Source organism: Astatotilapia calliptera, chromosome 18 (assembly GCF_964374335.1).
Source record: "Astatotilapia calliptera chromosome 18, fAstCal68.1, whole genome shotgun sequence".
Taxonomy (NCBI): Eukaryota; Metazoa; Chordata; class Actinopteri; order Cichliformes; family Cichlidae; genus Astatotilapia; species Astatotilapia calliptera.
This window is the reverse complement of record NC_137439.1, coordinates 27,108,252-27,165,830: the sequence shown is the minus strand read 5'-3', so window position 1 is coordinate 27,165,830 and position 57,579 is coordinate 27,108,252. Positions and strand designations below refer to the sequence as shown.

At 40.9% G+C, this 57,579-nt stretch overlaps 5 protein-coding genes and 1 long non-coding RNA gene across 7 annotated transcripts; 2 read left to right on the top strand and 4 right to left on the bottom strand.

Annotated features, from left to right (window-relative positions):
• Positions 1–261: 261 nt before the first annotated feature.
• LOC113011423 (transferrin receptor protein 1-like) lies at positions 262–12,640 on the bottom strand. The gene is made up of 18 exons (XM_026150998.2): positions 12,522–12,640; positions 8,451–8,500; positions 7,708–7,945; positions 7,207–7,393; positions 6,883–7,108; positions 6,681–6,803; positions 6,132–6,227; positions 5,735–5,874; positions 5,485–5,636; positions 5,277–5,396; positions 5,050–5,135; positions 4,646–4,709; positions 4,120–4,187; positions 3,954–4,018; positions 3,747–3,840; positions 3,412–3,633; positions 2,997–3,155; positions 262–2,715 (listed from the first exon to the last, which is right to left on the bottom strand). The coding sequence occupies exons 2-18, from the start codon at positions 8,481–8,483 to the stop codon at positions 2,473–2,475; spliced, it is 2,316 nt and encodes a 771-aa protein (XP_026006783.2). The 5' UTR covers positions 8,484–8,500; positions 12,522–12,640; the 3' UTR covers positions 262–2,472.
• A 600-nt stretch (positions 12,641–13,240) lies between these two features.
• On the top strand, positions 13,241–21,685 carry LOC145421997 (uncharacterized). The gene is made up of 3 exons (XR_013903362.1): positions 13,241–13,380; positions 14,002–14,114; positions 21,550–21,685. It is a non-coding gene; the product is annotated as an uncharacterized LOC145421997 (long non-coding RNA).
• Positions 18,622–23,940, bottom strand: ints15 (integrator complex subunit 15). Its single transcript, XM_026150747.2, has 9 exons — positions 23,850–23,940; positions 22,664–22,762; positions 21,902–22,103; positions 21,572–21,793; positions 21,064–21,229; positions 20,677–20,954; positions 20,330–20,567; positions 19,474–19,513; positions 18,622–19,047 (listed from the first exon to the last, which is right to left on the bottom strand). Exons 3-9 carry the CDS (start codon positions 22,094–22,096, stop codon positions 18,813–18,815), a joined length of 1,374 nt encoding a protein of 457 aa, XP_026006532.1. The 5' UTR covers positions 22,097–22,103; positions 22,664–22,762; positions 23,850–23,940; the 3' UTR covers positions 18,622–18,812.
• Positions 23,941–25,517: 1,577 nt separating this feature from the next.
• Positions 25,518–35,879, top strand: rgs11 (regulator of G protein signaling 11). Its single transcript, XM_026150688.2, has 17 exons — positions 25,518–25,670; positions 25,939–26,035; positions 26,250–26,300; positions 27,043–27,149; positions 27,431–27,482; positions 27,929–27,987; positions 28,154–28,230; positions 28,313–28,394; positions 29,065–29,133; positions 29,598–29,621; positions 29,711–29,772; positions 30,070–30,183; positions 30,479–30,594; positions 32,135–32,222; positions 32,299–32,437; positions 34,909–34,991; positions 35,085–35,879. Exons 1-17 carry the CDS (start codon positions 25,608–25,610, stop codon positions 35,212–35,214), a joined length of 1,413 nt encoding a protein of 470 aa, XP_026006473.1. The 5' UTR covers positions 25,518–25,607; the 3' UTR covers positions 35,215–35,879.
• A 1,253-nt stretch (positions 35,880–37,132) lies between these two features.
• pgap6 (post-glycosylphosphatidylinositol attachment to proteins 6) lies at positions 37,133–49,075 on the bottom strand. The gene is made up of 14 exons (XM_026150184.2): positions 48,258–49,075; positions 47,789–47,992; positions 46,108–46,291; positions 45,811–46,012; positions 45,097–45,224; positions 44,725–44,990; positions 43,997–44,343; positions 43,791–43,887; positions 43,080–43,194; positions 42,682–42,824; positions 40,750–40,928; positions 40,250–40,396; positions 40,025–40,141; positions 37,133–39,936 (listed from the first exon to the last, which is right to left on the bottom strand). The coding sequence occupies exons 2-14, from the start codon at positions 47,853–47,855 to the stop codon at positions 39,613–39,615; spliced, it is 2,316 nt and encodes a 771-aa protein (XP_026005969.2). The 5' UTR covers positions 47,856–47,992; positions 48,258–49,075; the 3' UTR covers positions 37,133–39,612.
• Positions 49,076–50,201: 1,126 nt separating this feature from the next.
• On the bottom strand, positions 50,202–53,351 carry LOC113010709 (uncharacterized). Of its 2 annotated transcripts, XM_026149909.2 has the most exons (5): positions 53,163–53,351; positions 53,014–53,067; positions 52,707–52,927; positions 52,062–52,234; positions 50,202–50,835 (listed from the first exon to the last, which is right to left on the bottom strand). In XM_026149909.2, the coding sequence occupies exons 2-5, from the start codon at positions 53,057–53,059 to the stop codon at positions 50,325–50,327; spliced, it is 951 nt and encodes a 316-aa protein (XP_026005694.2). In that variant the 5' UTR covers positions 53,060–53,067; positions 53,163–53,351; the 3' UTR covers positions 50,202–50,324. The 2 variants fall into 2 exon arrangements, with proteins under 2 accessions (XP_026005694.2, XP_080148896.1); XM_080292770.1 differs by having other exon boundaries at positions 53,014–53,351.
• Positions 53,352–57,579: the final 4,228 nt, after the last annotated feature.

Genomic DNA, 57,579 nt, shown 5'->3' with positions numbered 1-57,579 from the left:
TACTACCCACCTCTGATAAGACAAGAGAAACCCTCATTGGAGGAGTTAGAGACTGAAGAGGACGCCAGATGACCACGAGAACCATGATCACCAGCACCATTAAGCAAGGCACCGAATAATGAAAAAGGTCACTGGTAGTTTTGTTTTAAGAACTAAAGCAATAAGCTAATGTACAATACAGTGCCAAATTTTATTAGTAGCCTAACAAACAAGACAAAGTGTCCATGTTATTGAGAATGAATAATGAAACTAAGACTCCAATAGCTGTGATTGTTTATTGCAGCAATGAAACAAAACAACTGAAATAAAGCAAAGCAAATGTGCGCACAGTTTGAGAGAAAGGAAAAAGAACAAAGAAAAGAAAACCACGCACAATAATAATCGAGCATTTTCAAACATTCTTTAACAAGGGTTACATTTTCCCCCTTTGATCCAAAACTCATCTGCTAATTCTTACAAGCCAGTGCTGAAAATGGAGTTGCAATTTCCAGAACCTGCCTCATTATAAACCAACAGGATTAAGGTAAAAATCCCTCAAATGACGAATGGTTATTGCATCATGTTAACAAGTTTGATGAACTACAATCAGTCAGATGGGTTTTGGACAGAATCCTGCTTTCAGTCATTTGAAATGGACTCGCATCCATTTGTTTTCTGTCTAGCAACTCTGTTTTAACACCAGTTTGATTCTTAGAGAAACAGGAAAAAAAATAAAATAAACTGAACCCTGATACATGAAAACGAAACAAAGTATTCGTCAGCTCAGAAACAAAAGAAGAGGCACAAGGAAATCTCAGTGAATTCATCAAAAGAGAAGGTACAATGAACTTTAATTCATTAGACTAACTCCATAACACAGAGTGGGGGCTGATTATGGAGACACGCTGTTGTAACCACATTACACATTTGTGCTTTCCTTAAAGCAAAGACACCTTCCATATGCAAAGAAAAGACCAGAGCAGACCAGCGTTCGCTTCAAAACAGACCGTCTCGCTAAAAACAAGCACATCAGCTGCTTGGCCTCACTAATGACACAGACACTGATCTGTGATCAGGTGCTCTGGGTGCCAACCTGCCTGTCTAGAGAGGAACGCTGAAGAAGTTAGCATGGAACGCCAGATGGGATTGCAAAGATGCAAACGTGTGCGATGTGTAGCTTTGTACTGTATATACACATTATGGGAAACACTGTCCCCGATAATAAAAAACATCCACCCCTACAGTGAAATATGGAGGGCACTGCCTCCGATACGGCACACACTGGTAGGCAAAAACTACCTTCTGTTTTTCACATTATGGAAATCACTGCTCCCGATAATGCCATCAAGATGAGAAGTGTACATGCACCAAAGGACAGGTACGGGTAAATATTGTCAGGTGTGATGTGTGAGCTGGCATTGCTCAGAGACCAGTTCAGTGTCAGTTGACAGAGGGGAAAGAAAAACTGTTGTGTACCAGCTGTCGGTGCACATGTACACTTCTTTTAGCAGATGCTGCTTTTGTCATTTCGACAGTATAACTGTCATAATTATGGAAGACACTGCCCCCGATAATTATACTTTTTTTATATAAAACGTGAATAAAAACTATTTATAGTGAACCCTGCCACTGATAAATAAATAACACAATAAATAAACATACGGTTTCTGTTTCAGTGCCACATGGTTGAGGACCTTTTCCCCTGCTTTGACAGGTCTGCACAGATTAGCTCCAAAGCCAAAAAATGTGTTTCGTATTTGATTCAGACCATTTTTTTAAAAATTCAATTCTTGCATATAATTAAAACTTTTCCCCATTTAAAGTAGCCGATTATTCCAAATCTGTGCGCACTGTTGCTGCTGCATGCTGTAAATCAATCTGCACTTCTTTCAGCAGCTGCATCTATTTTCTGACTTGAGTTGTGTAGCAGAATCAGCACAGTATGGGATATTTTAGCTACCAATAGAAACCAGCTCAGGTTTGAACACCAAGCCGCAGCAGCAGTAGCAGAAATACCAGCAGTTTGCCTCGTGGTAAACAAATACAAAGTCATTAGCTTATTGTTATCATACTGCGGTCTAAAGATCTGAGCTGGCAAACACAGTCTTTACTGTGATTCTGACCTCATACTGTTCTGGAATTAAAGAAAAAAAAATCCAACTCATTCAGAGGTAACACCAATTTAAAGTAGTACTTCCACATAACATTTGTTGACATTACTAGCACCATGTGATTTAAGACTGTGATAACTAAATACCACATGTTCAAATTCAAGATTCTTAGAGGGTTAAGTCCTTTTAAGGCGGAAGGCTTACAAACCACTTTGCAACATGTTTGGCTTTAAGAGAATTTTAGATAAAAGGAAAATGAACATCGTGGAAATGATATGATGACTTTGTAGATATCTGCTGAAAACGTGGTGATTAATCACAACAGCACTGCCTGTTGTAATAAGAGGGCCAAACCATGAACAAGGGAGGGAAAAGGACTTTTCTAGATTTCATTATCCAGAGACCAGATGTCCCCTGCTAGGGAGTTGGCACAGGTCTGAATGGTCCAGGTCGCCTGGGCAAACTGGTTGCGGAACAGCTCGGCGTCTGCGTCGGGGTCAGCAGTCGTCAAAGAGTCGAGGTGGTTGGTCAGAGCTTTGAGGGTGTGGGGACCGGAGCCCAGCAGGATGTGACGGAAGGGGCTGTCTCTGGGAGAAACGTAGGGTGACAGGAAGTTCCTTTCCACCTATAGCAAGAAGACGGACATCATGAAAGAGCTGGATAAAAACCAACGTTATCAAAAAATTTATTGGACAGTCCCGTCCTTTGAAAAGCAGAAAGCAGACACTGAAGACTACCTACATCAACTATTACACTTGACTGTGATTAAAATGTGATGTATCCCATTTAATATACGATCCAAAGGTAGCTAAACCAACACTAAAGTTGTAATTTCAGCTCATCAAAAGCAGAGGTGGCAGCTTGTGAAATCAACTAAACTTGATGGGCTGAGTTTTTCCCCCTTACCGTCATGATGCGGTCATTGATCACGCGGCACATCTCGATGTCCTCCAGGTCGCTGTTCTGGATGTCGGCTGCCAGCGCGCTAGAGGCACGGCTGTAGGAGCCAGAGGCCATGATCAACCACCGCACTGTCAGAGCTTTGGGCAACAGCTGGGGCTGCATCTGCAAGCACACAAACATGCAGGGATGACTTTTCTCCCACAAACTCGAGTTAGTAAGCTGGACATTCAAGACCTGACCACAGCTTTGTCTTCTATGATGAGAGGAGTAACCAGGCAAAACAAACTGATTCAAAACTGATCATTTAAGTTGAGTGATGAAAAACACAACAACAGTCAAGTTGCTCCTGATTTCTGCAGCCCTGCTCTCAACAAGGTAAATACTATCTTCATTTACAAGGACACTGGTGAGCACTCACCCTCTGAACAGCCTTGACCTTCCCATTAATCTGAACCACGTGGCTGCGTATGAGCTGGTTGTACTTCTTCAGGTCCATCTGCAGCAGGTGGTCATGGACCAGCCTCAGTGCTATGTGACCTGCAAACTGGCCCGCTCTCACAGCCAGCTGAGGAACCTGGCTGGCTGTGACAGAGTTCAGGTTTTCTCGGGTGTCCAGGTTTGTGCTAAAGTGCGGGTAGTCCTGAGGAGGCACACAGGATGTTTTAAGAACTACTCTCAGATCTACAAAGTTGGCATTAGTTAAAAGAGTTCAGAAACTATTTAAGAACTTGTAGTACAGAAGAATTCACTTACTGAACTTCCAGAGTGGAATCTGAAAGCGACTGAGGGAATTCCGGAGAAGGCGAGGAAAGGATACGCAGCACTGTCCATCCTCAGAGGCTCCAGACTTCAAAATCAAACGCAAAAAAGAAGAGTGAGAATGACAGCCTACTTTCAAACAAGAAGGCTGTGATAATCATCACTGGCTATACTTTGTTATCTTTAATTAGACGGACTCACATAGCAGACTCCCAGTTGTTCTTTCCAAACTGAGAAAGAAGAGACTTGTCCTTGTCATAGTTCACCTAAGAAGAAAACAAATACTTTGATTAAACTCTTGTTTTATTTTACAAATAAAACTGACCAACAGAATTATTTCTGCAGAAGAGATCAGCTGTGGAGTTACCTCTTTCAGAGCGTTTTGGACCAGGCTGTGCAGCAACGGGCTGGCTGCTACTTTAAACCCATTCTGCCCTAGAATAACAAGACCACTAATATTTAGTTATCCTGAAACATAAGTGATGCTTTTTGCATGTGTATGTAAACGTTTGACATTAAACAGCTTCATGGGTAAATGGCCTGTATTTGTATAGCACTTTACTAGTCCCCAAGGACCCCAAAGCGCTTCACATATCCAGTCATCCACCCATTCACACACACACATTCACACACTGGTGATGGCAAGCTACATTGTAGCCACAGCCACCCTGGGGCGCACTGACAGAGGCGAGGCTGCCAGACACTGGCGCCACCGGGCCCTCTGACCATCACCAGTAGGCAACGGGTGAAGTGTCTTGCCCAAGGACACAACGACCGAGACTGTCCAAGCCAGGGCTCAAACCGGCAACCTTCCAATTACAAGGCGAACGCCCAACTCTTGAGCCACAATCGCCCCAGGGGTACAAGAAGTCTGCATCCATGGAAGTAAATACCTGTCACAATGCCATCCAGGTTGATGTAGGTGAATGCTTTCATGCTCAGAGAGGACAGATAACCCTGGAACAAAGAAATATCCAATATATGAATGAGACTGAGCACAATCACTAATAATTATCCTCCTCAGAATAAGTCTATTCATTTACGTCTTCTTTAATGGGCATTTGTTTTTTGGTCTACATCTTTTGACTTATTTGAGCTATCCTATAAAATCCTGATGTACGAAGAAGAAGACATCCTGGGCTTTCCATTGATATCTCATGCATTTGGGGGGGGGGGGGGGGGTCTCTTTTAGCACCAAAGATGAAGGAAATCGCAAAAAAAGTACAATGAGAAGATTTATTTTTGTTGAGTAAAAGAAAAATGCAGCTAATCTAAACCTTTGCCATGCACTTCTTACCTCCAACCACTCGGTGGCGCCAACACTCCCATACTCTCCCGCACTCCAGCTCGCAAACACAATACTCCTCCTCGGTTTGAATCCATCTATCAAAGTGGAAACACAATTAATCAAACTCATGAAGCCAGCATGTTCTTTAGCTGCTCAGTATCTGACGTGAAGTGTACGTCCAGGATCATTTTATTTGGAAATTAAAAACCAAACATCAGCTGCCGACAGGTGCTCACCGTTCTCCACCATGTCAGAGATGGAACGCGCCAGCTCGACGAGGACGCTGGTGCCCACGCTTGATGCTGCAAAGCCCGGGCCCCACGCATCCCTCTGGGCCCCAATGACCACGTATCGATCTGCAGACGGTCACAGGACATTCATCACTCGCATCGTTTCCATATTTCCTGATCACAGGATCTCTCTCATTACTCATCTTTGCTGTACCTGCATCCACAAAGCCTTTGATGACCCCAAAGACATTATTTATCCTTTTCTCAGTAAGGACATTGTTGACTTCCACAGTAATAACATCGCTCTCATCTCCGAGTCTATTGATGCTCCCCCAACCATTTGGCTGAGTTCTACCCCCGAGCTGCCTGTGGGATGCAGACAAACATCAACCCTTTATTGATGCCCTGTTTATTACAAGCTTCAACCATCTTTCTGATACCAGTATGATGTTTGTGAGTCTTACCTCAGAATGTTCATTCCCATGCCTGTTGTGATAGTCTGAGCCAAAATATTTGGCAGGCCTGAAGACTGCACAGGTGGAAACTGGGTGTGGTTGAAGGAGGGGAAGCCTGGGGTGTAGGGATCCCCAGAGCCCATGTGGACCTGTGGGAATCAGACAGATGAAAAGATGATCTTAGAGTGGATCATGACATCTTTTCAAAGGTAGCTTTAATCAAACTAAACACATGAACCCCATTATTATTGTGGTTATCATTTAGATTATTGCACTGGTAGAGGAAGCGCAACTACTTCCTCTTATGAACAGTGCTAGGTTTAAATGCACTTCACAACATGTCGAAAATCTGAGTGTTTTTTTCCAGGTGATTTACACCTGAGGAGTAAAAACTGTCTTCACTCACATGTCCAAAGAGTGGAGTGCTCTCGCCGATCGAGTAATCAGCAGGGTCTGGGTAGATCAGCACAGCAGAGGCGTTCACTTTGGCTGCATTGGCTACCTATAAGCAGAGAAACAAGGCAATGGGAAGCTAAGTTCACCAACAGTAAAATTATTCGAATGAATCACATAATATAAAACGAAGTTTCATGGTAAAAAGGGGAAACGCGAGTCTTTGTTTACATAATTTCTTCTGCGATGAATAAAGTATGATTCTTATTCAGTTGGGGAGAAAGAGGATGAGATGGAGATGACAAAGGAGAATGCAGTGATGGAGGAGGCAGATGAAGGAAAGGAGGAGAAAGATTATGAGAAAAGTATGAAAATATAAATCTGCAGATCTTAAAAGGTCATATAGTTCGGAAGGTCTCGCCTGTACAGAAACACACACACGAAAATTCTAATGGAATTCTACTGAAGGTTAAGAACAGAGGACATCTACAAATATTGACAAGTACCACAGGGAATAAAGTCTCGTTCAAATGATGTTCCACCTTATTTTGAAACCACCCACCTTCTCAGCAAAGCTGATCCTTCCAGCTCTGACCAGCATCACCCTGTTATTCATGTCGATGTTCATGTCCTTTAACTGCCTCAGGTCATCTTCCTGTCCATAATGGGCATACAGCACTGCACCCTGGAGCCATCAGAAACAGAAATGTCACTGCAAGTGTCACTGTACATTTCTCCTACTCATAATTTAGCCTTCTGATTACCCTTGCTGTTCCACTGGCGCTGTAGGACAGGAAACCCGTTGGACGTTCCTCTGATCCGTTCTTGAAAACTATTCTGTTGTATCCAGATGCTGGGGGGTCCTGAACCTTGACAAAGTGCTCATCAGTCCAGGTCTTCATGCCGTACTCCTTAAACTTTGTTATCACCTTGTTCCCCAGATCTTCATCACCAGGAGAACCAGCCCGGTGGTTGCTACTGGTCAGCTGACTGTGACAGGGAAAACAAAAACTGGTTACTTACTGTTAAAAATACAACACACATAACAAAATGTGTTCAGTGCTGCAGTGCATGGAGCCTCTATTCACCCAAGGACAGCGTCCATACTGGATGTAGTCAGTTTTTCAGCAAGAAGCTTTTTCACATCATCCCAGTCCATGAGGGGAGCAGCACCGGTCTCATGGGCGACAGAAACGTCTTCATAGCGGAGAGCAGAGGGTGCACAGGTGGGAGCCAAATCCTTATTCCGATGGACCAGGTAGCCAATCAAATAGCCTGAAAGTGGCAGTGATTCCAGATAAGGGATGGGAACAGATCAACTGAATTAAGTGGTGCAAGCCAAACCCTGACTGAAGTGTCTCACTCAGATGACAACTCAAAGCTAAGCCATGTTTTTCTAGATAAAATGACACATGGTAAGTCCCCTCACCACACCCACACACGGGAAAATTATGTTAAAATAGCTGTGGGACAGTGAACTTCCACTTTTTCACAAGTAACACACAATCCAACGGGACAGATCCCCAAAGAACCACTCAAGTTATTGTGCACTAAATTAAAGAGAGTTTCTTCCTTCCTCCCTCTCTTACCGATGATGAAGATGAGGAAGATTGTAGCTGCCATAAAGCAGAGGTTCTTGGGTGTACGTCCAAACTTTTGAGCCACATAGGGTGTGCGATTTGAGTTGTGATTCAGGTGGCCGCCAACGCCATTTCCCCCAGTCTCCTCATCTATTTCAGATGACAGCTTCATCTCCACCTGACTGTTGTCACCCTCCATATTCTGGGTCAAGTTGAATCGTGTGTAGGAGTGGGGCTCCCCATTAAACTATCACAAATAGAAAAAGGGTAAGCAGATTAAATTATTTCAGTAACTCCCAAAGAACAGCAGTGGTTTGATTTCAGGATCTTTGCTTGGACTTACAAGAGGTAAAAGGTTTTTGCTTTTTTATGACCGAACAGAGATTTGACTGAAGAATAATTCTAGATCTCAATTTATAATAAGTGCTTTACAAACCCAAAGATCAGCTAACTGGTGGACTTTCCAGTTTCAGTGTGGCTAGCCAAACAAGAGGAACCACTCACTAATTAAAACAAAACTTAATTATGCAATTTAACAGTTTAACATTTCAATGCATTTCTGAATATGAAACAATTGCATTTATCAAGTTCTTCCTGTGTTTGTTCCCAAAATAGAATAAAAATTAAATTCTGGTCATGCAAGTTCTCATTTTTGCAATAACAGTCATTTCAGGTGTGGAAATGATGATGTCCCGTTTAGGATGAAAGCTTAAAGCAAAGCCTGTTATTGTTGGGTTTACACTTATACTTACAATCTTGGATATTGTTGACCTTGCTTGGTCCATTGTTGCTTCTCAGAATTCTAAAAAGATAAGGAAGAAGAAAATAAGTTAAACATTGCAGAGTTGGTGAATGCAGCCACAACTGAATCTATAAAGGGTAATGAACCAACCCTCTTCTTCACGTAGTGTGCGGCTTGAATTCTTTGTGCTTCAATTTCAGTTCCCTTACAGTGCGAGCAGTGTGTTACAGTTTTACTTGTGATGTCCAAACAATACATCCCCACCTCTTGTCTAAACATCCACAGGGCTTCCTATCTTACTAACTAGAAAAACAGTGCCGTTTCCAGGCACAAAAGGCCAGTGTCCGTCAAAAAACACCATCTGAGACCCCTGCAAACTCCAACTGAATGCAAGACCACTGATTTCCCACAAAATCGTATGCCAAACAAAGCAAGGTGTCAATTTAACAAAGCCAACAAGGTTCAAAATACAAGTTCTCTACATACAATCTTAAATACTGGAATTCTCAGCATGATAAAGAAGGACCTAAAAGCATAGCTTTTTGTCTTGCTATGCTTTACAAGGTAAAAAAAACTGACCAAAATGTAACTGAACAGCTTTAAAATCCAAGAAGTGGAGTTCCTCTTCATAGGAACCACATGCAGACAATGTGAAACAATGCTGCAACATTCATACTGCAATCACAATTTCAGGGGAAGTTTCCCAACCATCAGCACACAAAGGATATTTGTTGATAAGCTATGGCCACATTACAGAAACATTTTGAATACACACATTTTGATTGCTTAACATTAACATTTTTTCCTGTATCAGAACAGGCCTTTGTGGGATTTGCTTATTTAAAAAATATATTTAAACAAATAAATAAATAAATAAATAAAAATTGATGGCTCAACGTCTCTTCCATTAGCTGTGCCCTCAAGAACAAAAAGACCAAGCCATCTCAAATCTTGTCTCATCAAGAGTGGATCATTTTACTGTGTGAAAAGTTTAGAATCACAGGGTTAAATCACTATCACGGTCACTGAACTTTGGCCTGATTAAAAACACTGAAAACATTGTTTTGTTGACGCCGACTTGAAATCCACATGGTCCGAGAGTTGGCATACAAATAAATTGTGCAGTCGCGGGTTGATGCATTCTGTAATGGTATGGAAGTGTTTAATAATATAATGTGTGCTGTTCACACAAATCAGGAGAAATCCTATAATTATCCTTAGGACTGATTTGCAGCTACAGATGGGAGCTCGAGATGTCTAACTGGACAGTGCGTGTGGAAGGTCTGTGTGGGCAAATGCCAAGGGGACAAACAGGCGGGCGGGCAGGCTCGGTCTAATTTGCAGCAGAAGAACACGACCTTAATAGACTTCGATGGCAAGCTTCCAAGACAGAATAGATAAAAAGCTTAATATTTCCACAAAGCAAATGAAAGCACAGACAAGTTGGAACCTGCCCTCAGTCAAGTTGTTCAGGAAACACTTTTTTTGTCTATTCTCAGCACTATGAGGTAACTTTAGAGCATGGCTTGGCAGGACTACCTAGACAACCTTCAGGGTAATAAACCAGAACCACACTGAAAAGCAGTAAAATCAGCTCTAAAAAGGACAACAAATGAGCAGCCTTATATTTTTCTTGCTCACAACTTTAAGTGTGACTGATGTGAGCTTTAGAAAGTAGAACTAGGCAAGGATTAGTCACCGTGTAAAGCTAATTGATCTCTAAGGTGGGTAGAGCCGTGTCTACAGCCGTACATACCAAGCATACCGGTTCTGAGCTAAGCCGATCCTTTAATCAGATTAGCTACTCTTTGAGACTTGGAAACATATGGATATTAATATTAAATAGAAATCAAGAATTCATATGTTCAATTTCAACAGCACTTTACTAAAAACAAGCGTTTTCACATCACAGGAGAAGCCCACTTCTGTACATCAGTTGCTGAACCATAACTATAGCCAAAAGGCACAAGCTGCATCACCGTTGAAGAGGTTTTTGAACATGTGTGTGTGCCCAAGAGATAGTGTGTGTGTGTCCCACCCTTCTGAGAAGGATACTGGCAGGCATGGTCCTCCACCCCCCCCCACACACACACACACACCAAGCTGTAACAGGAGATATTTGCCCCCTGTGAGCCCATGATCAAGGTTATTAAAACAAGATCTGGAACAGCGAGCCACTCTCACCAGTTATTTTGTGTTTTTCCACAAAATACAACACAGCATTTTGTCTCTTTTTACAAGTTTATCTTCCCAAAAAACATTCAAGCTGTCAGACACAGCTCCTTATCGAGTATGCCTCAAGTTCAACCTTCAAGGACTGCACAGTCCTGCAAAATATTGAAATGTCACTGTCAGGGTCAGAGAGGTGGAGTACAGTCTGGCTCTACAAATGCAACTTCCTCGTACAGAGTTCAGAACTGAACAAAACCCTTTGTCTGAAAAAAAAAGAAAAAAAAAGGGCTAACTGTTGCTTCATCATGAGGCACAATCTGGCAACAAGAACAGAGCTGTTGTAAAGATGAGGGTGATTGAGAAGGACAAAAAGCTTGGAACACACCAATGTTTTACACAATAACTGAACCAGTCACTCTCATTCACCAGATTAACCGACCGTTTTAAAATTACTAGCCACTGCCACCTTAAATCTGACATAAGCATAACAACAGTCATTATGGGAATTAAAGCCCTCCTCCTGTGTGTCAAGGGATCTTTATGCAACTTGTCTGTTTATGTGTATTCAGCTTCCAAAAGAAAAGAAAAAAAAACCCAATAGTTATCTAGTACTGGATCATTACTTAAAGCACAATTAGTTCATAAAATAATGTAATTACCACAATGCACTTGCACTACACCCCCTATGTTAATTACACATCCAAATACCACACAATTAGGTGGAAACCTCACCCAAGCACAGAGTTAACCTTAGCTGAAATAAAACCAGCATGTGAGAAACTTACCTGACCATTCACCAATGTACAGGAAATAACGCGCTTTATAGTTTAGACTGTATATATTGAAATATAGCTAAATGTTGCTTCCTAAGAGGAAAAGAACAACATGTGAGGTAAGCGGTGTATAGGAGTTATTGTAGAGTAGCAGATCATGTGATAGTCACACTGGGGGAAAAGCAGGGCAAGCAAATCCTTTTTTTAAGAAGTATTTTTAAACAGCAGGAAATTCTGAATTCAAACCATCAGAAGCGACACTGGATGACCTTGAATTTACTGAACAGAGATTTCAGGAGAGTTTTGTTTCCTGTTCACTTTCACTATTGTGGGTTCTACTCTAATACCGCAGCGTGTGTCTCTTCGGCACAATTTAGCCCTCTATACCTATATAACAGTACTACAGAGTACTGTCGGCAGTATTATATTAAAACTGCACCCATTAAGACAATGACAGCTCGCAGTTTACAGGGCTGTCAAGTTCACCCACTGCTGCTCCGAGAACTCATCCACAGCGAGAGCCAGCTTCACGTGTTTTATGTGAGACAATTTGTCACCTTTATTTAGACCAGCGAGTTAGATTATCTGAGAAGTTCCTGAAAATCTCCCAACCATGTGCATCTTCATTATCCTATATTTAGCCGCCAGTAGCTTGTGTGACAAGGTCAATGAGAAGGCTCGACACTGGCCCGGTTACCTCCACGTTACAGGAACGGGTCGTTACGAGGACCTGGCGTTAGCTTACACCGGAACAATACTCCGCAATGCTGGCTGAACGTGACAACCGGCCTGCTTCATTATGGCGCCCTGCAAGCTGCAGCGTGTAGCTCGCGAGACAAAGTGACAGGTGACGTTCGCGAAGACACCGGCTACCTACGTGCACGTGCTCGGATACGGAGCTAGCAAATTTGCTCAAAGTTTGACACATCAGTAAACTGAATATGAGATATATAAACATTTTAATACATCGCACTCTGAGGAAAGCGAAAGATGGCCATGTGCCATCTGCATCGAGTCTTATTTATTTTAACTACAATAAGCTTTAACACTTCCCCAGCTCGACTTGAAATAGTGTAGCTAGGCCTTCATTTTTTTTTTTTTTTTACTGTTATCGTTTCTTTTCTTTCAAAGCTCACCTTCTCCCCAGCACAACCCAACCTGAGTGACCTTCTGCTGTGTAACACGCGGTTCCTTCTTCGGTCGGCGCTCTTCCACCCTCCAGCCAGGAATTACGCTGCACTCACCAACTACCCCGCTTATTATTGGCCGTGCAGGATCTACGCACGCGTGACGTCAACACAGCGGAAACGTCAAAGCGCCCATTTTTCTTTTTTGCAGCCTTTATTACCGTCAAATCGAACTATGAGCCAGTATAAAGCAAGGTATGGACATCAAAGAGGCAGTAGGTGTTGTGAAACAGAGAAGGAAAGGGGGCAATAAAGAACGAGAGGACGGCAATAAGCTCGCTTTTTCTTTAATTTGTGACGAAATCTTCATCGTAAAGTATTGCTCTATTTCTTTCACAAAAAGTAGACGTTTTTTTCTGACAAATGTACATTTGTGCATGTGGTACTTGGAAGCGTCTTTGTCACAACAATCAATGCAGCCAAATTAAACATTTTTACTATAAAGCAACAAAATGACATAAAATAGTATCAACTATTAAAAAAGAAGGGGAAAAACAACAATATGTAAATGACAAGACCAAAATAGAGGGACAAGGAGATTATTCGCAGAACATGAAATTTGCTGTTCTGCTTCAATTTGCTTTTGTTTACACAAAAAGTATTTGGATAAAATCTATGGATCAGCTTAACTAAAATTTCAATGTGTGTTCATTGTTTTTATTAAGGTCAAAAATGCCACAAATGTGAGGATGGAATATACAGCATGTTTCTTCCTAAAAGAAAGGTAAAAGGAAAGAGAGGAGGGTTTGCACTGCACGGCACATGAATAATGCCAGATTCTTTCTGCAAATACCAGCTGGTTCTGAAGGTATTCATCATGCAGTTGTGTTTATATATTTATAAGTATGAGGAGGCACTAACAAAGAATAACCTATTGTAGATGAGGGATTATGTGGTATAATAAAGCAACCAATCTTTAACTTAAACTAAAATGTTCCAAATCACACAAAACAGAAATGCATACAGATGGAAGAAGGCCTCTGTCAGTGATGGAGACTACTTATTTGATAAAATATTTCTAGAAGCTAACGAACATAACCAAGTATGTGTGTATGTGTGTTTGATAATTCACAATATTAAAGTTGTCAAAGAAGACTAATAATATTCTTCCAAGCTTCTCCATCTTTACTTGTACGTTTAAAGTGCAAATTATGGAAGATGCAAACTTTTACTGAAATCCAATCCTGAATTCTGCTGGATAAGCTTTTTTTATAATAGCTTCAGCTTCTTTTTTTTTTTAAGAATCATAGTGTGCTGCGCTGTGGCCTTGTACCATATCTACCCTTCAAAATTATAGTTTATAAAGTCTAGAATGAATATTATAACCAGAAAATTAGAAATTACCATTTATATCTATGTAAGTAAATATACTTTTAAAATGTCCTAATAAAATATTATAACTGTACTTTTTTCCCTCTGGTATTTTTAGTATTTTGGTTGTGTTTAAAACCACAGTCTACCTTGGATGACCTTTCCAGATAAATCGTGGCTTTTCTTCCATCAACTGAAACCTTGAAATGAGGAACAGCAGACATGATAGCGGTCAGGACTGGTTTTTTTGTGTTTTTTTTTTATCTGTGTGTGTGTGTGTTTGGGGGGGGGGGGGGGGGGGGGTCATACACCCACAGTCCAAAAACAGTGTTGTCTTTGTGCTGCAGCTGTGAAAATGTCTAGAAGAAGACAAGACGTGAAGGTCCATTGACTGTGGTCAGTGTCTGAAGTTTTCCCATTTCTGCTTTTCATTCCCACACAGCACAGAAGTAAAGACAATGCTTTATATTCAGAATTAATACAGAGCAGTATTCTACCACTAAGCCTAGGAGTGCAAAGTTTGGAAATTTCCACTGGAGCCAAAGTTGGTAAATAATTCAGTGCAAAGACTGATGCTGTCTGGCCTTTAGTAGCCAAAAAAGGAGACGACATTGATAATTTGGTTATTATACTACTCACTGTCATGTTCATTCAGACAGGGTTGACCAATCAATAACCTCTGGGATTGGGCATTGGGGTGGGCAGCAGCGAAGCAGTCGCCACTGATGGTAAATTATTAGTAAATCTTTGTAAACAGGTCTTTGTAAACTTTTTTTGATGGCTGGTTTTGCAATCTCGTTTATTTGCCATCACTTTTAATTATTGATTATTGAACCAAAACAAGCGCGATTGTGAAATTGTCCCTGTAATTGCTCTTTTGGGTTGACTTAAGTAATTGCATGTTTATGCCCAACATCAGGCTGCTTACATGTATTTTGCAGAAAGCAGTCATTGAGTGACGAGAGCGCCGGCTTTAATAATGTTCCCACACCATCATTTCCCCACATTTTTGTGTCACACCTGCTTTGGAAGTCCACTTGTTTGAGAACATTCAATGCTAGGACTCAGAAGCACACTACTGTGTATATATCTCTCTCTATACAAAACAGTGGACATGGGAAACAGTGCTTTCACGTTTAAGGATTTAGAGTTCTGAAAGTTCAAGAGCATTTATTACAGCAAGACGTCGTTGTAGTTCCATGTTGGTGTAAGCCAAGAATGTAAAGTTGTCGTAAGAATTGTTTTCAGGCCGGCCTTTGTTGTCTCTTTTAATCATTACTTGGCACACTGATCCGAAGTGAGGCATCGGGTAATAATGTGTGGTGTCTGTAACAATAGTCCAACTGTGCAAGAAGAGAGGAAGAAATTTTTTCTCAGAAAAAAAGACAAGACAAAAACAAGATGTCTGGAATTTAAAAAACGAAACATTTAATAAGGCACACGTGTTCAGTGTGCACACGGAGAGAGGCTGTAAGACTCAACCGCTTTTCTGAAATCATTAAGAAATACCTCATGCAACTCCTTCCTTCCTTTCTTTCAAATAAGACTCCTGAATAGGTTTAATAGAGAGATCTCAGCAACTAGGCGTTGGGCTGCCATGAAAATTTGTGCAGACACGACATTCCTCGGAGAACGAATCCTGCAGACTGTTGAATTTTACTGTAACTGCACAAGGCTGACATTTGTTTCTCTGAATAAAATACACTCCTGTTTTCATGCACACCTGTACAATCAAATGGAATCCAAATCCAACCTGAGAGATCAGTTCTGTGTTTCTTATGAAGCTCATAATACTCCGATTTTGATGAAGCCGTCAGGAATGTTTGGCTTTAATAATGTGGTCACAGATAAAAATGGTGCTGTGCTGGCCTGTTTGCAGCTCAGAAACACCTCTGAATATTATGTTACCCCATCATAAAAGTGCACTATGGTACAATAAATTTCTTTACCGCCATTTGTTCAGTAAACTAATTTGATATCTAGTGATATGGATCAATGCCCATGTTTGTTCACACATCATTGGCTCCAAGAAGATCTTAATGCATCTTATGATCCACTAACAGTTTCACCTGCAGAGGTTTGATTTCATTTCAGAGTTTGAATGAATGAATGAAGAGTTTGTTTTTTGGTGCATCACCGTGGCAAAATCGAGGTTTTGCCTCATACATTATGTTTTTTTCCAAGGGCTGTTTGGGAAATGCTAGCATGCAGGTGATTCAGGTAAATGCTACAAGCCACTAATATTTAGGATGTGCAGGTAGCAGGGACTTTCCTCCTCTAACATGCATCACTGTGCACACATTAATACAGACTTAATAAATTAGCCAGTAAGCAGAACAGTGAATGAGAGAAGATAATATCCTTTCTAGGTGTATTTTTTCCAAACTGAAAAGCAGCACGGCTTTTTTTTTTTTTTTCAAACTTACACACTGCTGCTAATGAAACCTTCATCTCAGGAGCTTCTTGGAAGCTTTCAGGACGATATGGGAAAGAATCATCCTGAGTTTCCCATATCACCGTTAAATCCCCAGAAAATAACTGCTTTGTGTCCTCTTTGTGCTTGTTTCTGTCTTAAAGTGAATTATAAGATCAAGCTTTGCAGGATGTACAGTCAGCAGCATTGATCCTTGTCTTTGAGAAAAGCAAATGAGGGTGGTCCCACAGCAGCTACAGCCCGACTTACAGCTCTTTATTCAGAGACGCTTGTGTTGTTGGATATGACAGAGCAAACCTGTTAATGACAGCTTTGATGCCATGTACTGTACATATTCACTCAGAGAATAGAATCAGTTACACGAGTCCCCCCACAAAAACTAGGTGAAAGATACTTGTTTTTATTCTTTGAGTCCTCCAGTGACAGTTTGATTTTTATTACTTTATACCTTCAGATCGACAGGTGCCGAAACTGCCGGTGACTTCCAGACTTGTTGCTGTATTTGTAAGAGAGGAAGTGTAAGCAGAACCACTGAACACCTGCACTCTGTGCAAAGCAAAGTGAAGAAGGGGAAGAGGTCGTTTTGTGCCATGATTTATTTTGCTGATATGTTGTTTCAAGCATGAATGAACTTTACGAGTTCACAGTTAAAGATTGAAAACCTAGTGTAACATTTAGTCCAGGCACTGCAGACGTTCACCACTTAAGTAGTTCACCACATAAACTAGTCCAGCCATCTAGTTTATGGTTAGCTTGCAGTTCTGAGGGAATCAGCCCCAATGTAGGTGGTGGTGCATCTGTGTGACTGAGGCGGTGTTCCTGCAGAAACCTTGCTTCTGCAGCTGTTAACACACAGTCCAGCCCAACCATACAGTCACACCTCTGGCAAGGGTGAACTGAACCAACACAAACCAAAATATCCTCTGAAACCCCGACGGAAAAATCTGTTACAGTAAGAGCACAGATGAAACTAGCTATGGTCAGCATGTGTGGCAACATGGTGCAGCATAATTTTCTAATGTTAATTAGTACAAGAACGTATCAAATGTTGAAACTGAAATTTAATGGCAGTAACACATAAAAAAAGCTGGTAGAGTCAGTTACCTACGAAATGTTGGAACATCTAATATCTGATGAGGTTAAATAGTTGCATGATCGGAAATAGAAAAGCTATTTAATGTTGGCCATACACTCCTTTCTTATTTCATCAGGACAAAGAAGACAGAGTGTTGCTAAAAGGAGAAACTACATATCTTGATGATATGCGACATATCGCATTCTGCTCTAATTTACATTTTCACCAAACCACACACTAGAATGCAAAATCTGAGTCCGCCCGGCCGGTTTCATTATCATTTGTAGAAACAAAGCTCACACGCTCTTTCTCATCGATCCCGCCTTTTTAACTTTAATACTATCTCCGTGTGTCACCTTTGAAGGCCCAACAGTAAAGCATCATTTTCTAGGAAGAGATTATCCTTATCACTGCCTCCGCCCATGAGATGTGTGTGTGTGGGGGGGCAAACAGTCAGCACATGCATGAACATACTACAATCAGCCTTAAGCTGTGGCGAAATGCATTTGTGAACTGGATTCCATTTTGCCGCCACATGCTGACACTCTGTTGGAGCGGATTCAAGACTTAATGTATCCTCGCACCTGTTCCAGGATGGAATGAAGGAAATCTACGTGCACCTCTGTTAGCGCAATTCCAGTAAGAACAGAAAAGGAAGCACAAGGGCTAACAATGGCAACAATACTGATCAAAATAACATGAATAGATTGAAAACTATTCACTTCGTTCTAAGCACGTTATAAGGAAGTGAAACAAAAATATTCAACCCTATCCTAACCTTTTGTTCTGTTAAAGGCACCCATTGCTTCTGCTATAGAGAAAATATCGCAGATGATGCAATTCTCATCCTACATGAAGGCAGCTGGGGTCTCTGAAAAGGGTGAGGTGCTGCAGTTCAATGATATGCTATCTGCCCCGCAACAGGGCGAACTTATGCACACAGGGCAGGGGTCCAAAAACTCTTGACATCTCCAAGTTATGTAATGAAGCACATTGAGTTTGGGACACGCCGAACAGTCTACCTTTACTCATTTGTCCACACTCTGAGTCAAGTTGCCTCTATGCCTGCACTTGCACATGTCACGTCATGTTTTAACAGGTGGTTTGGTTAATTCCTGTAATGATGATTCAGTTTCTAACTGTCCACCTGGAAATACAAGCTCAGCGTTTCCTGCTGGAAACAGGACAACAGTGACCACAAATAGTTGGTAAAAAGAACACCACCATGATGGAGGTAAAAAAATATTTATTGGACAAACATGTAAGCCTCACAGACTTTCTCAGAAGCAAAGGTGCTAATAACATCAGACAATAAACCCTAGTTACACAAACACACATATTAATCCACGCACACAAACACTCACTTCATACTACCAAATGTCCACATGAACATCTGCCAGTGGTTTGAGGGATTTTTCTCTCAGTGGCTGGGTCGGAAGGGGAACGGCATCCCTGTCATAAAGGGCTGAGCTGGGTACTGAGGGTGAGAGGAAGGGTGTGGGGCAAGTGGCGCATGCGGGGTGTGTGCGCGGTGTGTGGGGAGTGCAGGGAGCGGGGCGATGGGTGAATGAGCGGCGTGCGGACTATAGGCCAGCGGAGATGTGTGGATGTTGTTGTAGTACATCACCGGGCCAAACAGCACCAACTGGAGCAGACTGGAAACACAAATACACAAAAAGATGAGACTGAGATGAGAAGCCAAAAGAAAACCAAAATCACAGGAATTAAATCTGTAATCAAATTGACCCTCGGACGGTTTAAGTCAAAAAAGGAACTTAAACCGTCCGAGGGTTAAAGGCACAGATACTGCATTGTTTAAATAGAATGGCTTTAGCGGTAAAATTTCTTCCAATGGGGAAGTTTGTTCGATTTCACTTCAACACCTAAACTTCAGTCCTTAACCAGCTTCCTATATAGTCTAGGGTGCTGGTTATAACATGGTACATTTATGTCATTTTGTTAAAAACAAAAACAAAAACAAACAAACCCTGAAGCTGAAGCACAGTGTAGGCGACAACACTGTGGAAATATCACATTGTGAAGGGAAATGATGTACTAAACAACAAATTCTTGGATCTTACTTGTTGTGGGGGAGTCGGGAACAGATGGCCCTCAGGTCCTCTGTGAAGACAACATTATGTTTGAAAAGACAGTGTGCTAAGACAAAGTACAGCTGGTTACCTAGCTACTAAATTCTTTTCTAAAAGCTCCTTCATATATAACATTTGTTAAAGTTCCTTCAAAGTGACATTTTAAAAATCAGTTTGCCTTTAAATACTAATGCACTCAATCTTTTTAGGTCTTTAACTTAAAAGATAAGAGAAAAAATAAAGCAGTAATTGCAACACGTGGGACAAGTTTATGTACCCATCTACTAGGAAGGAGAAAGATTTCACAGGACTCTACTCAGTAGTGAAAAACTAAGTACAAGACGTGATCCAACAGCTTTTGGAGACACATTCAGCAGCAATAACTCAAAGTAATAATTTTCTGTATGACTTCAACAGTTTCTCACATTGTTGTGGAGGAACTTTGGCTCATTCTTCACTCAGACTGACATTTGGACTCTGACTGAGATGTTGTAACAGTCTAATTTTTTTTGTTTTTCAGTCACTCTGTTGTAGATTTGCTGCTTTATTTGGGATCATTATCACATGACATGATGACATGACCCAGTTTGGACCAAGCTTTAGCTGTCAGACAGGTGGCCACATATTTGACTCTAGAATACTTGCTTAGAATAATATACAGATGAGTTCATGGCAGACTTAACTGTAACTACAGCTGTGTTTTTTTGTTGTCATTTTGTTTCTTTTAGAAAATGAACTTAGAAGCCATACATGGAGCTGGATTTGAATAGCTGAATATTACATTAATTTCCAGTCTCAGGCACAACAATGTACAGGCACTCACGACACCATTTTTCCACACTGTTACCTCTTGAGCAGAGCAGGGCTCCGCTGGCCATGGCCACCTGCAGGGCTTGAGCCAGCCGGTCGAGGGCCAGCTGGGACAGTGCAAGTGTATCAGCGGAGGACGTGTGCGTGTGTTTGTCAGCCTGGTCCAAAAGTCGGGAAAGATCGGACGTCAGAGCAGCCAAGGACTCCATCTGAAGCAGTGCCAGGCGACCAAAAAGCCCCTTCTCGTTGAGTATGTTGGGCAAAAGCATTAAGACCTAAATAAGGAAGAAGGAGGAGATGGCTAATGACCTTCTCTGTGGACGTTACAAGGGTTTACGTGTACAATGTGTCTTTTACTGAATGGATCTGAACACAAACACAAACCTGTAGGACACTTAAATGGAGTGCAGAGAAGAGAGGCCCTACTTCTGGCTCATTCTCAGAGCTTCCATTGGTCAGCGCCTGCTTCTTGTCTCTGCTATAGACCAGCGGTGCTTTTATGCACCAGCGCACCAAACCCCCTAACGGTGTGACATCGAGCGAGGTGATCGGTTGGCTGCCGGAAATGGGCGAGTTCAGGAAGGTGATCAGGACTAGATGAGGGTCATCTTGAATCCACGATACTATCATCTGGAGGAGTTCGAGTGGGGGGGTGAGCTCCTCTGAAAACACACACAAAAATGTTAAATATCAGATGTTCCTCCAACGAACACAGGCGTGTCAGTCTTTTTTCAAACAGTTTCCATGTTTTTACATGCATTTTTTTTTTACCTGATGTGAAGTCATAGAGAGTGGTGACAGCAGTGATGAACTGGCAGCAGAAGCGTGGGCTTGCACTGTGGATATTCTGCAGGGTGGGCACAGAGCCTGGGACCATACTGCAGTAATCATCTACCAGCACCTGCGCCAAGCGTACGCAGTACACACGATGGGTTCTCTGCACAGCACAAACATAATCAGAAGCCTACGATTAGTACATCCAAAGTACAGGGACACATACATGCAGTCTTTTCTTGACACATCAGGTCCAGACAGTGTCAGGAGAAAAACATAGACCTTAAAGCATCAAAGTTCCAACTGTGATAAGGGCTGGTGAAACTGGTCAAATTACACATGGCACCATCACTGAAGCAATACATCGTCCAGATGCAACGATGTCTGCTGTCACGTATCAAAGTCTAGTGTAAGAACAGTTGTTGTGGTTGTGTTTTTTTGTCATTTCTCCCTGACCTCATGATTTCACTACTAACAACACAGGGCTGTGTGATTGAGTCCTCACCTGCAACCAGGTAGCAGCACATTCCAGGATAGGAACCCTGCCCACAGCGATAGCCATGGAGACCAATTTGCCCAGCAGTGCCATGCGGCTTTCATCTGCCTGGTTGCCTTGGAGATTAAAAAGGGCAGCAAACATAAGTTGACGGACAGCATCACGACTCTGCTCCTGAAAACAGCTGCACATGATCTCCAACAGCTGGAGCTCCTGAAGAGCACTCATTCTCTGAAATAAAGAACAAAACAAAAAAACACACTTGAGTTATTGACTGATTTCTTTTGTGTGTTTACATATTATACATTGGTGCTTAAGCATTCTGGGGTCCCAGTTTACCCTGGCTGTGGTGTTTCTATCTTTGGGTGCATGTAGAATGAACTCCTCAACCAGCTCCAGGGTTTTTGAGTCAACCTGAGGAGGCTGCCTCCCAGACTGCACCAGGTTACAGATGTAAATGTCCAGGTGGTACAGCAGCTCCTTGGCTGCACTCAGCACATCCCGAGGCAGCAATGACTGACGGATGTCACCCATCTGTAACCTGACAGAGGCACATAAACAATGTGAAAGACGTTAAATATGATGATCAGAAGTGAAGTGTATTAATGAAAAGTCCATGGTAACAAGGCTGTATCTCTTCCATCTGTGAAAGTATTAAACAGTTTTAATTCATGAAGTAACAGTGGTTCTGAAGGCTTTAAACAACACTGCATGGTGGGCTGTTAAGATGTTGCAGACTTTTTTTTTTTTAATCTTGACACACTGTGACATGTGCCACAGAAAGAAAACAACACAACAAACAAAGCACATTAGATGTAACAAAAACATTAGCTTGTTTTATCATCCAAAATGACGGAACAGTGGACAGTGATTTTCTTTAAACTCTGGTTTCAAGTTAAATTATGCCTATGACTTTTGCCGTGTCTATAGTGTCAATACTTTTGGAGTGGACCAGCTCCACACTGAGTCTCCTCAATGGTCTGCTCCATCCTGCTACAGCTAGTGTTAGCTGGCAGCTAACACTAGCTGTTTCCTTCGCTACAGAGCTTACGCGTTACAGTTAACCCGGCAGTATTCAAAAAGCAGGAGTTAAGCACTTACCTCAGCAAAAGCTCTTATTTCCTTTCAAAAAATTAGCTGAAAACAGGACCACGAAAGGTCTTAAAAGACGACGGAACTGCTTCCTGCTTCTACGGAAGCCTGTGTGGCACAAAAATGACAGCCATTGACGTTCAATCATTGTCTTTAATCATGTGTATGTAAACTGGCAACGCATTAACCCTCTGATGCATGAATTATGAAAGCCTTGATCAAGATTTTTTTCTTAAGTGCTTTTATTCTTCTCAGGACATAAAAAAAAATGTTCAACTCTTTTTTCCCCAAAAATATGTTTTTTTATAAAGTTATAAACTTGTCCACTCCAGTGGACTACATGCGCCTGAGCACTTAGCATGAAATACTGTGAATTTACTATAAAAATTAATTACCTTGTGTTCTATTGTAAATATACAAACACTTGTTTGCTTGTATCCTTTGAAAAACATCTCAGCAATTTTTTTGGAACTTTCAACTCATAAGGCCCCAATGTTTAGACGTAAATAACAAAACCAATCAACAGTCCTAGCTGTGAATCCTACACCTGAATATGGCAAACTATCTCCAACAAGAGAAACATTTTTGAGTCTACACAGTTCTATAACGATGCAGGACAGTATTACCAAGCCCTTAGTAGCATGCTGGAAGAAAACACAAACTGACATCTTAGTCTCTGCATCTCCAAACACTTCTGTGTTCATCACACCTAGGCTGTCCGTAGTTCCTATGTCTCTGTTCTGCTCTGGCAGCCACTCTCATCATCACTGGACTTATCACTGAACTCATCATCACTGCACTCATCAATGAAATCATCATCACTGGAGCTGGATGGAATTTCCTGGACTATTCTGTACGCTGCCTTATTCTTTGCTGCATTTGAAGTCTACAAAATATGATAAAATAATTATTATAGTAACTCAAACTACAGCTGATCTGCACAGAAATATACATTTTAAATGAGTAGCTTATAAATGTAACAATTATATGCTTACTTATAACCAAAACAGTCCCAAAAAACAGTGAGACAATTTATGACTTATGTTAAAAAAATATAGTGGGTAATGCATGATGTCCACTACAGTGGACACATGGTTAATCGTAGTTTTCTACATATTAGACATAACAATTTCTTATTCCAAACAGATAATATCCTTCCCTAGATGTTACTGCATATCATCATATTTTTTTTTACCTGTTGGGCTCTTTTAGCATAGAAGGATTGACAGGATATGCCAGCAGTGGTCGGCAGGGGTGACAGTTTGTCTGCCATCTTTGATTCAGAGGAAATTTACTTGCAGTTGCACTAACTGAACACTGAATTGACCTCAATGGAGCATGGCAGCAGAGAGCACTCTAGAGGCTAATATGCAGTTCCACCATAGAAACCAATGCATTAAAGAGATATGTACGTTTTAGTAGCTGTCCACTCCAGTGACCACTATGCATCAGAGGGTTAAATTAAATTAAATTAAATTAAATTAAATTAAATTAAATTAAATTAAATTAAATTAAATTAAATTATTTTTGTTTAAATTATTTTACCAATCAAAAACCAAAAATATTTCACTCTCATAATTTTATCTTTAATTCCACATAATGACACATCATACATTGGGATAGGGCATTGTTTGATTGACTGATCTATTTTATTAGAATACACACACACACACACACACATCTCTCTCTCTCTCTCTATATATATATATACATATATATATATACATACATATATACATATATATATATATATATATATATATATATATATGTATATATATATATATATATATATATATATATATATATATATATATATATATATATATATATATATATATATATATATATAGGAGCACTAGGTGCGGTGACTCCCAAGCTAGGCGAGTGGCTCCAGCAGATCCCGGGAATCTCGGAGATCTCTGTCCAGAAGAGCGCAGTCCTGGGAACAGCTAAGATACTGCGCAGGAGCCTAAACAAACAAACAAACAACCATATGACCAAATCACATCTACGGATATAGTAAAGAGAGGGAACAAAATCCGTAACAATATGTAGCTACTTTGTTATAAATATAATGATGGTTAAGGATATATAATACATCCTCATTAAAACATTTAACCATTTTAATCTACATAAATGATTAAGCACCAGTGTTTGCTGTCATAGATATTTTAAGATACAAAATACCAGTTCATTTCGAAATGACTGTAATTGCTGATATGCTAATATGTGTAAGCGGAGAAAGCATCTTTAAGAATTTTTGTTACGAAAATTTGTTTAACTGCAAATGTATTTCTTAGCTCATACATTCAGGGCCAGTTTATTGTTTTTAATGGCATAAAATGAAAAAATACCAAGGCTGCTTGCTTAGTCATCTATTTATTGACTAATGTAATCCGTTCAACACATTTCAGCAACCTGACATGTTTTATTCAACCTTTTAGCTATTTAGCTCACAGAACATACTAATATGCAGTGTCTTTATCTTTATTACCCTTATCAGGTCAGTACACAAGCCAAACGCTCTCTGCAAATATAAAACTATTTTAAAAAAAAGGTCAATATTCAAATAACAGCGAAAGAACTTGATATGGTACGCTTTGGTAAGGCCTACATTTCGTATACAGCTATATTTTTTCATTTTCAGTTCGTCATGTAGCCTATCTGTAAAAAGAAACAGAGAAAAGCTAGTTGCCTCTTTTGTGCCGAAACTCTTGAGTAAAAATTTATTTGACCTGTAATCCTCTCTAATCTACACAGCCGCGCGCGCGCCCGGCAGGCACGGGACAGCCTGATGTTTCCATCTCTCTCCCTCTCTCTCTTTTCTCGCTCTCTCTCCCTCTCTCTCTCCCTCTCTCTCTCTCTCTTCTCTCTCTCTCTCTCGCTCTCCCGGTAGCGCTTTGCTTTTGCACTTTGCCGTCCCGTCGAGTGATCCCAAGCATCCCGCAAGATGACCATCAACACCCTGGCTAAAGGAGGGTGTCATCGGGAGCAAATGGCATGCTTTCGAAAGGTAAGACTGCTTGATCACGTTCTCTTTGGTTGTATTTATTTATTGTCACAGAATATCCTGGAAATCCAGCGCTGAACAAATCCAACACATTTCATTAGATTAAAGAAGAAAAACAAATTAAGGTAAAATTATCATTATTATTGTTGTTGTTGTTGTTGTTATTATTTGTGTAGTGGTCCAATTCTTGTTGCCCAGCTGCATGTTTACATATGTGTGTGTGTGTGTGTGTGTGTGTGTGTGTGTGTGTGTGTGTGTGTCTCCCTTGCAGATGGAGAAAGTGATAGTGGCCATGCAGGACCCTGACATGGGCATGAAGATGAGAAACCAGAGGCTTCTTATAACTGTCATTCCACACGCCATGACAGGTGTGTGTGTGTGTGTGTGTGTGAGTATGCTCCTTGTGTCAGTATGCATTAGAATCAGTGCGCTTGGGTGGACAGGTACATTGCAGCTTGACTTTGTCCCAGCAGTCATACATAATTCAGCATTCATTTTTTTGAGAATCCCGTGTGCTTTGCCAAGATTGGAGAGGAACTTCTTTCCTCACTTCCCCTCTTGTTTCTTTCCATTCTTTTACAGGCCATGATATAATTGCCTGGTTGACACACAAATACAGAATCAGCGAGGAGGGTAGGTGTACAGATGCATACAATGTGCGCTTGATTGTTGACTGTTACGTATCTGCTGTTTTTCTCCTGTCTCTGTGTGAGCGACATGTTGTGTGTCGTTGGTGTGTTGCCAGGATATGGTGCCTGACGCGGTAGGTAGTTATTTGTGTGTGCATCGTAGGGAAGGATGTTTCCAGTAAACAGGAATGGGGTTAGCCCCTGTGGGACTGGGTCTGATTAACTCACCTGATGATCTGAGTTTGATTAGTGTGCCCAAAGAGATCTCCACCTCAGGAGATTTTCAACTAAATTAGACGTTGAGGGGGAAAAAAGTAGCCCGCTGGTCCCTTTTGCTTCCGAGCAGCAGGAAAGAAAAGAGTGGAGTCAGGCAGAGAGAGACAGAGAGAGAGTGGTAGAAGCTGATTAAAAAGCATCCCACGGCTTTTTTTGGGAGCTGTCACTCAAAAAAGTAGGGCTCTTTAACAAATGAGGAGAGACTGAAGATTGATGAGGCATTCCATCGCTGGAGCAAAGCCTTGATTTATGAGAGATGGTTGACAATGCTCGCATGTGTGATAAAGAAAAGTGCAGTGCCAACAGCTCTTTTCCAGTCACAGCTACTTAGTCAGTTCAGTCTAAAAGCTTTAGTCCTAATGAAATCAGCATCCCCTCTCAGGTGCCATCAGACATGACATGGTGATAAATAAAAAACCTGAATAACAATCTGGTGAGATGATTGAGACTTCTCCTGTGGTGTTCGACAGAGTCTCTGCACCTTGGCAACATGCTGGTGAAATATGGATACATTTACCCCCTCAAAGAGCCGAGGTGCCTTGTGCTACGGCCCGATGAGTCACCCTACCGCTTCCAGGTCAGGCCGCTCAGTATGTCCATTCTGCCTACTTTCTACAACCCTGGCCCTTCCTCCATCAATCTTTCAGTAAACATCACCTTCTCTCTATTAGTGCCCATCTCCCATTTTCACTCTCACTCCATTAGCCCACTTCCTAATCCCTCATCCATCTGCCAGTCTGCTGCTTTTTCATCAACTGCTTCAACATCAGTTTCAGTCAAGAAAAAAATAAATAAAAAGGAAAAAGAAAAATGTTGCTTTTAGTTAGTTAGTTTTTTTTTTGTTTGTGTTTTTTACAGACTCCTTATTTCTGGACTAGTACCAGGTGGCCCGCGTCAGAGCTGGACTATGGTAAGAAAAAACTCTAAATATACATGTGATCTCTGAGGGACGATGTCCACTTCCCAGTGGACATGTCATATATAAAACATTATATAATCATGATTACGAACATGTAAGCTCTTTTTTACATATATCCTACAATTCCTGTCTTTTTCACTCTTTTTAAAAATTATTTATATGAAACACTTTGCGAAAAAATCCTACACGACTAAGAGTTTTTATACTTTAGTGGTTTATACATTCATAAGAGAACCCCAGTTTGAGACCAGGAGGAGACCCAGGAAAAAAAAATCCCAAATCAAATATGCGGAGCTACCTGCTGTGAAGACCCATGTGAATAAGTGAGCAGCTGAAGGCAGAAAGGAGCCTTTATAACATCTAATAAACACAGGTGCAGGTCTTTGGACCTCTGATTTCACCTCTTTCTCTTTGTTTTCTTTCTTATATCCCAACAGCAATCTATCTGGCTAAAAAGAATATAAGAAAACAAGGCGAACTGATGGAATATGAGAAGGTGAGGAAATCATGTGGGTATGCATGTCTGTGCATCTAAATGACAGAGAAAGTGTGTTTGTGTGTGTTTGTTTGTGTTATGAAATATGCACCAGGAAAATTTGGGCCAAGAAGTCTGTGTCATCATTCCTCCTCCTCTCCTCCCTCTTTTCCTTTTCCTTTTTTAGGAAAGGTACAGTCTGTTGCACAAGAGGATCAACCACACCTGGGACTTTGTTGTGATGCAAGCCAGAGAGCAACTCAGGTGCACTTTGTCGCAAACATGCACGCACACACACACGTGCGTTTACCAGCATGCACGAACAAACCTTGTGATTTATGTTCAGAGCGTCCAAACAGAGGCGGAAGGCTGACCGCATTGTTCTGGAGTGTCAGGAGCAGGCTTACTGGCTCATCAACAGACCCCCGGTACGCTCAATAACACTGTACTGTATTCAACTGTACTGTGCTGTACATGCTATGCTACAGCACAACTACATGATCATCTCTATACTTGGCAACTATTAAAGCTGTATCCCAGCATAAAAGCAGACAGCAGTCCCACTAAAGTTCACCCACAGTCCCTTTTCCCTTCTGCATGAAATATTCAACCTATCCGGTAAGAGCCTCAGTTGACATAGAGAGAGTGAGAGCAACAGAGGGACAAACAAAGAGAGCAAGAAAAACATCATCATCATATTCCACATCTTTTTCTTAGATAGAGGCAGGCAGGCAGAGAGAAGTACCAAAGGGGAAGGAAAAAGCGTTCACGTGCGTGTGCATGCCACGGGAAAGAGGGGAGGGGAAGATGAAAGGGGTAATGGGAGGCGGGTGGATAAGAGGACAAGGGTTTTGGAGGAGGGACTCCATCCTGTCTCGACCTTATGAATTAGGGACGAGGGCTTGGAGAAAAAGAAAGAAACCTGGGACTAAAAGTCAGAGCTAGTGGAGTGGAAACTTCTAGGGAGGCTAAGTGCTCGCTCACATACATCTCATCAGACACACACCCACACACACAGATATTGTATAGACACATGCATCAAATACACTGTACTTAGATTTTACTATGTTATTTTTTGTTTTTCTTCTTTTTTTACAGCCTGGGGTTAATAACGTGTTGGACACAGGCTTGGAGCGACCAAATAACTTCAGCTGCAGAGTCACACTGGTCAGTGACTTCATTGTATTTCTCTACTTCCTGCTTTAAAAAAAATGCATTAACGATATAACTTTTCACTCCGTGTTTAATCGCCACCTTTTGTTCTTTCTTGCCACTGGGATCGTTTGAAAGTAAGTTTACCGCAGACCTGCAGTGTATTAGGAATGATTATAATAATCATGATTGTAAATCAAGGTTAAAAAGTCGAGGACCTGAGATGACAGGGTAGAGTCAGTCGCGTCTGTCGTCCCAAATGGGAAATCTAATTCAGTATGTTAGTCTGTAATCTCATACTAGGCTGTCATTGTTTGTAAAATTATATATTTAATGCTACTGTTTGTGTGTCTGTGACACATTTGGTCACAAGGCAGCTATCCTCAAATGTATATGTTTCTATAACTGTAACATACATTATATAAAGGTTTAATGTGTGACCTCACACGATGACCCTGTGTTACTCTTTACAGAACTAGAACAGTGACTACTACAAAAGAGAGGTAAGTACAGCGCGTAATTTAGATGCCATCAGATTAAGTACGAGTGTATAGAGCACATAAAAGGTTCTTCCTCCTGCCTTTGTTTGCAGATTGAAGCCTGTAGAAAGGCTCTTGGAAGAAACCGTGTAAAATCATCCATCTGCCTAGAAGGGTATGTGTCAGTTTGCTAAAGGCTCACATCCAGACACGCACAGATACACACATAATAGACGTCTGATTGCCCGGGTCAAACTCGGCGTCTTCTAGTACGCACACACATGCACATAAAGCTTAGCGCTCCCTCTAGAAGAGCCACTAATGGATGCTTCCCGGGGCGAGTTGGAATTAGTGGCCATTAACTCTTATGATCTGCAGGACTAATACAATAATACCGTGTGTGTGTGTGTGTGTGCGTGCATGTGTGTTCTTGTGTGCGCGCATGCCACTGCACTTGTGCGTGGATGTGCAGTTTTCTGAAATACAGCGAGCAGTACCTGAACCACGATCCCATTATGCAAGGCTGCCTGCCCAGTAACCCCTGGATCTCTGATGACACCGCGCACTGGACGATGAACGCAGAAATGTGAGACAATGCAGAGATTATAACCAGTCCACACAGTACAGTACTCCACACGTTCAAGACTTCATCGAGTCATGTAGCAGCAGCGCGTTAGATCATATATATTTTCTCACAGTTGAAGTACTGAACTTATCATGCTTTTCCTTATTTTACACTAAGACACTTTACACTTATTTAACACTAAGTAGTAATTGAGACTATGAAAGCGCTACAGAAACATCAGCATGTTACATTACAAATGAGCTCAGCATCCTACATCCAGCGTAACATTTCTGCTTTTTGTGCGTTTCTTGAGCAGAGTGCCGGTCCCGACGCGCCTACGAGTAGAACGCTGGAGCTTCAGCTTCATGGAGCTCCTCAACGATGCCATGGGGAGGAGGGAGTTCATGACCTACCTGGAGAAGGAATTCAGTGGTGAGAAACAGGAGCGAGGGAACCGATTACAAATATGGAGCATTCAGCTTTGAATACTGGAGGATAAAAAAACAAAATGCACTTGTTATACCATTCATATTATTATGTTCACTATCACTGTTGTGGTCCATAATTTCTTAGACAAAGATACAGACTTTGTAGTTTGTTTCCCCTCTGTGCACCACCATGGTGAATTTAAAATGAAACTCTCAATAGTGAGTGAAGTGTAGACTTTCAGCTTTAATTCAAGGAGTTTAACAAAAATTATTTTTAAACATTAGCCCTCATTTTCAGAGGCTCAAAATAATTTGTACGAACAAAACTAATTGTAAATATGAGGATTGTTTTTGTAGGGTGGCACGGTGGTGCGGTGATTAGCACTGTCCACCATCAGGCCAGGGCCTTTCTGTGTGGAGTTGTTGTGGATGTTCTTCCTGTGTTTGCGTGGGTTCTCTCCTGGTACTCAGGCTTCCTCCCACAGTCCAAAGACACGCAGTTAGTGGGGTTTGGTTCATAGGTGTGAATGGTTGTCTCTCTCTATGAGTTAGCCCTGCGACAGACTGGCGACCTGTCCAGGGTGCACTCTGCCTCTGGCACTGCGGTAGCTGGGTTAGGCTCCAGCTCCTCTGTGGCCCTGACAAAGATAAGTAGAAGAGAATAGACGGATTGTTTTTATTACATGGATTTAGTCAGTGACCACCTGAAGTCTTGAACCCATGGACATCATTAAATGCTGTCTGAGCAATGAAGACCTGGCACTTTGGTGGTTTGCAGAGGAAAAACTGCAAAACTTTGTGTCTGCATAGCTGTGTTTAAAGTGATCCATAACCCATTTTCCCAGTAAAGCAGGTCTGAATGTCTGTATCCACCTGCACTTTCAGTTCATGTTTGCATCAATACAACACAATGTTGGCAGGCACCAGAGGTGTCCTCCCATACCCTGTCTTCAGCCATGTCCCTGTCGAGGCTGAAACTGCAGCTGGAAATGAGCATAACAGGTGTAAAATATGCGTGAAATACGAGGAATATAGTATAGATTGTTACAATATTACACATGGAAAATCTATTTAATTGTTTTTCACATCAGCTTTATTCCGAATTTGATTATCTCTCCTAATGATATTTTCCAGTCCCGGCGGTGAGAGGTGGAAAAGACGAGACAGTGGAAAAAGAGATTCAATATATTTATGTGTCCTGTATAAACACCAGAGACGTGGGCTGAAGCGCTGCGCAGCAATCAATTAAAACAATCTTTTAAATCATTAGAAGAAGAATTCAAATACAGAAGAGGTCACAAACAGATGTGGCAAAGTTAAAAGGTAGACGAATGGAGGAGAGGAAGGGCCACATTTAAGAGTGAGATGTGGAGAAGAGGGAGGCATGAGCAAAACACAGGAGAGGGATTTGCTCACCCATGCATGCGTACAGTAGGAACTCTTTCCACAGCTATAAAAAGACTCTTGCCGTGTGTCACATTTTCCTGCATCAGTGTTGTTTTACCACACACGCAGCTCCTCACCGTGTGTCTCTCCGCTCTCAGCGGAGAACCTGTATTTCTGGCAGGCGTGTGAGGATATCAGACATGGAGAAAGCTCCAAAATCGTAGAGAAAGTGGAGGACATCTACAAGTAAGTGGACAGCCATGTCACACATGCATGTGTTACATATTCATAAGATAAGCACCTCATCTTTTATGTAACCCAGGAATTTCCTGGCTCCTGGAGCGGCCCGCTGGGTCAACATCGACAGCAAGACAATGGATAAAACCTTAGAGGGGATCAAACGGCCGCACCGCTTTGTCATGGACGACGCGCAGATGCACATTTACTTCCTCATGAAGAAGGTCTGACCTCTGACTCACCCACCCACACACTGTACCTTTATGTAACAGCACTTACCATCAACCATAAAAAATGCATTATAAGCAAGCGCGAGCCATGAATATGGAACACAGATCCTTCTTATACTTTTTCACCTGACGTGGCTTTTCTGTATTTATTAAATGGGATCTCTCTCCTTTGTCCCACAAATTATAATAAAATTATGCAACGTTATGAAGTCATGTGCAAAAGTCTTGAACCATTTCTTTATACTTTGCTTCTAAGAAGCCAGACTCTTGTCATTTTTTAAAGTGGTCTTCATCAATTGCTCTTCTAGGCTTTCTGAAGGTCTTGCAGGGGTTTTCTTTGGACATTGGCTTGCTTCTTACTTATTTTCAATCTAGTCCTTGTACCTGACCATTTTCTGAGAAATGTTGTTTGTTTGTTAAGCTGCTTCACACTGACCTGTGAATCACTCAAGCATCACAAAGGCAATTTCTCAAGCGATGAACCAGTGTTTATACACATGACAGACAACTTAGCAAAGAACCTGTCTAAACTACAGAAGATGAACAGTATGTGAAAGCCATGCCCCTGAGGAGTAGGAAAAAAGTCCAGCAAAGACCCAACACAGGATCCGAGAGATGCATCTGGCCATGTAGTCGATCATTTACTATGCACTGAAGCCTTTTCAGAATCAGAATCAGAAACTTTATTGTCATTGTCATGAGAACAACGAAATTAAGAATGGTCCCCGATCATTGCATCATCCCTAGCAATATCAAAATATAAATAAAACAATAAAATTCAATAAATAAAATAGATAGAATACTTAAAATACTAATAAGATATAACAGTAAAACATTCACATACATTCCCACACACATGCTTCAGACCGTGCATAGATTAACACAAGAGTGGCGTGATGGACATTTTTTTGTAGTATTCAGATGTGTTATTGCAGTTGGATAACAGCTGTGTTTGAGTCTATTAGTCCTTGCTCTGATTGCCCTGTACCGTCTGCCTGAGGGCAACAGTTCGAACAGGGAGTGGCCAGGATGTGAGGTGTCTTTTATGATGTTTTGGGCCTTTTTAAAACAGTGGGCGTTGTGTAGAACTTCCAGTGTGGGGAGAGGGCAGCCAGTGATCTTTTGGGCGGTGTTAATGATCCCTTGGAGTGCTTTCCTCTGAGCCCCTGTGCAGCTAGTGTACCAGATGCATATGCAGTAAGTTAGAACACTCTCAATGGTGGCTCTGTAGAAGGACACCAGCAGTCTCTGTGTGATGTTATTCCTCCTGAGAATTCTCAGGAAGTACAGTCTCTGTTGGGCCTTTTTCAGCAGCTCGGAGGTGTTCACACTCCAGGAAAGGTTCTCCTCTATATTGACTCCCAGGAAGCGGAAGCTTGCCACCCTTTCTACACAGTCCCCATTTATGAATAGTGGTTGGATCTCTGCCTTTTTCCTTCTGAAGTCTATTATGAGTTCTTTGGTTTTTGAAGTGTTGAGGAGGAGGTTATTGGCCTTACACCATGACGTCAGCTGCTCCACCTCGTCTCTGTACGTAGCACAAGCCTGGCTGTCAATAAGCCTCAAAAGGCCGAGCTTTGCTAAATGACACACAAACTGAACTAAAAATCAGTGAAAACTTCATTTTCAAATACTTTTATGCACAAATTTTGATTCACCTTACAATACCACTGGAAAGCAGCTAATTGGCAATGACTTTGTTTTTCAGCGTGACAATGATCCCAAATGCAGCAAAATTACACTTGCATAGTAAAACACAAACTGTATAACAGTATCAGGCATGGACTGGCCTCCCCAAAGTTCAGACGGTGTTGGAGATTTAAGGTGGACATACCAAAGAACGACTTTCAAGCTTGTTAGAATTGTCTGTTTTCTGCCTTACATACTATATCACCTACTTACATTAGCAAAATATAAAAAAAAATAGGGGTGGCTCAAGATATTTGCACATTACTGTATGCACAGTCTGTTTTTTAGATTGTAATGGTGCTTTGAGGTGAGTCCTGCTTTACAGGAATACAGCTTGGGAAAAAAGCTCATTTGCTTCCTTGTCAGACGAGAGGATCAATATCAGTTTCTTACCAGTGAGCTTTAGAAGTGCTGCTTCACCTTTGGTCAGAGCCAAGCTGTTTCAGTGTGTATTTAGTATTTATGCCAAGCTAAGCTGGATACCTCTTTGCTCTGGCTTCATATTGCATGACATATGAGAGTGTATTGATCTTTCCTTCTTACCCTCAGCAGGAAAGTAAATTAACGCATTAAAAAGAAGCCAGAAAGCAATTTTTGTTTTTCTACCTTTTGCTCTCCAAATCTTTGGTTGGGTACAATAAATGTGTGACTTGCCTTTTCCTGTTTCTGAACATCAGATTTAAACAAAAAACATACTTTTTTGACTCATGTGGAAGTCCATCTTTTCTTTCCCATGAGCTAAAAGCTTCTTTTTGTGTATGTGTGTCTGTTCCCAGGACTCCTATCCAAGGTATCTCAAGTCTGACCTGTACAAGAACATGCTGGCCAAAGCCATCGTCCCCCAGGAAACCAAGAAAAGGTGACATTTTTATACTCATCCTACTTTTTTTCCCTCTATCCATATTTAAGCATGCATTTAATGAGCGCATTTTCCTTTTCTCCTTCCCGTCAGTGTGTTCCCCTTCATGAGACGCCAGAGGCACTCTAGCCCCTCCCCTGCTCAGACTGCCACCCAGGCAGCAGAGGAAGAAGGCCTTGCCAAGGGGGCAGGTGCCAACTCTGCAGCTGGCTCGCATTTCTGATCCAGGCCAAAAAAAAAGAACCCAAAAAAGAGAGAAAGACTCGGTCGCTTTACTCTCTGTTGTCTGAGTTTTTTCTTTAAAGTCAAACAGAGCTTCTCGTACGCCGCAGCAACATCACTAGAGCTTTGAGAAACAGGTGTCATGGCACACCTGAGCAGCATGCCACTGAAGGACAACCAGTGAACCACAGAGAAGAGCTTTTTCTACACCCTTTATTGTTGCATCCTCATCCCATCACAGTGTGCTGAATAGTTTTTCCTATGATCCCCATATCAAGTGTTCTTTTTCTATAGAATCCTGAGCCGGTTTAGGTAAAGGCGTCGGTAACATGATATTTCTTCAGAGATCTGCCTCAGTGTGACTGTGATTGTTGGGCAGTTTGCTTGTGCAGTTGGAGCTGCACATTGCGTTTGTCGTTGCGCTTCACTTTTCTCAAGCATGCTCTCAACTCAATAAAATGTCACAACAGCAGTTAGTGTGGTGCTCCAGCCTCAGCCCTGCATGCTGTGAGTACCTGTGAGTGTGTGGATCAGCGACCAGGTTTTAGAGCACCTTTTCCTTCCTCTCTTTCTACCACACACTGCTAATCGATTTCATGGTTTAAGTTTTTAAATCCCCAGAAAAAGTAAAGTAAGAAAATAAATAAACAAATGTTCCCACTGAAATTTGTACCTTCGGTCATTTAACCCTTCCTATGGCTACCTGCAGGAGCTCTAAAAGGCTCATTATTTGCATTATTTATTGTAACACTTCTGTTGCTTCTACTTCCTTATAATAATAACTGTTCTGTGCTGGCTCCCTCTACTGGCTGCATGTGACCAAAGCAACATGTTTTCAAGTTTCCTGGAAAAACTACAGCCTGTGGTCCTTTGTGGCAGGTGTGATCCCTGAGCTGTGAGCACCCTTTTCCTTCTCAGCACATTTTATCTGAAGTCTGAAGATGTGACAGTAATGTGTAAAATAAAATCTACACCTTAAGACCCTGCAAACAATCGTAGTCTGACTCAGGCTGACTCCAATCACCTTCAGGTCAGTCTGCACTGATGAGTGGAACTAGTCTGATATACAGGACTCAACTCGGCTTGATGCCAAATGCTTGCATTTCAAGCACTGAAGCTATTTTGTGGTTATTATTGGGTTTTGCACATTTATCAAGGTTAATCAATTTAGTATTGCAGATTGCATGCAGTTGCCTAGTTCGGCTGCAGACTGATAGACTGGCTTTGTCTCAATACCGTCTCAATGCACCAAAAGACGCCAACTAACTGTAAGTGGTCACAGACCTGGTCCCCAACTCTGAAGGAACCATTTCATGGGCAACAAAATCACAAACACACAGTTGCAATAATTTTCTGTTGTGCATAACAAAGGTTATCCGTAGTGTGACTGTAGTGTTTCTTTCAGCCTGTGAAAGCTTCATTCAGCTCTATAGATCTGAACCAAGCCTCCAAAGTTTACAGGATTACAGAGAAAAAAGTTTATATATTACACAAAGTGTAGATTCCACAGTTTTTGAAGTGCAACTCAACAGCAACAACGTGTTAACAAAAAAAACCAACAAAAAAACCCCAAGCAAAAACAGGCTTTTAAATTCTTCACATTTTTTCGGAGGTAGGTCTACACGCTAACCACACCAAAGCAGTTCAGCTTAATGTTTTGATCTCTAAGCTTTGCAGGACCATCAATTTTACTAATGGAGGGAAGCTATTTATGGGAAGGGGGAAATACTTTTTCTCTCTCTCTCTCACTCACACACACACACACACACACTTTCAGCATTTTTGAGGATTAGGATAATCTGCTTCCCTCTGTTCCCCATCCCTTCTCTGCTATCCAAGTATAAGTGCTGGCGATGGAGTGTCTTCGCCTTAGGAACAGAAAAGAGCAGCCACATAAAAAGCATTGACAACAAATGAAATTATGTTCTTTACACATGGATTTATTTTTGGTAGGTTAAAATATTGTTTGGGTTTTTGACAGACTAACAGTACAGGGAAATAAAATCATTTCTGATGCCGAACATTACATTTTTTCCATGTTTACACATTAAGAGAGCAACAGTGTGTTGCGATTGAAGAAATCCTATTCATCCTCCTACTTATTCAACAATGTGATTCGCGCTAATACATGAGAGAAAAAGAGCATTACAACAATAAAAGTAAGGGAATGCAAGAGTGTTAGTAGGAAACATTCAATTTAAACCAAGTGCAAAACCCTTACAGTATGCAACACACTAGACAAAGTGTAAAGTAGTGTGTACATCTTACATAAACCAGTATGGAAAGTATTCAGCAGCCTTATTGGTAGAAGAGACAAAACACACATTCAGGCATACAAAGTACACAAAGAGGCACAAGACTAAATTCTGAATATACATTCAATAAGTTCCACTTTGCACACTATGAACACTGGATTGCTCTGCTATGTAATATCAGTAGCTATATACATTGCATCTAATCATAAGGTGCGTCAGGTGAATACAGGAAGTGGTTTTGGAGTAGAATTTAACGGAATTAGAGCTTAAAAGAAGGACACGGCGTTACTTAGTTCACCAATGATTATGAAAATCAAACGGAATATGGAAACAAAACGGGGCCCTAAGTACGCTGGCTGTGTATTACAGTATCTGAATGTGTAAAACATTTACATGTGAGACCTTTTTTGTATCAGCAAGCAGATCTGTAAACAAAGAAAGAGACTTGCATGGATAACTTCCAGTAAAAGATGCATTTGTTAGTGAACTCAGTTTTATCTGTGAAACTCACATTTATAGTTATGAGCTGTATCCCTAGTTATGTAGCCCATAACTAGGGACGACTTTGGTTATGATTTTAATGACACCAATCCCATTGCCAGGTCTGCTTGTAGGCGACATCCTTTACCAATTTTCTTACTGAATTTGACATATCGTCTGAGGGGAACAATGTAGACCTACACAGGATTTAGCATCAGTAAAGCCGTTTTATTATCACTGTGAATAGTTTTTAGAAACAGAATAGCAAACAGAGCCAGCCATGTGACTGGTGTGGAAAAGTTCCACTGCCAAAAGTCTGACATCATTGTTTTGCAATGTGCACCTGTCAGAAAAATATGCGAGCAACGATAAAAGAATAAAAAGGGGAGTCTTCTGTGCTGTTACCGTGGTTACAGCAAGCACTAAAAATGACAGTGTGGTCTGCTCTCCGTTTATATCACTTTATAATCTAAGTTAAACTGGTAGATTCATTAGGAGAGGAGTTCTGTGTAAACTCAAACATGTGTGCAACTACAAAGTTGTGCGCAAGTCTTTTTCATTAGTTCACAAAAATAACACACTCGGCTATAAACATCCTTAAGGGTAGAAAATGTTCAGATACACGTTGCACATTTGAACATTCAGATATAGTGATGTAAAGCTACAATGCTAACATTTACTACACTGCTTTACACTTACATTTCCCCACCTGTTTATATCATCTAACTCAAAGTCTGTTGGGGTGACGGCAAAGCCGATAAGGGTCAAGACAGTTTTTATTTGGACAAAAACTTAAGCGCAAGTTAAAAAGGAATCACACTGACTTTATACATTAAAATTTGTTTACAGTACCATATTATATATTTGTGTATGGAGTCAAAGATAATCTCTTTACTGGGACAACTGACTGTGCAAGTGTTGCATTGCATTGTGGGTAGTGTAGGTGCTAGAAAGAAGAACGGGCAAATGAAAAGATGCTGTTACCTGTGGTTTTAGCTGTGGTCATTTTGATACTATAAAACTGTCAATTGTGAGTCCAACGCCCTTTAGGAGACTGAATTGAACATTAAGGCATGAAAAATGCAATAAGCAGACTTTGGCAAAGGTGTTGTTTTGTTTTAAATGGTCTAATAAATTTGTCTTCTTGCGAATTGCACTTGGACAACTGCACAATAGAGCGTAGCAGCCGTGAAAAAAAGCTAGCATTAAAACTACCTGTTAGTTAAAGATCAAGCATGTGTCGAATGGATCTAAACATAGTCGTGTCAATAGACTAAATATAAAGACTTAAAAGAGTTCTTTATAAATATTTCAAACATTAATGTCCTACACTAGTGAAACATACGCAAAGCACATAAACGCCTGGGCATAAAGTCTAAGGTTTTGTTGCTCAACCCTACATTAAGCTGGTGCAATGAACCGCTGATCAAATAGTCCACTGTGGAGGTTTCAAATGTGTTTGTGCATGTTTTGTTTAAGACTTAATTTAATGCAATTATGAATAAGAAACCTGCGGACCCAAGAGAATATAGGTCCACTTTGATTTTTAAAATACATTGCTTGGAAACTTTTTTGTAAAATGTCAACACCAGCAGGGATCAGATGCTCGTGTAAGTCTAAGGGTGTCAAACAGCCACTACCTAGACATAGCATCTCCTGACCTACTATGTGACAGTGTAGAGTTCATCTTTGCTGCCTTCACAGAGAGTGTATCCACAAACCCGGGGTCTCCAGCTCCAGTTCAGGGTCCAGCCACTGCTCCAGCCAAACTTCTCCCTGTTTTTCTTCTTTGGTGGCAGCAGTAACACAACGCAGCTCGCCACCAGGATGTGCCACAGCGAGTGTGTGTAATAGTAGTTGTCCTCTGTCTCAGCAAAAGTGTACAAACACAGGCCGATTAAGGCGCACAACACCCCCGGGATCAGGTAGAAGACCCAACGCCTCCAAGAGGGCGGGTAACAATGTCGTCGATGGACCCCTTTGCGCACCTGTAAACAGAAAAGAAGAGGAAAAACAGTTTTATTACAGTCCAAAATATAATCAACATCTGCAACAGATGGAAAATGCGTCTCTTACCCAGGCAATGACCATGATCAGTATGGCACAGAGGATGGGGCCCAGCAGGTTCCACAGGCCCGTGCGGTCCAGTTGCATTGACATGGCTATCAGCAGAGTCCCGAGCATGAACAGAGTCTACACACACAAAGGGGCGAGTAAAACCCACACAGCCTTTTAAAACATACCAATCCTTAGCAGAGTGTGTCAACAGTATGAAAGAAGAGGCAGGAATCAGCATCTTACATATTTGAATGCGTTTCTGATGCGAGCCATGCACAGGATGGTGACCCAGAAGGAGCAGATGGATCCTAGGAAGTCACAGTACTGCAGAGTATTATACTCCATTATACACATTACTGCAATGCCCGGCTGGTCACAAGCATGGTAGAACTACAAACAAGAGGGAAACAATGACAGTAAGGGCAGATATCAACGTTTAAACTAAGATTAGTATTATTTGCTGATGCTCATCTTGGTTTTTTTTATTACTATTTTTGTATCATCTTTATTGGTGACAAGTTTACTGAATATCTCAGTACCACCTACAAACTATGCCAAAATGATATTAAAGCTATTAAAAGTTCAATGTGTAATAGAGCAGAAACAGGAAAGCTCACCGTCTCCTCTCTTACACAAACCCACACAATAACAATCGACTCTTAAACCTATTTATGTATCAGAAACACACTCGTAAGTATGTCTACATGTATAAAAAGGTACATGCATGTTCCTGAATGTTTTACCGTGGAGAAAAACATGCTGAAGAGGTAGACAGAGGCCTCGGTGATGTAACCGTGTTTGACTGCAACCACGATGGCAGGCAGGAAAGCCAAGTTGCTGAGCGTGAGCAACAGAGTTGCTAACAGCTGGTGACTATACGACTGAGCTGTTGAATCATCTGTGCAGCCCCAACCACTCCAACCTGCACACAGTGAAAATAAATAAATGCATGACTGTAATTTTTTAAGGAGGAGATCTCGAAATATTTTAATATTAGTGAAATATAAGCTGCAGTGACACAAGTTGATTCTGTTCACTCATCCAAGTGACTTCTTCAGTCTGAGCTGACTGCAGGTTTCCACACCCTTATACACACTACATTTGCACAATGACTGAGACTAACACCACCGATGAACAACAGGCTGTGAGGTCAGTTTCTGGATCACTTATATACAAATTATCACGACCATAGATCAACAACCACTAATCAGTGACAATGTTCTTCTGCTTCCCAGGCTGCTGTATCTGTGGGGATGGTGTTGGGTCTGTGTTGTTGCATCCTAATGACAGCCAGTTTATGCTCCAGTGGATGATGAGAGTCAAACATTAAATGCTGATCCATATGTGTAGGTTTACATCAACTTTTAAATGTCCCCAATGAAATCTCACAGCCTAAGAAGGCTACCCTGCCACTTTCATATCCTCCCTGGCGAACTTGATGTGTTGGTCCACCGAGTTAATGTGATCAGTGAATTGTGGCGCATCTTAAGGTGTCATCCACATACCTGAACCAATGACTTGGTGGTGTTCCAGGGTAGGATAACAAAGCCCTATTTTCCACTTCTTCCATGTAAAAGTTGGCCACAATGGGTGAAACTGGACACCATGGCACACCCATGTTTCTACCTGTAGTACTGACTCTTATATGTGAAATAGGTGGAATTAAAACACAGTTCCAAAAGCAAACACACGTGGTCGGTGCTGAGAGTGGTCCTGTTGCTGAGGTTGGGGTCATCCTGTAATCACTTATGAATTACCTCCACTTCTTCAGTGATTTTCTCACGATAGTCTTTCTGCTTTAGCAAAACTGTCCACCTACCCTTGAGACGATGATGTTGTTGATGTCATTACTAAGCGATATGAGTGCCTTCTTCTCCTCTGTGCTGATTTTGGATGGTGGGGGATTTGCGTTGCTGAGACCAGCCAAAACTTTAGTCCATAGCTGCTCTGCTTCCATGTCTGCAATGTTGTTGTTTAGAATGGCTGTGATCAGTCCACTAGTGGGATTTCTCAATGCGTCACAGCAAAAGTTCAACCCTTTTGGAAGGATATCTGCTTGAATGAGTTGTCTGTCAGACAAATTTGTTCACCCACTTGTCCACATCCTCAGTGTGGCGTCCTCCTCTCTTCTGGCCACTGAGGACACTCTCCGTATTTTGCTCTGGTTTCCGACACACAACAAAAAGGTCAAACGTCCTTTGTTGCCTGGTCTCAGACTTTTCATGCTGTCAGTGAATTCAAACACCTTTTGAAGAATTTTCTTATCTAGAAGCATTGCAAATCTCTATCGGATCTGCTCTTCTGTTGATTTTAGCACATCAACGGTAAAAATTTGTTTGTCTCACCCATTCATTGAGCAGCTGACTCTGTGCTTTTTGGAGGATTTTCAGTCAAATTGCTCAAAACTGAATTGCTGAAAAACAGTACCTTAAGAAATTTACTGTTTATAAGATTGGGGAAACCTGTAGTCAGCTGAGACTGAAGAAGTCACTTGGATGAGTGACGAAACTGAAAACGTCCAGATGAACAGAATCGACTTTTTGGGATTTCCTTACCTGGATGACTGAACATGCATCAAGACATAAGTTAATATTTTTAGTGCTTCTACTACAACTTTAACAAGGCCTTTTCTTAGGGGAGACGGACTGTGTGTGCCTGTGTGTGTGTGGGCGTACCAGCCTTGCATACACATCCAGCGTACAGGTAGCTGTAAGATCTCAGAAGTCTACATTCACCGTATAACCCACAGTCCTCTACACAGGCACTGAGGAACACCTCTGGGGTCACAGACACCACTGATGCGTTACCACAGTTACTGCTGCAAGAAAAAGCACAAACACATGCATGTAATATTATACATACATTACACACACACACAAAGTATGAATAAATGAATGACACCTCATTTCATCAAATTTCAAACTTCTAAAATGTAAGATTTGGTACATATTTAGTGTACATTTCAAAAATATCTGAAGCAAGAAAAGTTGAATAACTGAACACAGTCTGCTACTGCTGTGTGTGTGTGTGTGTGTGTGTGTGTGTGTGTGTGTGTGTGTGTGTGTGTACTTACCTGTTGCATATAAGCTGCAGGGTGAGGTACCACGTTGCTGACTGAGGAAAAGGCAGCCTGACCACAGCTTTAGGAACGCTGGCATTCACAGCAACACCATAACCTCCAAATAAATCTGTCATCAAATCAACAACATACTGTTTTGTCTACAGGACACATTGTCATCTAAAAATCAGACCCACTGTGAATTCTGAAATTTATACCTTTTTGTGTTAGATTTTGTTTGAAATGATAAAAGAACTGGTATTGCATAGAACTTTTCAACAGTACTCAAATTACTTCCTAGTCATTCACCCAATAACAAAACTGCTTTTTTTTCTCTATACCTAAGAATCTTAGGCAGCTCAGGATTCAGTACCTTGCACAAGGGCACCTTGACATGCACCATGTAATCAAACCACCAAACTTCTGATCGGAAGATGACCTATTCTACCTCCTGAGCCACAGCTATGACAAATGGATGAAACACTTTTAAGAGATCCCATAAAGCTACACTAAATAAGCCATGATAACAAAGTGAATTGTAATAGAAAACCACTTGAACTTTATGTAAAAACAATTTAAACAGAAAAATTTTCAGCTGATTTATAATCTATCTACAAAAATTAAGACATTTGTATGCAATTCTTCATCAAAGCGTTCTGATCAATTAGGCATAAGCAATGTTTTCTGGTGTTTGATGTGTGTGAATTTGAATCAGTGCTACTGTACCTGTGCGACACGACTGAGAGTGGTTCAGTTCAAGGACTGGAGTCCAGGGAGAGAGACATGCAACCACACTGCTGCTGTTCCCCAATGTCATGTTAGTCTACAAAAAACACAACACAGACGCATGTATCAACGCAAATCTCCACAGAAGCTCAACTCTGTGACTTTCCAATCTGTCTATGCAAGTACAGCGATTCAATGTTACTCACAGAGTTGAGTGTGAGCTGCAGGTTGAGTGTGCCACCACTGGCGTGCGCGTGCAGGGGGTATGTGAGCAGCGTGGGGTGTGTATTTGTAACGCTAACATTGGCTCCACCAACGGGGGTGAATCGCAGTGACAGGACATCCACCTCCTCATACAGCACAGGGATGCTCCACACACACGCTGACCCCAGCAACTGTGACATCCATGAAAACGATTTATTGCTGGAGACACCTGTGTCTGCAAGCACCGAACTGTTGCTTGATGATGAGGAGTTGCTATAACTGCTGTTGCCATGGAGCTTAAAGATCTCATCATCTGCTTTGAGGCCAAGACTTTTTGGCTTACATCCCACTGAAGCAAAATGGATACACAAGAAAATGTGTTAGAACAGAAATACATTTAAAAAAAAAAAAAAAAAAAAAAAAAAGAACAGAAATACAGGTTGTGTCTGGAATCATGCACTCATTCAGCACTTCTTATTTAAACATTTGGAGCTCACTGTCAAAGTGGAAGAGAAAAGAAATGTGGGTTTATTTTTTGACAGGCTTCTTTTTTTCTTTTCATTCATGATGATGCAATGAGAGAGTGACCATATTTTAGACTATTTTTCTTAAGGTACTGGTGGATGTTTTGGGCCCACAGCGTAGTTTATATATTGTAGTGAGTAAAGAGTGATTTCAAACACAGGTGTAATGTGTGTACATACTTCAGTGTACATATTTCTGAATTCACCTGTGTAGTTTGAGACAACGCTGAAGGTAACAGTACGGTTGGCTCGGGTGCTCTCAATAACAACTCGTATCCAGGTGTCCCAAGGTGGATTAGAGAGAGCTGCAGAGCAGCTAAACCCTGAGCAGTTCATTGTTATTGGGCCCTGCTGCAGAGAAGCTGAGCCAAGCCTGAGGACCAGGAAACAGTTTCCCATCTCCGTTCCCTCCTCTGATGAACAGCCAGCCACAGAAACCGAAAGGGAAGAGGCAAACTCAGGAACATACAATCTAAGAGCAAAAGAACAAAATACACTCACTTACGGTCTTCTGACTGATGCATGAAAAAAAATGTGCAAAGACTGGAAATACAGGAAATAAAACATGCACTTCTTACTTAAGGCGTGTAGGTCTGTCAGGGGCTGCAGTTTGTGTCAGGAATATGCCGTTCTGCAAAACAGGTGTGTCCACTGCTCTCCTAACTGACAATTGAGGCTGGAAGAAATAGGAGCAGGAAGGAAAACCCTAACAGATAAGGACAGACAACAAAGGTCTATAAATAAAGACATTGTGTTGCACACTTCTTCTTACACAGATGGGCGCCATTCAGAGTCTGAATAAGTGAATAAGAGGAGGTGATTACAGGAGAACAATAGGAAACTAATGCACACCAACACAATGCAGAGATTTAAGATAAAATGTAAACAGATCAAATGATAAGTAAGAAAACTCTTTTGCAGGAGGAACAGAGCCAAAGAACGTGGTTCAGCCGGTTTAGCATGAAAAAACAAAAACAAAAAAAAAAAACTGCTCCCATATATCAAGTTAGAGTGATAAAGGAAATTGTGAGTACTAGTGTAACATGACCAGAATACTAACAATGTACATTGCCTGCCCCCCCTCACCCTCATGCAAGTGCAAAGGTTACATAATTGTTAAAATTAGATGACAATTTGAAACAGCCAAGAAAATTTAAACCAGTTCTTTCTTCCATATACTCCTGGTAACGTCACAGAAATTTTAATGCACTGGATCAGGGAAGAAAAATTGTGGCTAACCTAACTGTGGCATCAGCAGCAGCAACATGCACCATATGCTGCTCTATACCAACCTTCTGTTCAATGCGGCCATCATCTTCAGGCAAGTGAGCAGCAACGTACCAATCACCTGGGGCAGGGTCAGAGAGGTTAAAAGTTGTGGAGTTCTCTGAGATTACAGGTAAAGTCAGAGACAAACAGGGGGTCCACAGTGTCGTATTGGGAAACTCCTGCCCTGTGGGGTTTATAACAGGAGGGGCACCCCATCGAATATAGCTGCAAAATGGTTATAACATAAGGTTAGGTTAGGGGGGATAAAATACATTATAAGGAGTCTCAAAAGGTCATTATTAATAAACTTCATAGCTTACATAGTGACATTATGCCTCCCGCAGTGGAAACTGTGGCCCTTTGTCACAGAAAAGAGCCAGCGAGCGATGGCGGTTTCCTCCGGTATGTGAAACCTCTGCAGCCTCGCATTCCCGTACCAGCCATACTTTGATAATTTCTGGGCAGGTTTGGATGACAGCTCTGACACAAATGTCACCTGCCCATCTGCAGGAAAAATAGTAAGACAGTCTTTCACCTTATCATCTTGGAGTTTATCTCAAAACATGGAGACGCACACTAAAGCGGTGGCATTCCGTCAGGACAAGCAAGGCAAGCAGTGCTCCCCTTGTCCAATCAAGAATAGGCATATTTAAAACCTACCAATGACAATTATCTCTCCCCTTTCATCTCAAACAGTGCTGTCAAAAAGCTCTTCACGTGTGTGCATTCATCCTTTACATTACATCTTGTGGCTGCACTTAACTATTACAGGTGCGCTTGTTTTGTGTTCTTAGGAAACTGTAGCTGTCTCCATTTTATGCGAGTCCCTGTTCCCCACTAACAGTGACTGGAGCTGGACAAGCTGAGAGGCCAGCAGCCTTTTTTATAGTCATTTGCACATAACACATTCTGGATCTCTGGTCTTTGACTCTAAACTTAAGGGAGACCAGCATCTAACTGCTACTGGCCCAGCTTTCACTGCTCTGAGACCAGTTACGATATGCTTTTTGTGTGGCAACACAGCTGGCACGGGCAAGTAAACAGGCTTCAGTGATGTAGCATCATAACAGATAAGTTTTGTTCTCTTAGGAACCTTGGCCAACATGTGGGATGTAGAGAAAATGGAGTGTTACTCATTAATAACTCCTTATTAATAACTCCTATAGCACAGTGGCAAGGAAAGCTTTCATAATAGAGCACTGATGGCAGTTCTGACCACGTCCAGTATAACAAAACAGGCAAATTAACCAGGTTGCGCCAGCACTTTAGCATAAAACACCTGGCTGACTGACTGAATGTCATTAGTTTAACCAGCAAAACGCCTTCATCTTTAATTAGGATTTTTAATCCCCTCTGCAGACATTGGCAGTTAGTCGTGTCACACGCTGCTTAAGGCTTTTAAGTTAGCTGGGTTATTTTTGTCATTAATATATTTAAATATACATTTTTAATCTTGAGAAGTAGACATACATTTCTGAGCTCATGATCTACTGTTCTTACTCATACTACCAAGATATGAGGCAGTATAAGGAAGGGGTTTTGTGTGTTTACTTGTTTTTTTGTTTATTAAGAGTGTGTGTGTCTTGGGGTGGGGTGAGGAGTAGGTTGTCGTTGTTGACCTTATATAAAAAATAAATTACACTATATAGATAGCTATGAATTTCCAATAAGAAATATTTACATATTTACATTCTTGGGAGAAAGGAAATGCATACAGGACACTTGACAAGATAAGACTAAAAACAAACAAACAAAACAAAACAAAAACAATGAGGGCTAAACATGTCTATACACCAGTAGAAACAAAGTGCTTTCTTTGACCAGGGTAAATAACCAGTTAGTAGCATCGTTGCATAGATATACTGTGAGCTCACTGACTAGCGCTGGCAGCTCAGTGCGTCTCTCATGTGTTTTCACGAGTTAACTTCAAGCCAGCCATGACTGCTAGCAAAAGTGCTAATACGTCGGACTTTGTGTGTGACCTCTGCCCGAAACACTTACCGTCGTCTCCTGATGTCCAATCCGTCAGGGCAACGAAAAGGAGACTACATAGAAACCAAACTTTCATGTTTCCTTCCCAACTATCCGAGTCGCTACATCTTCCGTATCCACCTGCACTTGCAAATTTACCTTCCCCGAGAAGACATCCCTACGTTTTGAAACACTTCCTGTTTTCTCTACATGACGTCACGTTGCGTTTACGTCCTATCGGAAAGAATAACACACACACACACACACACATACTATGTAAGGCTTGTGTATTTCCCTCGCAATTTCATTAGTTTTTAGAGACAATATGTAAATATAAAAAAAGGAAAAAATCTGACTTTTGCTAATAAAGCAAAAAAAAAAAAAAAAATTCAAAATAATCAATTGTGGATTTGCGTTAACACGTATTACACCACTAACAATGGACATATGATTATCACGATAAATTAAAGAAAAACAAATAAAAAGACTACTGACTTACTTGTGGTTCCCAGGATATTCAAAAGTAGAATGGAAGGCAGAGCCTTCAGTTTTTAGGCTTAAAACTTAATCCCTGCCTCTGCTCCACAGTATGTCTTTTGCCCCATCTTTCTCGCGTTAACCTCCAACTGGCTGCCTCTGCCCGAGCCTGGTTTCTTCCTGTTCCTGTTGTTCTTTAAAATATGCTGAGGTTAAACAAATTGATTAAAATAGTAAGAGGGATATAGCAAAATAAAAAAGTGGATTTCTAACCTATATGAACTGTTACCTTTGGCAATTAAAATTAGTCTTTTTGTAGCCACTTTTTCCACAACCAAGTTTACATTTAGTCTCAGGACAGGTGTAATTTGTGCAGGCGGGACCAAAAAATTCCTGTGATCCTAGATTGTCCCGGCTCTGTTATGCTGTGATGGCATTTTGTGAGTAGTTTGGATTGGTTGATAGGGGTGGATCACTGCAGATCACTGTGAAAGACCACCTGCCCTTAACCTTTGCAGAAACATGTCCTGATGGCAGTGAAAATGCCTCCATCTGCTGGACAAAAATGTGTCCCTGAATGGTTTGGTGACTTTGAAGGTGATGTCAAACAGGCCTCAGCTTTAGCAGTCACCAAATCCAAACTCACCGCAGTACCTATGGGAGTTCTTTTAACAAGTTAGACGATGCTTTTTACCTTAAAAAAAAATGTATTCCCCAACTATATAAGGACACAACAGTTATTTCACCAATAATGACATTTAACATTCAGGCTTTTCTTCTAAGAAACAAACAAGAGTACCAATAAATTACTTTTATTGTCTTGGCAATTATATATAATATAATTATCTATAATTATCTATCACTGTGCCATTGAGAGCATCCTCACTGGATGCATCACCACCTGGTATGGCAACAGCACCGCCTACAACTGCAAAGCTCTCCAGCGAGTAGTGCGGTGCTCTGAACGGATAATTGGAGGTGAGCTTCCCTCCCTCCAAGACATCTACAGGAAGCGGTGCCTGAGGAAAGCGGGGAGGATCATCAAGGACTCCAGTCACCCCAGCCATAAACTGTTCAGACTGCTTCCATCAGGAAGGAGGTTCTGCAGCATCCGGTCCCGTACCAGCAGACTGAGAGACAGCTTTTTCCATCAGGCCATCAGACTGCTGAACACGTCATAGACACCTCAGCTTCACTACTGGAACTTTAACATTATGCACTCCACACTGTATATAAATGCCACTTGTTTTGCACATATTCAACTCTGTATATTTTATATATTTTATTATTATTATTATTATTATTTTTATTTATTTATTTTTTTTACTATTTAATTTGTAAAAATGTGTATACACACACACACACACACACACACACACACACACGTAGGAAAATATTTAGTATACACATCCAGAAATGCATACACTATTATATATTGTACATATATTTATTAGTTTCAGGTTGGCCATTCTTGTATTTTGCTCGTTTGTGTTGTTGTGTTTGCACATCTCTGTTGCTTGTGGGGCTCGCACACAAGAATTTCACTCGCATGTGCTGTACCAGTGTGCCTGCACATGTGATGTGACAATAAAAGTGATTTGATTTGATTTGATTTGATTTGTAAAAAAGATATATTAGGCTCATAAATACAAAAAGCCTTACTCTAAATTGAAAAAAAAAAAATCACCTTCTGCTATTTTTCCCCTATCTTCAAGAGATTTAGGAAAGAAAGCACAGTGTCCATAAAATTCAAGATAAGAAAACTGCTAAGCAAAGTTACTTAAACAAATACAAAACATAAGACCCGATGGTTACACAACAAAGACACAAAATCTGATGCTCAGATCTCATTCAGGTGTTTGAAACCTTCATCACATCATTCATTTCTAATTATTTAATATTTATAACAAATGATTTAAAAATATCAAGTCAAACACACAGAGTATATAGTGACACACAGAGAAACTTCACATTAGTCAGTGGCTTTAATCTTATTCTAAAAAATGTGCCAAAGTGCCTTTACGTCTCAGATCACTAGTTGAAAAGCTTTAAAGCAAAGATCATAAATCAAAGTTGTGTTCAGAGGTCGTCATACATATGTCACATCATCTTCTGATTCCACCCAGGACCACCGGGCATCATAGCCTAGAAAAACTTCCTCCTCACTGGTTTCACTGTCTTCCTTTTCTATAATATTGGTGTGAGATGCTGTGAAACTCTCCTGAGGTTGGTGTAATGTCTGTGTCTCTCGTGGAAGTGGAGTGGGGTCAAAAGTCTCCACGTCCAAGCTTTTTCTTGGTTTGAAAGATCTAAGCAAAACTCTTCTGATTGTGTCGCCACGATTTTTTACTTTTGCCGCTAAATACGTTAGAAAAACGTCCTGTGGTTGTTCATCATTCAATCCACTGGCTGGACTAAATGATGTCTGACCAAAACTTCCAGGAGCAGAATGATTGATCAAAAATTCGGAGCCGGAAGGACTCTGAGATGTTCCTTCACTAGAGTCTGAACTGAGAATGTCAGCATAGCTTTTAGGGTTTGAATTCTCTGAATTCTCACCCATTATTTCAGTCAGTTCCTCAGGGTAGTCTGGGTTTTCTCTGTGGGAAAAGAAACAGAAATACATCAGTCACAGGCAGGATTTAAGTTCATTTCTCTCAAGGAAAGTCTATTCTGATGGGTCAGCAACACATAATTTTTGACCTCTTCTGCAAGGGCCTGAAAATCATGGCCAGCATTTTATGTGCCAATTTTGTGATTTATGTCTTTCCAGTTGAGTTTTCTAATTTGCCACAAACGTCCTTGACTATCCTTTGATCCACAACTTCTCCCTTTAACCGCTTTTAGAAAATCTTGCATTATTTTGCCAACATGCTGTAGGCTACTAAATTTAGGAAACTGCCACTTGTGTATAAGATAAGATAAGATAAGATAACCTTTATTAGTCCCACACGTGGGAAATTTGTTTTGTCACAGCAGGAAGTGGACAGTGCAAAAGTTATGAGGCAAAAATTAGAATACAATAAGAATAAATACAGTACACAACTGTACAGAATAGAATAAAATACTATATACAGTAGAATAAAATAAAATAAATATACAATAAGATAAAAATAGAATACAAATACAAATACTATATACAACTGAGTAAAAATACAACGATGACAGAAAGGATTATTGCACTTAGTATTATTGCATATGTATGGATGTGTGTGCTTGATCAGTTAAAGTCTTTATTATGGAGTCTGACAGCAGTGGGGAGGAAAGACCTGCGAAATCTCTCCGTCCCACACCGTGGGTGCCGCAGTCTCCCACTGAAGGAGCTGCTCAGTGCTGTCACATACTTGCAGGGATGCAAGAAAATTCTAGTTCAAGAGCTTTACCTTACTCCTAGTGTATCCTCTTAGCAGCTGTACGCATATTTAACATCGTCATTTAATCTACAAAAGACTAAATAGGTAACACGCTGGGTGACCAGAACACAATAAATTAAATGTGGGGCAAAAAATATGTTTGTGTGGGACACATTAGTAACACTGACACATAGTTTTAAAATAAACATGTCAAAGGTATGCAGATTAAACATTGGTAAAACAAATAACCTGGAAGCAAAAATAGAAGGGTTTTTTTTAACACCTTGATCCCAACAGTCTTTTTGAAAACATTAAAGCTGTTAAAGTTGCATGCTTGCAGCAATCACAATAAAAACGTTACAAAAAAAAATCACACTGTATGTCTCTGTGTTCTCTTTTGCACACTAAAATGTGAGACATTGCCTTAGTATGTGGGGCATGGAGACAAGAGAGTGGGACACCTGGTTACCCACCTGCAGGGAGACATCAAAGGCCCATTCTCCAGGCTGCTCAGGCTTCCTGTTAAACTGCTGCCACGACTGGTTAAAGGGCCCCTATCCTCCAGTAGCCAGCGCATGGTCTCGATCCCTTCGTTCAAAGCCACCAGTTGCCGTAGGATCCTTACATCGGCAGAACGGAGCCATCTCTGATTAAATGCCACAGAGTTAGTGAGTGTTAAGGTGTAACTGAAGAAACAGGTGTGTGTGTGTGTACTATGAACTTCTCCACTCCTTCCACCCCACTATCATGCTCATTTTAATTGCATTAGAGTGGAACAAAGGTGGTGGGAGTCAACATAGGAATCTGTTGTCAGAATGTGGCACTGACAGGTGTGGTGAGAACACAGGTAAGAGTGACTGTCATAAGAAATAAACTGCTGCCTGTGAAGTGGCTCAGAATGGCACTTCATACATGTCACAGTGATTGCTAAACAAGTTGTACAGGTTGTAGCTTAGCTTTGGCCAAGTAAGGAAAAATACACAGGTAATGGTGAGTCACTAAAACGCATGATGGAAACTCCATTTGGAATCTTTTCTATAAATATACCTGTATCATATAATACACACGCACACACACACACACAGGAAATAATTATTAGTGAGCACAGAAATGTTTACCAGCTCTTTTTTTAAGTTGTTAATTTTGTCAGATAAAGCCTCGGGGAAATCAGCGCTGTGGTTTTCCCTGCCGCTCACTTCAGACCTCCGGCCACCTTCACAATTTGGAGCATCTCTCATCCAGGTCAGAAGACTTTCCGGTGTCTTCATCCCGATCTTATTTTCCAGCTCTGTTAGATCCGGGGAGTAATCCCTGAATAACCCCTCTGCCATCCCGATCGCTGGTTTTGGATGGGAAGGAACACTTAAGCGTAAATTCCCTTTAAACCTCACACACGCGCAAACCAGCCCGCACTTGTCGACTTACAGCACAGTCCGAGGGTTATATTCCTGAACGCTCCACAGTTCAGCATGATCGCGACTGGAAAACAAACAAACAAACAAACAAACAAACAAAAACTTGTCACGGGAGCGCAGAAAAATCTACGAAAACGCTGGAAGTATGAACGAACAAACCAAGTGCGGCAGCTGACTGCCGTCACCATTCACAGCCTATTACAGAGGTATGCAGCCCGGAACATGACGGCGGAAAGTGGAAATGCCCTTTGTGCATTCCTCAAACAATGGCAGGAATTTTACACTGACAAGCTTCAGAAACACCTGCGAGCACCGAGCTGCCGGAGACCAGAGCGTGCCGGATACCCTGTAAAGATATGGGATCACGTGACTGACTTTACTGGCATTTTTAAAATCTAAACACACACACACACACACACACACACACACACACACACACACACACACACACACTTACTTCCAGGTTGAGTTTTAAATGGGTTGAATGTATTTTACCTGTTATTCCAGATTACTCGTAAACAGTCTGGTTTCGCTTTCTTTTAAGCCTTAAGGTATTCAGACTAGTTTTCCCAGTACACAGTGCACACCAGAACGACACAATACTTCAGTAATCCCAGAGCAAATATGTGGTCACACGTGCTCCAAGACAGTAAGTACCATATGAAATAATACAATATATTACAAAATAGCTCTAATATAGAAATATCCCCGATATGTTACACACAAAATATAAAATATAAAGTTAAAAACAGAAAGATAACCACAGGCAGGAATGATTTCCTGTGTTTTTAAGATAAGATAGAAATAAGATAAGACTTTATTGATCCCACAACGGGGAAATTTTTGCGTCACCTCAGCTCAGGTACATATATATGAAGGAAATACAAAAATACAATTAAGTACAATCAATGAAAAAAAGTAAGATAATACACTTTTCAGTGGTGCATTTGGTTAATCTCAGTATACATAGTTCATACAGTTCATGAGCTCAAAGGAAGTGTCTGAAGACCTTGCCAGCTTAGATTATGGTATGAAACCAGTGAAAGCTGGTTAAGTAGTGAAGTATAAGATGATAAACCTTTGGAATCATCAGATTATTTTTTATGTTATTGTTCAGCCAAACTGTCCTTCCCTATTAGACACGCAGCTAAGCGAGATTAGTGCTAGATGGAAACAATTCTAAGTAACAGCTTTTACTCACAAGACTGCCCATAGTTCTCTAAATTGCATTTAAAGATCTATGGGAGCATGGCCAAAAATGTGCTCTGATAAGAAGAAAATGAATGTACAGGCAAGTGCAGGCCTCTTGATGGTGAAGGATGGCAGACGTAGCACTGGTATAATGCCATGAGGATGCTTTTCTAAAAACTAAGGAAATATTTCTTCTTCTTCCTTCACTGTCACACCCTCTGCATGTCCTCCTTCACGTCAACCTCGTCTAAGCTCTTTTCCTCCTGCCTTGCCGTATTCATGAACGAACATGAGGAAAGAATAACCGAACCATACAGATAGAAGAAGCACTTCAGAGTGCAGGGGCATGGGGAACTGGACTTCAAGAAATTAAGATCCATCTGTGGGTGACAGTTAACAGGTGACTGACACCCAGACTAACAAAGGCTGAGCAGATCTGCTGAGAAGAATGAGACAGATCTCCCAAAATGCAAAGCTTGTGGAAACCCCATTACTGCAAAATGTTTGCATTTGTTGTAAAGCTTGCAATAGTTTGGTAGGTAGGTTCTGACTTACCTACCAAACTATTAGTTAATCAGCCCACTGACCTTCCTCCGGCCTCTTCTTTCACTGTGGTTCAGTTTTCGTGGCAACACCATCCAGTCTGAAAATCGGATCGCCCACAGCTGTACTTCATCGGGCTGTTAATGGATTGCTAGTGAATGCAAAGCTTAGCGTTGCTTACCATTTTTTTCCACTGAGCATGTTGTTGTGTTTCTGCTAGTATGAACTTGTTTGTTTTGAGTGTGTTGTTGGAGTGACGTTGTTCTCGTTTATCATCATTGCTGTCTGAAGTGTTTTGCTCAAATAGATTTCACGCAATTAAAAAACAAAACAAAAACCCCAAAGCTTTGTGTGGGCTCTTTAAGTGCTCAAGATTTGCAAAGCCCCAAGTGGAAGGAATCACAACCTACTTTTTTAGACTCATAGATGGGTCAAACAAGCAGGGAGGAAGCTGACATCTGCCAGCTGCTAAAATTGTTGATTTATTTTTGTTTGCTGTCATTTTGCCCCATATTCATGCCTCTTTAAAACTGGACCGATGGTTATATGCTTGTTGCTTTTTCACATCTAAGATTTTGTGCAGAAAATGCATTGTTTAATACCTGTTTAATATGCAATGATGATACAGCATCACCCTAACTAAAAATGTGAAGCAAAGTGCAGAAAACATGTTAGTGATGCTTCATAAAACTTGACCTGGACCTGCCAATACCTCATAATTAACAAGATCCAAGACTTCAGAAGGTTTCATGTATGATAGAATCAAGGTAATGATGCAATGATGGTGCTGGAATTTAACAAAATACATAAACATACATACAAAGCAGTAGCAGCAGTTCAAAACTTTTGGAGATCTTCATTTGAAAATAAGTGTCGAAAAGTGTCCACCACATCCAAACAACTAATGTTCATGTCTGTGCATGAGCTGGGAGCAGTGTTTATGTTAAAGAATGAGTCATGATCTCATGCGTGGTTTAAAAGATGAATTTCTTCTGCCCTTTAGCTTTACCTCCCTCGGCGGCTTACGCCACGGTTTAGAGGCTCGTAAATTTCACTCACCTTTACATTTAAATCTCAGCAGTGGAACAGAAAACCTCAACTGGTTTTACTGGAGCTGCTCAGCGGCCACCAGGACGACGCTGTTGTTATAGTGACCATTTCAGGTAAACTTTATATAGGAGTCACAGTAGTTGCTGTTAAGGATTACTGCCCTCATAGAAATTGTATAAATGGATCAAATTCAATATCAGAACTGTGTTTTTAACACGCAGGTATTCTGGCGTGTAAAAGTCTTGAGCCAACTCTTCTTTCTTTTCTTTTTTTTTTTTTAATTCATATTTTTATTAAGGTTTCAAAAGCAGGCATTCACAGTATGTACATCATGTAAGCATTCTTCATACTTAGGTTATCTGCCTTAAATACTGAAATAGTATTTTAATTTACATCCAAGTCATAAGGGAAGAATACTTACAACGATAGAAGTAATTGAAACCATCACATAATCCCAACTCTTATTTCTTAACATTTTGTCAGGAAAATCAAGAAAAGATGCAACAATTTATTGAAACTTCAAAAAATAAAACTCAACCACAAAAAATCATTCATATAAAAACAGAGTAAGCACATTTCTAAGGTGTTTGAAAGTTAATATTTGGTACGACCACCTTTATTCTCCAACACAGACAGAATTCTCTTAGTCAGGCTTCCTTGTAATTTTTTAAGTTCTCCAGGTTTCTGGAGAAACGCAGCTCTTCTTTTGATGTTTTCAGGATGATTCCACATTACTGCAAATTACTGCAGATGAGATTTACAGTAACTGTGCTGTAAATAGAAATGACAGGAAATTACTGTAAATTTCAGTAATGTTGAGCTCTGGGCTCTGGGGAGGCCAATCTACTGCATGACTAACAGTGTGTGTCACTGTGGGTTTGTGAAGCCATTTTCAATCAGATACTATCCAGATGGTATTACACAGGGGATGGGAATCTAATGATTATAATGAGTTATTTATGCTTGAATTACTCATAGGTCAGTGTTAAGTGGCTAACAAACAAACAAACAAAGAAGCAAAAAGCACATAAGACATATCTATAAGAATTCAGGTATAAGGACTGGACTAAAAATGATTGAAAAACTTTAGAAATAACAGGAACGTGTTGCTGCTTAGAAGGGAAATAAAAAGTCATGAGGGCTGGATCAAGACTTTTTGTAGAAAGAAATGTGTTGCTGTCATTGTTGCTAATTTATTTTTAGAATCACGAAGCATAAATGTAAGAATTTAATAGCTATTTTGTTTTTGCTTTTAGTTGCACTACATAATATTCCTTGAAAAATGAATTTTTGCACAGATAAATCCATCCAACCTCTTCTGTTTATCCAGTCTGTCACAGGGCTAATAAGATAAATGCACATGTTTTTTTCCCTGTCCAAAAAAAAAAAGATGTTGCTTAACCTACAACAAAATTACAAAATTAACATCTGGCATTAACCACGAGTGCAAGGTTTATATCAAAGATTAACATTCCAGTAGAATGGCGTGTGCCATCTTTGAGCATTACTAAAGCAAAACGTTATGACCTCTTCTCACCTTCTAAACCACTTAGTTGCTGTATTTTTACAATGTGCATCAGTTAAACACTTTAATTCAGTGAAAATAATCAGAACTATAAATAAGACCTTCTTTTGACCTTTGTAACAGAGCATCAGCTGAAGCTCAAATGTAAACTAGATTTTCTGTAATGGCCTGCAGATGGCAGCATGTATTCAACATTTCCAAGCTCTCCATAAAAGGGTGACACATTCTGGTCTGAAAAATCAGGTCATATCTTTGCACTTCAGGGAT

Coding starts and splice junctions, on each gene's coding strand:
- LOC113011423 (XM_026150998.2), bottom strand. CDS start 8,483: ATGGACCAAGCAAGGTCAACAATATCCAAGATT. Junction 6,228..6,680: donor GGATCAGCTTTGCTGAGAAG/GTGGGTGGTTTC, acceptor CTCTGCTTATAG/GTAGCCAATGCAGCCAAAGT. Junction 4,188..4,645: donor CCTGGATGGCATTGTGACAG/GTATTTACTTCC, acceptor TTGTTATTCTAG/GGCAGAATGGGTTTAAAGTA.
- ints15 (XM_026150747.2), bottom strand. CDS start 22,096: ATGGGTGACATCCGTCAGTCATTGCTGCCTCGGGATGTGCTGAGTGCA. Junction 21,794..21,901: donor ATAGAAACACCACAGCCAGG/GTAAACTGGGAC, acceptor TCTTTATTTCAG/AGAATGAGTGCTCTTCAGGA. Junction 19,514..20,329: donor AGCCCTGCTCTGCTCAAGAG/GTAACAGTGTGG, acceptor TTGTCTTCACAG/AGGACCTGAGGGCCATCTGT.
- rgs11 (XM_026150688.2), top strand. CDS start 25,608: ATGACCATCAACACCCTGGCTAAAGGAGGGTGTCATCGGGAGCAAATG. Junction 28,395..29,064: donor GGCTCATCAACAGACCCCCG/GTACGCTCAATA, acceptor CTTTTTTTACAG/CCTGGGGTTAATAACGTGTT. Junction 30,595..32,134: donor CCTGGAGAAGGAATTCAGTG/GTGAGAAACAGG, acceptor CTCCGCTCTCAG/CGGAGAACCTGTATTTCTGG.
- pgap6 (XM_026150184.2), bottom strand. CDS start 47,855: ATGAAAGTTTGGTTTCTATGTAGTCTCCTTTTCGTTGCCCTGACGGAT. Junction 44,344..44,724: donor CGTTGTCTCAAACTACACAG/GTGAATTCAGAA, acceptor ATTTTGCTTCAG/TGGGATGTAAGCCAAAAAGT. Junction 43,195..43,790: donor CTCTCAGTCGTGTCGCACAG/GTACAGTAGCAC, acceptor ATTTGATGACAG/ATTTATTTGGAGGTTATGGT.
- LOC113010709 (XM_080292770.1), bottom strand. CDS start 53,191: ATGGTGACGGCAGTCAGCTGCCGCACTTGGTTTGTTCGTTCATACTTC. Junction 52,928..53,013: donor TATAACCCTCGGACTGTGCT/GTAAGTCGACAA, acceptor ATCCAAAACCAG/CGATCGGGATGGCAGAGGGG. Junction 50,836..52,061: donor CCTTTGATGTCTCCCTGCAG/GTGGGTAACCAG, acceptor CTTTTCCCACAG/AGAAAACCCAGACTACCCTG.